The 67,715-nt window shown below is 42.6% G+C and overlaps 10 protein-coding genes, 1 long non-coding RNA gene and 1 pseudogene across 14 annotated transcripts in view; 8 read left to right on the top strand and 4 right to left on the bottom strand.

Annotated features, from left to right (window-relative positions):
* Positions 1–1,562: 1,562 nt before the first annotated feature.
* LOC102704657 (dof zinc finger protein 4-like) lies at positions 1,563–2,727 on the bottom strand. The gene has a single exon (XM_040519861.1). It carries the CDS (start codon positions 2,568–2,570, stop codon positions 1,593–1,595), a length of 978 nt encoding a protein of 325 aa, XP_040375795.1. The 5' UTR covers positions 2,571–2,727; the 3' UTR covers positions 1,563–1,592.
* An 8,646-nt stretch (positions 2,728–11,373) lies between these two features.
* LOC107304942 lies at positions 11,374–12,943 on the top strand. Of its 2 annotated transcripts, XR_005810993.1 has the most exons (4): positions 11,374–11,554; positions 12,212–12,367; positions 12,462–12,531; positions 12,621–12,943. It is a non-coding gene; the product is annotated as an uncharacterized LOC107304942 (long non-coding RNA). The 2 variants fall into 2 exon arrangements; XR_001551003.2 differs by lacking the exon at positions 11,374–11,554 and having other exon boundaries at positions 11,913–12,367.
* A 10,178-nt stretch (positions 12,944–23,121) lies between these two features.
* Positions 23,122–24,014, top strand: LOC102699369 (RING-H2 finger protein ATL72-like). Its single transcript, XM_040520154.1, has one exon. It carries the CDS (start codon positions 23,183–23,185, stop codon positions 23,840–23,842), a length of 660 nt encoding a protein of 219 aa, XP_040376088.1. The 5' UTR covers positions 23,122–23,182; the 3' UTR covers positions 23,843–24,014.
* Positions 24,015–26,825: 2,811 nt separating this feature from the next.
* LOC102704928 (actin-7) lies at positions 26,826–30,755 on the top strand. The gene is made up of 5 exons (XM_006645010.3): positions 26,826–26,972; positions 28,701–28,769; positions 28,902–29,295; positions 29,382–29,995; positions 30,350–30,755. The coding sequence occupies exons 2-5, from the start codon at positions 28,713–28,715 to the stop codon at positions 30,413–30,415; spliced, it is 1,131 nt and encodes a 376-aa protein (XP_006645073.1). The 5' UTR covers positions 26,826–26,972; positions 28,701–28,712; the 3' UTR covers positions 30,416–30,755.
* Positions 30,756–32,566: 1,811 nt separating this feature from the next.
* Positions 32,567–32,993, top strand: LOC107303845 (annotated as a pseudogene).
* Positions 32,994–33,440: 447 nt separating this feature from the next.
* LOC102705205 (VAMP-like protein YKT61) lies at positions 33,441–37,759 on the top strand. Its single transcript, XM_015836412.1, has 7 exons — positions 33,441–33,850; positions 34,311–34,408; positions 35,074–35,187; positions 35,959–36,024; positions 36,214–36,300; positions 37,225–37,324; positions 37,477–37,759. The coding sequence occupies exons 1-6, from the start codon at positions 33,610–33,612 to the stop codon at positions 37,273–37,275; spliced, it is 657 nt and encodes a 218-aa protein (XP_015691898.1). The 5' UTR covers positions 33,441–33,609; the 3' UTR covers positions 37,276–37,324; positions 37,477–37,759.
* Positions 37,760–40,038: 2,279 nt separating this feature from the next.
* On the top strand, positions 40,039–42,980 carry LOC102705481 (fructose-1,6-bisphosphatase, cytosolic). Its single transcript, XM_006645011.2, has 12 exons — positions 40,039–40,367; positions 40,505–40,552; positions 40,637–40,711; positions 40,803–40,864; positions 40,954–41,020; positions 41,433–41,546; positions 41,655–41,741; positions 41,838–41,908; positions 41,983–42,048; positions 42,208–42,294; positions 42,380–42,455; positions 42,648–42,980. Exons 1-12 carry the CDS (start codon positions 40,209–40,211, stop codon positions 42,753–42,755), a joined length of 1,020 nt encoding a protein of 339 aa, XP_006645074.1. The 5' UTR covers positions 40,039–40,208; the 3' UTR covers positions 42,756–42,980.
* Positions 42,981–43,045: 65 nt separating this feature from the next.
* On the bottom strand, positions 43,046–46,158 carry LOC102699651 (soluble inorganic pyrophosphatase-like). The gene is made up of 10 exons (XM_015843372.2): positions 45,892–46,158; positions 45,791–45,817; positions 44,346–44,763; positions 44,211–44,239; positions 44,026–44,091; positions 43,834–43,941; positions 43,668–43,733; positions 43,461–43,581; positions 43,296–43,377; positions 43,046–43,185 (listed from the first exon to the last, which is right to left on the bottom strand). Exons 3-10 carry the CDS (start codon positions 44,467–44,469, stop codon positions 43,056–43,058), a joined length of 726 nt encoding a protein of 241 aa, XP_015698858.1. The 5' UTR covers positions 44,470–44,763; positions 45,791–45,817; positions 45,892–46,158; the 3' UTR covers positions 43,046–43,055.
* Positions 46,159–46,317: 159 nt separating this feature from the next.
* On the bottom strand, positions 46,318–47,347 carry LOC102705766 (protein BOLA2). The gene is made up of 3 exons (XM_006645012.3): positions 47,180–47,347; positions 47,053–47,075; positions 46,318–46,926 (listed from the first exon to the last, which is right to left on the bottom strand). Exons 1-3 carry the CDS (start codon positions 47,240–47,242, stop codon positions 46,710–46,712), a joined length of 303 nt encoding a protein of 100 aa, XP_006645075.1. The 5' UTR covers positions 47,243–47,347; the 3' UTR covers positions 46,318–46,709.
* A 798-nt stretch (positions 47,348–48,145) lies between these two features.
* Positions 48,146–50,599, bottom strand: LOC102706052 (sm-like protein LSM3A). The gene is made up of 3 exons (XM_006645013.3): positions 50,366–50,599; positions 49,418–49,513; positions 48,146–48,448 (listed from the first exon to the last, which is right to left on the bottom strand). Exons 1-3 carry the CDS (start codon positions 50,504–50,506, stop codon positions 48,368–48,370), a joined length of 318 nt encoding a protein of 105 aa, XP_006645076.1. The 5' UTR covers positions 50,507–50,599; the 3' UTR covers positions 48,146–48,367.
* A 6,620-nt stretch (positions 50,600–57,219) lies between these two features.
* Positions 57,220–60,680, top strand: LOC102706334 (tubby-like F-box protein 3). The gene is made up of 6 exons (XM_006645014.3): positions 57,220–57,459; positions 58,315–58,379; positions 58,514–58,938; positions 59,085–59,172; positions 59,423–59,555; positions 59,647–60,680. The coding sequence occupies exons 3-6, from the start codon at positions 58,573–58,575 to the stop codon at positions 60,404–60,406; spliced, it is 1,347 nt and encodes a 448-aa protein (XP_006645077.1). The 5' UTR covers positions 57,220–57,459; positions 58,315–58,379; positions 58,514–58,572; the 3' UTR covers positions 60,407–60,680.
* A 3,302-nt stretch (positions 60,681–63,982) lies between these two features.
* Positions 63,983–67,715, top strand: part of LOC102699925 — a 5,331-nt gene continuing 1,598 nt past the window's right edge. The window contains exons 1-10 of one of the 3 annotated variants that reach the window (XM_006646442.3): positions 63,983–64,204; positions 64,319–64,384; positions 64,707–64,772; positions 64,861–64,936; positions 66,174–66,251; positions 66,360–66,457; positions 66,636–66,709; positions 67,112–67,202; positions 67,277–67,434; positions 67,620–67,662. In XM_006646442.3, coding sequence (XP_006646505.2) covers positions 64,085–64,204; positions 64,319–64,384; positions 64,707–64,772; positions 64,861–64,936; positions 66,174–66,251; positions 66,360–66,457; positions 66,636–66,709; positions 67,112–67,202; positions 67,277–67,434; positions 67,620–67,662 — 870 coding nt within the window. In that variant the 5' untranslated portion in view covers positions 63,983–64,084. Of the gene's footprint in view, positions 64,205–64,318; positions 64,385–64,417; positions 64,613–64,706; positions 64,773–64,860; positions 64,937–66,173; positions 66,252–66,359; positions 66,458–66,635; positions 66,710–67,111; positions 67,203–67,276; positions 67,435–67,619; positions 67,663–67,715 lie in introns of those variants that run through there. The other 2 variants (XM_015843797.2, XM_040522619.1) reach the window with 2 other exon arrangements.

Genomic DNA, 67,715 nt, shown 5'->3' on the forward strand with positions numbered 1-67,715 from the left:
ACCCCTATATGTGCATTTTATTGATCTGCCTCTTCGTCAATGCAAATTCTGGTACAGTATACATGTACATGTTACTCCTATATGTGCATGGCCTTTAATTAGTTTTTCGTTGCTATCCTGTGTACGTTGGTAACTGCACTTGCATATGCATGTATATGCATTGCTCCTTTTGACAGTTGAAACTAACCACATTTGGATCATGAATGTAAGGTCTAGTATAGTGTTTTGGTGAGTTTAACTACTATTGTCAGGGACCCATGGATCAATAGTTCATTTCTGAAGAGATCTCATTACACAACTCACTTTACAGCAACAGATCCATGGTACAACAGTAATGCACTATGCATGCATATGAACCATAGGGATTACTTTTTGATCAATTTGCAGAATTGGTCTTAACCACGTACTGAATGCGCAGCTGGAGGGTCATTAAGGCATAAGAATTGGCAGCTTGACTTAGTTAGTCTTTTATTAATTTAACCCAGCTCACTTAGCCTTTTAGTTTAATCGAACACCGTGATGCAGATAACATTCTACTGACTGTAAAATCTAGATAAAATATACTACGTGGTTGCAAGTGGACGATCATACGAGCAATCTCTATCTTTCAACAAGAGATGAGCAGTCGGGCAGACCAATGAGGAAATGGCAGCTAATACTCTCTTCAGAGTTTAATTGGATTGCTTTTGTTTGACTCGCAATCTCGACCGAGCACAAGGGAGACAAGGGACACATGCACTGTGGAATGCTTGCCATGCAAGGTATTAGTTGCTCCCCATGTTAAGCCACATAGAAACGAACTGTAGATCCAATGCAAACTATTCATTCACACAGTGAAAATGTTGCCAAAACAAGCTACTAGATCTCGTTGTTGCTTATATTGACTATGTAGAATCATGGTAATGATTAAGTTGTAATGAAAAGTTAGCAAATATAACGTTTCGGAATAATTTGCTGCTAAATTGTACTATATCAAGTTTCTTCATTTCAATTAGTTGCTAATTTTCTTCTAATTTTCATGTTCTACGTACCCTTCATGAATGAGCATATGTATATGTATGTATAGATCGAAATATGAGTACTTTTTATATCCTTGAGAAGGTATCATAAGATACCACTGTTTTCTATGTAAAATTTGATAAATTTGGTACCAAGAGATACCAAATTTTACATAGAAAACAATGGCATCTTCTAGTACCTTCTCAAGGATGGTGAAATTACCTCGAAATATACTGTCAACTTCAGCTATAGACTACATTAAAACGAAAAATATCTTGGCTCCAGAATACTTCAGCTACAGTATTTCGGAAGATGGACTTGCAAGTAAAATTTGTGTAACAACCCCCATATAACCAAAATATTTTCAAACTTTATTGTATTGGCTCTATCTCACAAGTATACCAATTACCCTTAATTACTCCCTTCACATGAGTGACCTAGCACCTAGCTCACCCTCTCCATCTCTTCTTCAAAACATGCATATATAGCTCTATATGTAGTTCTTCCAAACAGAAACGAAACAAAAAAATTACAAACCAATCGCAAGAATAGCATGGATTAGCAAGAAGAAGAATTTTAATCGTATATTATATTTATGGCATGTAAAGAGCCTCCAATCCTTGGCAATCCACGCTCCAATCGTGATCAGGCGCACTGATCATGCCCTCATGGAGGCTCATGGCGTCGTCGGGAAACGAATCCAACGAGTCGTACTTGGGCTCTTCCCACGTCGACAAGCTAGGCACGATCGAACACCACGATGACAGGCTGCCGACGCCGCCGACGTCCGTGGGCAAACCTAGCGAGTCGAAGCAGCTCTGATCCATGGCGAAGTTGAGCTCACCGAGAGCTGCCTGCACGCTCGCGTCTGTGCACAGCATGGTGGTGGTTGCGGTGGTTGCACTCGTCGGGTCGTTGCCGCTCGCTGGACTCGACCACTCGCCGAACCCGTCCTGGCTCGGGTCGAACTGCGCCGGCGCAAGAATGCCGGGGCTCAGATCGCTAGACGCGCTGAACGTGTCGAACGCATCGTCGACGTGCCCTGCCGACTCCGGCGTGACGGCGCCGCCGACAACGGCGTCGGTCGGTGGGTGGTTCAGAAACTTGGCGTACAGCATTGCGAGGTCGATGGTCGAGCCGTCTGCCGCGGCGGGCACGTCGGGCATCGCCTGGCCGGGGTTCGCCGGGTTGCCGACCATGCCCTCCAGGACCATGTCGGGCCGGACCGGGCCGGGGAACCGATGGCCGAACGCCGCGTCCCGGCCGCTCGCGACGGCGTCCGCCGCCGACCGCGCCGAAGAGGACTTCCCCCGGCGGTTCTTGCGGCAACCGCCGCCGACGGGAACGTTGCGGAGCGAGCCGCCCTTGGTCCAGTACCGGCGGCATCCCTTGCAGAAGTAGCGCGGCTGGCTGAGGCTGTAGTTGTTGTAGTAGCAGAACTTGGTGTTGGGCGAGTCGCAGCGCGGGCAGTTGGGCGCCGCCTCGGCGCCCTGCTTGTACCGGCGATCCACCAGCAGCGACGGCGGCCGTGGCGCGTATGGCAGCATCGCCTCGTGGTGCGACGACAACATCTCTCAGCTTGATCGCGATCAACCTCGATACCGGCGGTCACTGGTCAGACTCGAGAGCTCCGAGCTGGCCGCTAGCTAGCAGCCAAGAATATGGTGATGTGAGAGGTTAACTCAGCTCGATCGATCGATCGGTGGCGCGAGAGGAACTGATTGACGGGGGTGGGAAGAGGGGGAGAGGGAGAGGGAGAGGGAGGTGGTGGGGTTTTTATATGGATCACAGCCTCCTCACAGGGTGAGCTACTAGTAGGCAGCTGGGTGGGAGTTTTTTCCGGTCACTGAAGCATGCATGTGCATGTGAGTTTGCAGCGCATAGATTTTGGCCGAGCTGCTCGTCGTCGTAAGTGTGACACTATTTGTAGGCTTTAATTAGGGGTTAAAGAAATGAGGTTAGGCAGCTCCTAATTAATCACCCCAACAAACTGTGCTTGTGCAGTCCCCTCCTTAGTGGCTACAGTAGTCTTATGATCGCATAATGACGCAACAACCACTGTGCTAGTGATCAAAGGACATCGGTACATCGCAAATTTTCACGCCTGGAAAACCGAAAACGAATCACCAAATCTCCTGGTTCTTTACCATGGATCGAGTTGCAAGTAAAACATGTGCCTATCTTTCGGCTTATTCTAAAAATAAGTAAAACAACATATTAGAAATAAAATTAATTTATAAATAAATTTTTATATAAATGTTCTTAACTATTTAAAAACAAGGCTGAAAAATAAAAAATCCAAGTTAACTCTAAATTTAAGGGTTAAAAATTTAAATTTTATAATAAATATAAGCGAAAAGATTATAATAACAATTAACATGGTTGACAAATACTCATCCAAAATTTCAAAATAACCGCCCTGTGCGAAGGCTACGCATCTGCTAATGGTGAGACAAAAAAAAATAAAAATTCTCCTACAAGGCTACAACGAAGTGCCACAGATGTAATAAGATGATAGGAGGCCATTGCTATACCGCGGGAGGCAGGCGTGGTCGGTGAGGCGGAGCCGTGTTGCGCCCAGCCCAAGTGATCGTCGAGGGCACGGGTGGCACGCGCCGTGCGTTGGGCGAGCGCGCGCGGCTGCTCCGAGCTAGCACCGCACCGCACCGCACCACACGTAGCCGGGGACGGACGCGGCAGCGCCCCACGTGAAACCCTAGGCCGGCCCCCCCGCGGTGCTGGGGGTGGGGTGCGAGGGACGCAAATCCCTCGGGATCGTTCACGCCGATTTTGTTACTCCCCTCCCGATGCGTGCGCGCGTGCCCGTCGTTCGACGGGTACGCTGTGGGAACCGGCCGGGATTTGCTCACACGGTTTAGCCGGCTCTCGCGACGCAACCGCATCATGCGGCCCGCCCGCCCGCGCGCGATTGGCCGACCGCGACGAGCAGCGCACGTACCGACGCACGTAGTGTGCGGGTTGGCGCATGCACGGGGGTACGCGCCCGGGGCTTGCTTGCGCATGTGCATCCGAGTTTGCGACGCACGGATTTGGGCCGACCCCAGCTGTGCGCGGTGTGAGATTGTTATTAGCTAGGAGTAGGATTTGATTTGTGGGGGATATTAGGCAGCTCGTAATTTCTCCCAACAAGCTTAGACTGTGCAGTCCACCTTCAGTGGCTACAGTAGTCTTGGCATCGCATGATGATTCAACAACCACTGTGATGAAAGGACGTTGCGAACAGGCCATTCAAGTCTAAAATGAAGCTTCCAAACTTTCTTTACAAGTTGGCATCTCAATTACTCACACTTTTAACTCTCCATACATAAAAGCAAACTCGATGCTTCTTTCCACGGTTCCTGCATAGTGATGTTCATCCTGTGACGTCCACAATGCATTCTGGAGCAACTAGGAAAAAAAGAGATCTTTTTAGCATATAGGTGGACATTCTCCATTTCTAGCCATATTCTATATCCCATCATCAAAACTTTGCACTTCCTTCTTTTGCCACTGTTTCATTAGTTCTTATTTCTCTTTTGTTGTTATTGTCTGTCAACATTATATATGTTCCCCCAATAGATCGTTATACCTTGTTGCTCTATTGTGATAGCAATTTAACTACTGCATATCGTCTTATTCATCCATTTCTCTCAACGCACCGATTAAACTTGCGGGTAACATCATTTTCACTGCGCAAAAAATATGCTAATTAAGAAACTTTATGGTATTTGAGAAGATAATTTGGAGTGTCATATTTTCTAAGTATATAATCTTGGTACCTTGATATCTTAAGGGTAACAGAAAATACGATGCTCAAGATGCTTAAGTACCTTAAAGTATTAAATTTTCTCACATGTTAATTAAAAAAGCTCGTACCATGCATGCGATAAGAGTGACAGGAAATTGTTTGCTAGGATGACAAAAGTTACCATAGGCATGCATTGGGAGGACAACACAGTTCTTGACCTCAACCTGGCTTGGCGATCAGCCCTTGAAGCAGCTAGCGCCTATCGCCCAACCTCTTCATGCATTTTAGAAGGAAGAAGCGCACGGTGCGTGACGCTTTGACAAATGGGTACTGGATACAGGATGTCAGACACAACCTGACGTTAGAGTTCATTATGGAATACATGGTTATTGATCTGGATAACATTACATGAGAGTGAAACCAACCTCACGGAAGGAGTACAGGACAAAATCTCCTAGAACTTGACAAGCAATGAAATGTATTTCGCAAAGTCAGCATATACGGTACAGTTCCAACTAGTCAAAGCATCAGTGGCGGTGAAACGCATCTGGAAAACACGGGCACTGTCCGAATACAAATTCTTTGTATGGTTACTCCTCCAGAGCAGAACATGGATGGCTGATAGGCTACAACGTAGGGAATGACCGGATAACTATTTCTACCAACTCTGTTTCAGGTACCTAGAAACATTACAACATTTGTTCATGGAATGCCTGGTCACCAAGGAGATTTGGAATGTTGTATCGCCATCCATCAATTACACAAGGGCCAGGGATGATCAAAGGGTCGGCAGAGCACTGCTAGAGTGTTGGACGTTATATGACTCCCAGCAAACAAAGAAGTTGTTCAAGGCTGTAAGGTCAGTGCATATCTTGATGGCTTAGGCGATATGGACCGAGCAGAACCGAAGAGTGTTCAAACGAGAATTCTGCAACCTTCAACACATCGTCGGAGAATACATGAAAAGATCCGACTATGGATGTAATGTGGTGTAAAAAATGTAGCGAGAGTTAGAACCTAGAGATCTCCCCTGGCGCTTGGTCGAGCACAAGAGCAGCTTGCTTCTCAAAGCCTCTCTTTACTAATATATTGACGAGCAAATCTTTTGCGTGTTTGAGAAAAAAATCTCTCTTTACTCTTTACTCCCCCTCCCCCATTCTTTTCTAATCATTGCCTTTGTAAATACTATTCTCTTCTTCTACCCATATAACACCAGCTCCAGGCTAGCCAGTTTTTTTTTTAAAAAAAACTCCTTCAAATATGCTAGTAGTTTCGATTTTGATAGCCGTGCTACGACAATTTAGGCTGTAGCTGGCCCCCATCGTATAGCATTTAGAGAAATAAACGAAAATGCGTTTTTACAAATAAAAAATAATTTATAGGTAAAATTTTTATATATATGTCCATAACGACTCAAAAGCAAAATGTGTAAAATAAATCATAATAAATTAAGTCTAAAATTAAGTTTTAAAATTTAAATTTTGGCTTATAAGCAGTTGCGTATGTGAAAAAAGGTTCTGTACTCTCTGTCCCATCAAGTGAATGATTGGTAAAAACCGGGTCCTGTTTATGCTGGTTTCCCCTGACGCATCCAACTAACAACGGCGGCCATCCATGCAAGTGGAGATGATGCGAAGTACGTAGCCCAACAGTACAGGCTACAGAGCCGAGAAGACGTGATGATACATCGACATTTGACAGGGTCATCATTGGGCCCTAGCTTGGCCCAATCAGTAGCTCACCAAGACGGCCGGGCACGTATGGCCCGACCCTGCTACTGACGCTTGGTTCGGACACGTTCGGCGGTACTGTGCACCCCCACGGCCTCCTTCCCCGCCACGTCCACGTACGGCGCCTCTCGGCACGGCCCCCGAGTCTCGCACGGTGACATGCCATTGCCGCGTACAGCCCTCTCGTACCATCCGGTGTCTCCCCTGCGTGGCCCAGCCTCTCGATCGATCTGTCGTGTAGGGCAGCTGGTCGAGTGGGTTTCGATGGCGATAGTACATTCCCAACTCTCTCCGGCCGGACGTGTGCAACGTTTATTTTGATGGACGTGCAGGGGCCGGTCGGCGGTCGACTCGACGTACGTGACCCATGTGGCTCGGTGAGGTACGTCGCACGGCCCCGCGGCATGCATGAGCTAGCTAGCGTTCCTGCCCCTAATCATACGCAATTAAGGAGAAACGCGGACCATCAACCGCAATTTTGACTTGCTTGCGCGGGCACGCTAGCGATCGAGGCATCGATCGAGCTGATGGGTCGCGGTGACAGCGCATCGAGGACAGAGGAGCTCGAGCACGTACTACAACCAAGCGCGCAAACTAGCCAAGGGCTTAAGAGAATTTTAGATTACGAGAAGCAGCTACTTATAGAGCCAGTTTATAAAAATTTTAAAAGCTTCTAAACCTATCTTTTTTAGCTTCTGAATTCTTAGTTTATTTTTTAAAATCTTCAGAAGTTATGAATCGTTTGGGACTGATAAAAACAACATTAGGAAAATAGGCCCTAAACTGATTCGACGAATCCGCCGACCCGATACCTCCGCGCGCTACAAATCGACCGCGCGCGGCTCCGTCGGCCGTGCTATGATTGGTCGCCGCGTACTCTGCCACCACCGTCGTGATGCTCCTGTGAAGTGTGATGATTTTCGTGGTCTGAACTTGCTGTGCCAACATGGACCTTCAGACTTGCTGTCAGTAGTACAGTAGTAGTTTCCTTTCCTACTCTCCAGTTCTATGGAAAGGGAAAAAAAACATCCTGATTCGTCCGCGCGGAATTAGCGGCTTTGTTCGTGTCAAAGAAAAAGGGGAGGAATCGCAATCCAAACAAACGTGCAATGCCAAACGGGAAGTCTTGTTGAGTGGCAGATGGCCAGATACATGAACTCCACTCATGCAGGTGCCAAGTCCTGACAGCATTCTATGTCCACTCCCTGCACATGATATGTACCCTTCAGTAATAAAGCAAAAAAAAAAACATTCAGAATTTGTTGATATACCAAAACGCGCACATAACTGTGAGGTAAGCGGTAGCGCTGATAATAAGCCAATCATGCATAGGGTAGTCAGCAGAAACAGGAACTGTGCTTGTACAAATCAGAAAAGGTTAGAATGTTCTGTTCCGGGGAGAGTCCACAGGGACGAGCCACTGCAGTATATAAGTGCGGAAGGATTTTCATGGCTCATGTCGATATCCACTTGTTTATTATATACTACCGCTTAAGTAGTTGTTAATTTTTTAAAATAACAATATGGATTAATATGATATTTATTACTCCATATGTTTAAATTTGACTTATACAAGTGGTAAAAAACAAATTAATATGCAACTAGTATACATATATTCACAGTTATAATTAATTTTTACAACTTGTAGAAGTCGAATTTAAAGTGATATATTTGTGTAGTGGCATATCTCGTATTAATCTATCTCGTTAATTTTTTAAGGGGTGATTTTTTGGCTTATTTGGAAAAAATAAGAAACAACATATTTACAAATTAAAAACAATTTGTGAATATTTTTTATTTGTGTGTTTTTAGTGATCTAAAAGCTAATGCTAGAAAATAACTATGATGAAAATACCCAAAATCTACTCACGGTATAATATTGAAAAGACAAATTTTGGCTTATGGACATAGCAGAAGCAAAAAAAAATATCGTTGAAAAGAAATATTGACTATTTAGTTAATATACAATAGAATATCAACCTGAGCGATAAAAAAATCTTCCTATATAAATAGGATTTTTTTAATAGCGTGTCCTACGTTGTAAAAGTGTAATAGTCGGAGGAGGAGGATTTATGATGGCAGCCTACGGACTTACGGAGCATTAATAGTTTGATAATATAAGCATTTTCAGAGATGTGGACGGTACTGAGAAAGTATGGGAGAATGCATAGAATAATACTGTGATGGGTTAAGAATAGAATGCCAGTGAAAAGAAAATAGATGATGGTTGTAGTTCCTTGAGACGAGGATTTAGTTAGATAAATAGCTATATTTTGGAATGAATAATGAATGGTAAAAATAATTTTGTTTTGAAAGGGAGGGAGTATAAAGGATTACCAGTACTTCATTAACCGGCAAAAGAGTATTAATTCTATCACTTTCTGATCTTCTCTGTGAGCTAATAAATCTCTCTCTATATATATACACACACAAAACATATATGAATAAATTTTGATAAAATCAAACAATATTATAACATAAAACGGAGAAGCACTACGTACGATTGTACGAACTGACGCTGTTCGTCACTGTTTGGATTGTCTTCGTCACAGGTAGGGTTGAAAACGGGACAGGAAAATCCCGTACCGACCGACACCGTATATTGATTTTCCCGCCCGAATATCGTTTTGACAGGAAATCGGGAAAAAAAGGGAAAATCCGACGAATCCGGAAGCGAAATCGGTTGAGGTCGTTTCCCGACCGTTTTCTCGGTTCCTGCATTTATCCGGGATAATTCCCGCGGTAATTTCCCGTGTAGCCCACAGGCAGCTGCCCAGGAGTCCAGCAATCCAGCCCATCAGCGCATCGCTTCGCACCGCATCAGCCCATCAGCCCATCACTCCATCAGCACATCGTGGCATCGGCTTACCCTAACCTAGCGCCGACCCGAGTCACGCGAGGAGGACTGGAAGAGGAGCCGAGGACGACGCGCCTGCGCCCCGCGCCGCCTGCTTCACCGCCTGGTCCGCCTGCTTCGCGCCGCTGGGAGGCCGTCGGCGCCCGGCTCTCGCCTCCCTGCTCGGTCTCGCCGGGGCCCGGGGCACCACCCGGAGCTCCCTCGCCGGCCACCGCCTCTCCCTACTCCCTCGCTGGCCGCCGGTCGCCGCCTCCCGGAGCTCCCCCAAGGCCACCGGCGCTAGGATCCCGACCTCCCTGCTCCACATCACGTCATCACCGACGCCCGGCGGCGCCACGCAGCCACCAGAGCTCCCCCACCGGCCGCCGCCTCTCCCTGCTCCGGTGTTCCTCTCCACTTCCAGGCCGCCGACCACTGATCTCCGTCTCCTTGCTCCACCTCGCCAGCACCCGGTGCCGCAAGCCTCAAGGGCAGCTTCTGAAGATGAAGCGTTCGTCGTCGTCAACCCCGACCGGAGGTGCAAATGCTTCTGCATCTGCTTCATCGCTGCACTCAGAGCGTCGCCTCATTCTCGAGCCTCCACCTCCGACACCAATGAATGTGAACAACAGCACGGTTCCTCCCACTGCAACACCAGGTACCTGCTACATATGCCTCTACCTCTACCAATGATTCAATGAATATGTTTGATTATTTTTTGTCATATGTGAATATGTATAGAACATTAGCAGTAGCATTGATTTTGTATTGATGGTTAAAAGTAATTAATATGCATAAGTTGTGCCACTTTCAATCTGTCATATCTTGATATTTCACACTTGTTCTCTCTTTAGGATCTAAGAGATCAAGATCAGTTAATGACACTCCAAGCCCTAGTGCAGATCTTGGTTTGTGTATGTCTGTATCATCTGGAAGTGCAACTGCTGCATGTAGTCCAACAACAATAATTGATGGAACTAGCGGTGCAAGTGGTAGTGATGGTACTGCTACTGTAGGTGGAAGTGGAAGTGATGGTGCTGGTGCTGGTGGAAGTACTGTTGTTGGTGCAACGCAAGTGCAGAGACAGGAAGGAACTGCTGCAGCTAATGCCATCATTATTGAGGGTGATGAGCCGACGGTTAATGTAGATGAACCTAATGGAAAGAGGGCGAAAAGGTGCACATTAGATGTGTGGCAGTACTATGACAAGAAGCAGCTGATAGTTGAGGATAATGGGAGGAGATATCTTCAGATGTGGGCACATTGCAAGTTTCCTAAATTCAAACACAAGGGCATATGTGAGAGCAATTATGGAACAACTGGATTTTGGACGCACCTAAGGATCGCACATAGTATTGTGAAGGGACAACAACAACTCAAGGTGGACAAGGAGAATGGAAAAGATATTACTGCTGTTCAACCTTATAGGTATGATGAATTAGCTAGTGTGAGGAAGTTTTACTTGGCAATATCATGCATGAGTATCCATTTAATATATGTGAGCATGAATATTTTGTTGAATTCATTAAATCCTTGCGTCCTAGCTTCCCAATCAAGTCTCGTGTTACCATTAAGAAAGAAATTATGGAAATGTTCTTGCAAGAGAAGGAGAAGTTGTATGCATACTTTAAAACCATAGAATGTCGCTTTAGTGCAACTATGGATATGTGGACTTCAAATCAGAATAAGGCATATTTGTGTGTTACTGTACATTGGATTGATGACAATTGGAATATCCAGAAAAGAATTGTCAACTTTGTGCATGTAGAGGGACGTCACACTGGAGCAAAGCTGTCAGAGACCTTCACTGAACTCATGGTTAAATGGTACATTGATAAGAGATTATTTTCTTTAACTTTAGACAATGCTGCAGCAAATGAGGTAGCAGTTAGAGACATAATCACTGATCTCAAGGCTAATGGTAGTGCTTCATCTTCATTGGTTTGTGATGGTATCTTCTTTCATATGAGGTGTGCTTGTCACATTCTGAACCTAGTTGCTAGGGATGGGTTGAGTGTGATTGCACACACAATTGAGAATATTAGACAACTAGTGCTGGCTGCCAAAGGTTCTCCATTGCAATGGGAGGAGCTCATAAAGCGTGCAACAGAGTGTGGGCTGGATACAAATAAAGGACTTTTTCACTTGATGTATCAACGAGGTGGAATTCTACCTATTTGATGCTTCAAGATACTTTGTATTACAAGGCTGCATTCATGAGGCTCAAATCTTCAGATCGTCGTAAGTATGAGAAAATTACTCCATCTCCTACTGAATGGTCCATGGCATTCAAACTTTTCCAATGCTTGAAGAAATTCTTTGATCTCACTGAACTTTTCTCTGGTACTTTATATCTAACTGCAAATCTATTCTATAGAGGTTTTTGTGAGATAAAGATTTTGCTTAATGAGTGATGTACTAGTGAAGATGGTACTATTAGTTCTATGGCTGTTTCTATGAGTAAAAAGTTTGACAAATATTGGAAAAAGTCCAGCACCACCCTTGCTATTGCATGTTTTTTAGATCCTAGATATAAGAAGAGACTTATAGAGTTCTACATAAGGAAATTCCATGGTAATGTATGTCATGTTCATGTTGATGAACTTGTTGATGTGATCAAGAAATTGTACCAGTTCTATGCTACCTCTACACCTTCATCTTCAAGGACTAGGAATAAAACAAATGAACCTATGGATGTTGATACAGCAGATCTGTTAGTGGACAATGAAGATGATGAACTAGAAAGCTACTTATATGACTCAAGTGGACCTCATGCAGAGGACTTAAATGAGCTTGATAAGTATATGGCTGATCCACCTTTAAGGTTTAGTGGTCAATTTGATATTTCATCATGGTGAAAGAACCAGGTTGATAAGTATCCTATTCTTGCAAAAATAGCTCGTGATTTGTTGGCTGTACAAGTCTCAACCGTTGCTTCCGAGTCTGCATTTAGTGCCGGTGGACGTGTGATTGATCCGTTTCGCAGCCGCCTTGAGCATGAAATGGTAGAAGCTTTGATATACATGAAGGATTGGGTTGCTGCAGCAAGAAGAGGTTATGAAATATGCTCAGTTTTAGTTGATGTACAAGAATTTATTATTACCATGCTTGCTGAATTTATTTATTTTGGTTTCTCCTTGATTTTCAGATAAGAAGGTAGGCTCCATTCTGGGTGATCTTGAAGTTATAGAGGCCCTTGCTTCAAAATTAGTTTAGAGGTATGTCAGGATGACAGTATGTGTTATAATTTGAGTTTAGAGGCCCTTGCTTCAAAATAACTCACTGTACTTGTCTTGTTGACTTGTAGGATGGAGAAGTTGCAGATAGTGATGAAGAGGTGGATCTGTCCAATACAGAAGATGTATTGTTCAATACCTACGGGGGATTTGCTTAACTTCATCGCTTTTGCTTCGCATATCAGATTCTACCTATCTATTATAAAATTCATTCATGTATCAGTTGAGCAGTGTCATGTGTGATGTGTTTGTAAAACATGTATAAACTTTGAACTATTATGTATTTGTGTCATGGTGTGATCGTGTGGATGTGCCATACTGTCATACTGTCTACTATGATCTTATGAGTTATGAGAAATTGAGAATGTGTTGAACTGTTGATCAACTAATTTATATGTGGTTGTATGTTTTCATCAACTATTTTATGTATTGTGCTAGTATCATATTTGCACTAGTTTTGTTTCGTCGAATATTTGAAGTGGTTGCATGGTTTGCTATTTCCGTTTTGAAATATCGATTCCCGATCGTTATCGGCATGTTCCCGATCGAAATGAATCGTTTTCGATATACCGTGTAACCAATTTCGTTTTCCCGACCAGGCTTCCCGCTCCCGCTCCCGTTCCCGAGCCAAAAATGCAGGAAAAAATATGGTTAATTACTTTTCCCGACCGTTTTCAACCCTAGTCACAGGCATACAAACTGGACCTGGTGGATCGTACCTTTAGACGATCATCCATCCATCGTTGATGTCTAGGTACTTTCTATTCTTGTAACGTTAATGATGTACATACATAGTTTTACGTGAGCTACTAATTATGCAACAGGTAACTATGCATGTGTTTTTTTGAAACTAACTAACTCCGTACATAATGAAGTATTTTCTTAGTTCTATATTACGAGACTTTCTCGTCTTGCTTAAATTATATATGTGCTAATAAATCTACACATATAAAAATATATACATTAACTAGCTAAATACCCGTGCTTTGATACGGAGGAATATGAATTATACGCATGCTAGTATTGTTTGGTACTTGTTTTTTATAGATGAAAAATAGAACCAATATATAGGACTATTTTAAAACACTATAGTTGCATTGGTGGATGAAAGATGCACTGCCATCACTATTACCTTTATTTAGAATAGTATAGATATATGGATTAATCTATGCAAAAAACCAAAAAGTCTTATAATATAAAATAGAGAGAATAAAACACAAAGTATAACGGCCATCTTTACTCCATTTCCGCACAAGCAATCTAAACAACCTATTGTCTGCAAATAAATGAGAACCATGGAGGGTGACAAAACACATAATTATAAACAAAAAATAATTTATAAATAAATATTTCTAGCGATCTAAAAACCAAGGCTGAAAAAACTACGATGAAAAAACTTTAAAATCAGAGCATTTTTTCCATCATTAAGGAGGTACCATGTTCTAGAGAATTACGAAGTCGCCACGGACGTCTCGATGTCGACGGACATGTCGTCTTCCACTGAAAGAACCACGAAGTCGCCACGGGCACCTCGATGTCGACGGGCACGTCGTCTCCCACTGAAAGCACAAAACCGTTAGAGTCCTGCAACGAGGAGTCCCACTGGAAGCACAAAGCCATTAGAGTCCTGGACAATTCGCTCCCCGTACCCAGGACCTCATGTGCTACTAAGTCCTATGTAACCACTAGGCTACAGGCCCTTTCGTAAATTTAAATTTGATTTATAAGCATAAGTAAAAATGAAAAGTTGACGACGATGGTACCTAGGGGAATAGACAAGTATGCAGCAGCAAAATGTTCAGAATTAATCCAGCACCTTATCTCATTTTCCCCTTAATTTTTATGTGGTCTTGTAAAGATAGAGTACTTACGCAAGAGCTACAGACTGCAAATTTTACTCTAGAGAGGATGATGCAGCCCCTGTGGGGATCACACTAATGATTTAGCTGGGACACACCAGCTACCTAGACTGTTAAGAGTTGCTTAAGCCACACTCCTCTGTCTGAACTGGGCATCAGCCACACTCAGAGAGCGAGAGTACGTAGCATCAGCAATCATAACATGGACTGTTGCGATTAATTGATATGTGCAGGGGAGAAAATGAGCAGGCAATGCAGTAATGCAGGCCAGGATCATGGCGATCGATTGGCAAGGGCCAAAGGGCTAAGACTCGAACAACCTTGCATTGATAGGACTGTCGCTGTACAAGTATGGATGGATGGATTGGTTGGAACAAACGAACAGGGCAATGCGCTGGCATTCGTGCATGGACCAGGGCCTTGTCCAACAGACTGAGAAATAGAATTAAGCGTTTGTACGTACTGGGACAGCATAGAGGATAAGCTGCATGCACGCAGGTGCAGCTGCAGCTGCAGTGCATGCGAAAGCAACCCGGCCTTTAGCCTTGCGATGGAACGACAAAGTTGGATATGGGGAGTGGAAGAATAATACGTGCAATTCCAACTACAGTTGTTTGCCAATGTGTCATAGCTAGGCTGCTCTCCTCTCAGTTATTAAATTATTTATTGCCAAAAAGTTGCGTAAGGTGTTCAATATGGCAGAAATACTAGGAATTAATGAACCATGCATGCGTGCATGTCCAAAGTCACCCCAGAAATATTAACACACAAAATAATAAAACACTGGCACAATTGTGAATTGACACTCTCGTATTTTTTCTTGTGCTTATGCTTATAAGCTAAAATTTAAATTTTTTAATCTTAAATTAGAGTTAATTTAAAGATTTTTTTATCGTAGTTTATTTTTCAGTCTGAACTTTTAGATCGCTTAGAACACGTATGTAATTCACAACTATTTTTTGTTTGTAAATATGTCATTTGAGTTTTTATATGAAAAAACAAACAAATGAACAATCACCCATGAATCAACTCGTCGGGACTTGGGAGCAGAGGACTCGCTGGGCAGTATCGAAAGAGAGCTTTTTTCCCATCCTTTATGAGGTACCACTGTTTTCTATGTAAAATTTGATACCTTTACATAGAAAACAGTGGTATCTTTTGGTACCTTCTTAAGGATGGTAAAATTGCTCATCGAAAGAAATTGCAATTAATATATATATATATGAGATGTTTTGTGTATATAACGGTACATATTCGTTTGTATTATTAGGAGAGATCACCCTAAAGAGACTTTACTGACAATTTGGAAGGCGTAATATATTGAGTCTACTTGAGCACCGAAGGACCTGAAATTTGGCGCTTAATTTGATCCTGTTCAAATGTTCAATATCCCACGTCGACAGTTAAAACTACTCTACCTGCAGGACCCTTGTACAGATTAATGAATGTTTTTACACGTACACGTATTGACCAATTATTTGCTCCGTACTTATAAATTAATCTACCACAACAACAGCCAGAAAGCTTATAGGGAATCGCCCAAGAGCTTATCGGCAACGACTGATCAATCAAGAACGACATCAGAATATGCAGTATGCAGGCGAGCTCCTAGCGTTTCTGTCACACGGACGAACGAACGAACAAAAGGCCCAAAACCTAGACCGGGCAAGTAACGAACGTCCCCCTCTGGAAAAGTTGGGAGGTGCAAACTCTGTAACAAAGTACGTACTCTATCTCAGTACGTGGTCAGTGCAAACGTACGTGTACATGCATGGTTCACCAGCCCCGGCCGGCCCGGGGACCATCCACTCCACGGATGCATGCATGCGAGGCCAGCATGAACCTGATGTGCTGCACTTCATAATCCCTTCCTTGAAACTCAATCAACAGAGACAACACGCGAACGCGACAGGGGCCCGGCCGGCCGGCCGGCCGGCTCTCGCAGGACATATATCATCGAGGCCGGCGTTGACAAACTCCCCCGTGCGCCGCGAGCCGCGAGACGCCCGCGTGAACTCGCGATTCAGCGAGACACACAGAGAGAGAGAGAGCCCGCGCGCGCGCGGGTTGGTGGCGTCCCGCGCCTGGCAGGTGGAGAACGGCCGGCGGGGCGGCCGTACCGTGCGTGTCCTGCCGGGTGGTGATGAGGCCGCGGGCGCGCGCGAGCGAGTCGATTCCCTCGATCGCCTGGACCACAACCGCGCCGTGGCCCATATGATCATTGGATCGGGTGGACTCGGCTACCGTGCATCATCATGCACGCTTGGGGACGTACGGGCGCGGGGGTCACATGGGTCTGGATCCGTGCGCGCGCGCGCTCGCGCGCCTGCCTCCTTCAATGCGCGACGGCGACACGTCGTTGCGCGGCACGAAACTGAAGGAAGTGGGCGCCGGCTTTGTTGGAGATGTCGTAGACGACGGCGGGCGGGTGCCACTAGCCATCCTGTTCCGATTGATCCTGATCCAGGTTACGTTACACCTAGCGTGAAGCGCGCGAACCTGCGCCATATGATCGAGCGCCCACCTGAATCTGGGACGAGTCGTGTCCCATGAAACATAGGCCAGTAATATTGTCAGTGACGGATACTCGGTACGTCGTCGGTGAGCCAGCCAGCATGTGTGCGTAAAATCGCTCGCCCTTCTCTGTTCTGTTACGTTTGTGTTTTAATAACGAAGGGAGTGTGTTTTCCTGGCCTAGCCCAATCATTGATCCGGCCTGAATGAAAAAGGCCATAAGGAGCTTTTCACACAGCACGGGCCTACTGAGAACCTAAATGTAAAGGCCCAATTTTAAGTTATAATAATAATAATAATAATAATAATAATACTAATAATAATACTAATAATAATAATAATAATACTAATAATAATAATAATAATAATAATAATAATATTATTATTATTATTATTATTATTATTATTATTATTATAATAATAACACACCCAAAAAGGACCAATGTTCTTTATCAAAAGCTGCCATCTGGGATGCAGACGGAAAAAAGACCACGCCAGTTCATCAAGAATGTTGGCTGTTCCACAAGGAACCAGCAGATTTGTTGTGTTCACCCGGGATATTAACTGTAGAGATCTTGCTATTATCATTAGGATAATACCTTAAGATACCATATTTTGTTTTTATGTAAAATTTAATCTTCAGGTAACAGATACTTTAAGTTAGGTACTTTCTCAACAACAAAAAAAATTCTTTTAACTTTAGGAGCGTGTCTTTTGTTCTTTTTATCCTCTTTTCTTTTTCTGTTGAGAAGAAACCTCTCCTGGTTCGTGCGTTTCAAGTTGGACAGGCACCTGGGACCATCAACTTAACAAGCTAATGAGCGATCAGACACGTACATACAGGATAGGGGGATTCTGACGAGTGATCATCACGATGTGGTGCTACTTGCTAGTGGAGCCTAGCTTTGCTCGTGCATTTGCACACGTCGCGTACATGCATGTGCCTTCGTCGATCGAGACGTGACAGCCGATCGTTCACGCGCCCAAAGCCCGTCGTAGATCAAGTGGGAAAGCAGTTCGATCTGGAAAGCTAAGTTAAGCGAGCGCTCGGGGGTCCTGGTTGGCTTTTTATATGTCATATTTATAAATAAAAAATAATTTATGAGTAAAATTTATATTTATGTATTTTTTAAGAGTCAAGGCTAGAAAATAAAGTTTGGTAAAAAAACTATAAAATCAACTCTAAATTTAATGATATAAATTTAAATTTTATCTTATAAACATATAAGCATAAGCGAAAGAACGGGTGATGACATCGTATTAGTGGAAAATTTTACGGTACCGAAAGGTCATCAATTTTTATATAGAAGATATAAAATATGATGTTGTAATATTTTTTTTCTCAACGACGATAGAGAAGCTCGTCATCAATATATACAGCATGCATGCTAGAAGACTAGCGGCTTCACACTGCTAGAAACAGAAATACTATACTTAATCAAACGAATCCGCTGTTTCTCATGAGTAAATTCAAAACTCAGTTTGAACTTTCATTTTTGAACTCGATAAAAAAATACTAATCGGTTTGTGTTACTGGACCAGTCTGAGAAGTTTGGATTTGTAAAATCCGAACTGGTTTCCATCTAGCTTCCTAATCCTTTTATACTAGGAATTAGAGATATTGATATTTGTCCGTAAATATAAGGAATTTTTTAAAGAACACACTTCAACGCATACCCCTATGAGCACCCCGGCGAATCTAGAGAAACACGAAGTCACCACGGGTACCTTGTCTCCTACTGAAAGCACAAAGCAGTTAGAGTCCTAGAAAATCCTCAGGTGCTACTAAATCCTTTTGTAACCACTAGACTACTTGCCCTTTCGCATAAATATAAGAAATTCTACACTAATACAGTAATACTTATTATGTGAATCACATTCCATTAAATTTTTTCTTTATTCTACCTGTAAGGCTATAACCACTCAATTAATGAGAGCCTGAGAGGTATTATAATTTTTTCTCTATCGTTAATTTCTTGAAAACAACCTAAAATCCCTTATCTAAAAGGAAAAAAGTTCATTTTAATCCCCTATAGTAGTTTACGGTTTATTTTATGCCCGAAGTATCGTAAATGGTTCCATTTAACGCCCCCTCACACCAAACAGTATTTACGTTTTTCGTTTCTCTCGATATAAGTTTTATTTAGCGTAGAAATTTGGTATGATGTTAGATGCATTAAAACTTAAGTCTCAACAACTTTTCAGAACTTTTTACACTGTTTACATAGGTTGGAGGCACCTAAAAATAATTTAAACATCAAGATTTTTAAAGTCCAAGCAAACAATTACTAAGATATTTGAAAGTATTTTTGGACTTTGATAGTGGTATTATCTTTGGCTCTAAAAATTTTCAGCTTAAAATTGAATGAGGTTTCTTATTGTCCTTAAAAAATACTGAGAGCCAACACATTTTTATAATAGATGCCATAAAATATCTCAATTTGAATGGTTTAGGGGTCAAACGAAGAAATAATAGTTCAGGTTATTAAGTGATCCACCGAAATAATTTAGGGATTTAAGTGGACTTTGGCCGTGTTCGGTAAAAGGGTAGGTAACCCGTACAGAAAACGTTCGTACATGGTTAATTAACTATTAATTATAAAAAATAAAAATAGATTAATTTGATTTTTAATATAACTTTCTAATTAAATTTTTTTAAAAAAATGTTGTTTAATAGTTTAGTAAACGTGCGCGGGGCGGGGTAAAAGAGGGAATCTGGCTGCTTATTTCGCTGAACGAATGTGGCCTTTGTCTGTATAAAAAGACTCTGGAGGTAAAAAGTTTTACACCGGAGTCTATTAATTATGACCACTTGTAGTAATGCTTGGACTGTATTGATCGCTGTGGACTCAGTGGATGGGATCCAATGACAGGGCTGCTGGTCACACCCCGTATGCATCAGAAGTCTGAACTGGGTGTTGATGATGGTCATGCATACAAAACGACTTCAACTATTTAGGCGGATCTGTTTGGATAACCTAGTACTTGTTTAGTTTCCAAATTTTTTAAAAAAACATCAAATCAAATTTTTGACACCTACATAAAGTATTAAACATAGATGAATTAAAAAAACTAATTACACAGTTATGGAAGAAATCTTGAGACGCATCTTTTGAGCCTAATTAGTCCATGATTAGCTATAAATGCTACAGTAACCAATTTATGCTAATGATGGATTAATTAGGCTCAAAAGATTCATCTCGCAGTTTCTAGGCTAGCCGTGAAATTCGTTTTTTCATTTGTGTCCAAAAGCCTCTTCCGGTATCCAGTCAAACGTTTGATGTGATGTTTTGATAAAAAAATTTGGCAACTAAACAGGTGGTGTTTAGATTGAGAAAATTTTTGGGAGAAGTATCACGTCAAATGTTTGACCGGATATCGAAAGGGGTTTTCGGACACGAATGAAAAAATAAATTTCACAGCTAGCCTGGAAACCGCGAGACGAATCTTTTGAGCCTAATTAATCCATCATTAGCACATGTTGGTTACTGTAGCGTTTATGGCTAATCATGGGCTAATTAGGCTCAAAAGATTCATCTCAAGATTTCTTTCATAAGTATGTAATTAGTTTTTTTAGTTTATCTATGTTTAATGCTTTATTTAGGTGTCAAAAATTCGATGTGATGTTTTTAAAGAAAAATTTTGGGAACTAAACAAGGCATTAGCTTAACAGCGAGTAGCACCAGCAGTAGTATAAGCTCTAGTTGGCTACTTGCCTTCCCGTGTACACATATAGGTAGATACTACTTCTACAGTCTACAGTCTACAGTCTTTAGGGTCGAATCTGCAGGAATTCAGAGAATCAACTCTACCAAAACCATGGTTAATGTGCTTGTCTGCCACTGATCTAAAGATCTATTAACTATACTTAGCCGTTCCCTTTTTCTCACCTCTCCCTTGTTTAAAACTGGCTCTAGTACTTTCTCTCCGTGTTGCAGAAGATACAATCTGATCCAGAAAACAATAATAAGACCTTGTTCAGTTTGTAAAAACATCACATTAAATTTTTAGATATACATTTAAAGTATAAAAACAAATTTTAGATCCGTCTGAAAACCGCGAGACGAATCTTTTAAGTCTAATTAATCCGTCATTAGTACATATTGGTTACTGTAGCACTTAAGACTAATTATGTCCTAATTAGACTTAAAAGATTTGTCTCACGATTTCCCCATAACTGTATAATTAGTTTTAATATTTATATATATTTAATGATTTATTTAGATGTCTAAAGATTCGGTGTGATGTTTTAAGAAAAGTTTTTGGGAACTAAATATGGCCCAAGTGCTTGTACAGCGTATAGGCATGGGGAGATAATTAAAACGTAACACCACAAGGACTATACGAATATATGTATGGCTGGTTGATTGATCAATGTTGATATTGGCATATTGCTTTTGATTTGTGTCCTGAATATGTAGATTGAACTTCTCGGTGCGCCCCAAGCTGTACAGCAACGCTACCGAGCCGACACGGTCGATGAGGCACGTCCGAGCATGCATTATTGTCGGAACAAAACCAGGCGCTTGCTACTTGATTACTATGTGCCAATGTCTTAAGATGCCTCGAAAATACACATTTCAAGTTAATCCAAAAATTACTCTTGTATAAATATGCTATAAAATTAATTAAATACTTACACCATTGACTTTTTTATACACGTTTGACCATTCGTCTTATTCAAAAAATTTACATAATTATTGATTATTTTTATATCATTTCATTCATCGTAAAATATACTTTTATGCATATATATCTTTATATATTTTATAAAAAATTGAATAAGACGAACGATCAAATATATATTAAAAAGTCAATTGCGTCAAATATTTGGAGACAGGGTAGTACGTTATTGTGAAAGTATTTTGATGAAGAATCTACGATTTGTTTCCCGTAGTCATATTTTTTTTCGGTAGTATATCAGCGCAAGGAGCAGCGACGACAGAAGAGTAAAATGATGGGCCAATGCGAGCACGAACTTTAGCGCGGCCCGGCCCATTAAGGCCGGCAAACGAAAGGAAGAGCGCGCCAAAACGAAACCAGGAGGACTCGAGTCACTCGACTCTCGACAGGACGACGGGGCGTGACACGTCGGAGGCCACACAGCACTACGTGGCCAGGACGGGCCACTCGCATGTTGACAAGTCACCGCCACGGTGGCGCCTCCGGAGCCACGTGTCACCCGCGCGTGAGCCGACGGGTCGCGCTCGGCTCAGTTAGTGGAGGCTCCAGCATGCAGGATTATGGCTGGGATCTGTGTAATCTAATCGCTAATCATGGAGAGTAAGTGCGGTTTGGCGTCCGTTGCATTTGCTCGAGTTTCAGCGACCCCCCCCCCCCCCCCCCCCCCCGGTCGTAGAAAACTCGGATCAACACGCGACTCCGTGGGCTCGTTTCAAGTTTGCATTTTTGTCTTGTGTGCTTTCGTGCTCGGTGCCTGTAGGTTGTTTAAGCATAAAGAAAACCGCAAGCATCCTAAAGCGGAAAGGATTTTGTACTGAACTGAAGCCATGGCTTGCCGCAAATCAAACGCTCACTTCTTCGAAACCTTTGTGCCTTTTCACTACTTGTTATATCAATCATGCAGCACTACTAACACATCCTGCTCCTCAAAACCATGGAAGATGCTGTTGTATTGCGGTTTTTTATCTTAATTAAACGCACTCTTCTAGAAACGTACTATTTGCAAGGATCTAAAAAAACAGGGAGGTAGCGTCGTGCTAAAGTACAGACATATCTCTTGTTGATTCAAAGCTAGGTGGTTTCTGCCAAGATAGGGAATTGGAAGCCTGAAACTGAACTACTGAAGCACATCCGTGTGAATTTGGGTGGCTTGTTGCATAGTCAAAAAGCTCACCCTTCTGCATTTTGCTGTCAATCCAGCTCCCTCACGTACCGTAGTGAGGTGTATGATGTAGTACTGTCTTATCTCCATGACTCACTCCATTACTCCACATGCCTCTGAATTGATCGACAGTAAGTCCACAAGGTCAAGTACTTAAGGTAAAGTCTTTTTTTTTCCAGTGCGAGTGTCCACTAATAAGCAACAACAAAATTCAGACTGACAGACGGCGACCTGAAATATCTTTACCAAAAAACTTCCACAGCGTACTGTCACCTTACCTCACTATATAAACTACCCCCTTCGCCGTGCGACGAGAGCTCTCGCTCTCTCTCTCTCTCTCTCTCTTGACGAGACCTCTTCGCACGTGCGTTCGCCGGCTCCTTCGTGGAGTTATACGAAGCAGTGAGCTGCCAAGATGGACGTCGAGCAGCAGCAGCAGGCCAGGAGGCTTCTGTCGAACGGCGCGGCGGCGGCGGCGGCTGACCCGTCGCCTGGCCCCGCAGGGCATGGGGTGGAAGGCTTTGCGAACGCGGCGGCAACGGCGCGCCCGGCCCCGTTCAGCTCGCTGGACGCGACGGTCATCACGGTCCTGTCGCTCCTCCTCTGCGTGCTCGTCGTCGGGCTCGTGCTCCACGCGCTCGCCCGGTGCGCGTTCCGCGTCACGCGGCGCGTGTGCTACGGCCAGGAGCCCCCCGGAGATCAGTATCACGGCGAGAGATGCGCGGCGCCGGCCAGGAAGAAGGTTGGCGGGGCCATCCGGGAGAAGATCCCCGCGCTGGTGTGGCCGGCCGGCGGGTTCGATCAGCTCGCCGGGTGCGGCTCGACCGAGTGCGCCATCTGCCTCGCCGAGTTCGTGCAGGGGGACCGCGTCCGCGTGCTGCCGCGCTGCGGCCACGGCTTCCACGCGCGGTGCATTGACCGCTGGCTCGCCGCAAGGCAGACCTGCCCGACGTGCAGGCGGGAGCCGTTCGCGAAGCCCGCGGCGGCGCCGGCGGCCGTGCAGCTGCAAGTTTACCCTGACGCCGGCGGCTCGCATGCACGAGACGCCTTAGCCAACGTGACGAATCTCGTATAGTAGGCTCAGTATTAGTGAACGCAGTGAATTTTTTTTTCTTTTCTTTTGTCATCCGCGACGCTGTGGTCATGAGTTAATTTCTTTTCTTTTCTGCAGCTGTAAAAACAGGACCAGGTTGTGAGCTGTTCAGGCTTTGTGAAAGATTTGCTAATATACCACGGACGGCTATCTTTGAAACCGTCTGAAACGTTTTCATGCACTCTGGGTGACTGGAGTTTTTCTTTTTCTGTTTTCACAATCGAGATGCATAATACATGAAAAAGGAATTTCGGCAGTTCATCCATTTCTGTTATATAAACATGGAACGGCCTAATCAATAAATTCGGCCCACGGACAGAGTAAAAGTCCTATCAATGCGACCATCAATCCACAAGTGTCCGCCTTCTGCGGTGGACATTTTTTAGTGTTTGAGTAAAAAGAAATTTGAAAATGTCAAATTTATAAATAATTTTTTTATATATATATTCTTAATTATCTAAAAACAAGTGTGAAAAAACCTTAAAATTAACATCAAATTTAAGGTTGAACTTATAAACATATGTCAAAGCGAAAAAAACCGAGGCTCTAGAGCTCTAGCGTGACGCTGTAGTGCAATATGTAACTGTACAAACTACAATCATCCACTGCAAAGCATACTAGAGGTATATAAGCAGTCGGCGAGTTAGAAAAATCTGACAAGGTTAAGAGTTCTAATATGCAGCCGAGCCGACGGTTTATTGTGTTGACGTGCGTCACACTTGACTTGTGGCCTGAAAATTTTAAGAATGATGTATCCTAAGCGCGGCCAATTCCAGATTGTGTTGCTACTTGCTATTACAGTTTTAAGCTTTTAAAGTAGCTCAAAAAATTGCCGTTCAAAAAAAAAAGTAGCTCGAATGATCAAATCTTATTGCAGTAAGCAAATAGGCAATTATGGGTGATGACCGTCGACCGGTGAAGTGGGGGGCTCCTTGAAGCCGAGAGCATCTAGGATGAACAACGTGAGGCCTATGACTATTTCTGAAGATGTCATTTTTCCCCCTTCTGCCTCACTACAAAGCAAGGCAATACTAACATTGTTGTTACAATACCATGTGCGACATTTGACTGCTTGCTGCATTATCATTTATAAATGGATACTTTAGTGCAATAATTAGCTGAAATGAGTAGGCACCATATGAAACACGCTTTTGACTGCAAGCCGGAAAACGTCTTCCCCTCTTCCCCGCCCGTCCAGAGTGGGAGCTGCAGCTGCAGCTACCACTGCCACTGCCACTGCCACAATCTTTCTTTCCGCCTTACTGAATTATTGGCTCACGTAATGGGCTCCCCTGAGGCTTTCCACTACTGTAAGCTTCAAAGCACTGTACTAGCGAGCGTGTGCCTCGTTAATTATTTTTCTGTTGCCAATAATGCTGCCCACTATTGCCCAAAATAAACATTTCCATTGTCTAAATTTTTTTTACCCAAATCAACCAGTAACACGCTATACGCCGGCAAAGTGATCAGCTCAGCCGAAGTATTCGCGTATCAACTTATCAGATCTTCCAGCGCTGAAAGCACCTGCAGAGTATCAACATCTTGTTCTTCCGGCAACGTAGGATGGAATTGCGTCGACTTTATGAAAGAAAGCATGAATTATTGCAGCTTTGTGCAATTAGAAATTAAAAGTCAGTTATTGGGGCTGTTTAACTGGGAGAGTTCGGTTATCCGCCGGCTGCTTGGTCGACGGAATGATGCATTAATGCATTTTGCAGTAGCCGGTGATCCCTGGTCCAATCTTGGGCTCCATGTCCGAGTCAGGAGGCATAAAAGTTGGTTTCGGTAATTGATATCGTGCACGGTTTCCATCATTTCGCTATTTCGCTTTTTAGGAGAAAAACGAAGCAGAATATTTATGAAAAAAAATAATTTATTAGTAAAATGTTTATACATGTGATCGTAGTAATTCAAACACAAATTATATGAAATAAATTACGACATAAGACTATAAAACAACTCCAAAATTAAATAATTAAATTTAGTCTATAAACAGTTACAAGCCGAAACGAAGGGAGCCATCTCCTACTAGATTGCTGCAAGATCACGATCATCCAAGGAGAAATCGTATTGGACATGACTAGTGGCCTGCGTTTTACTCGAGCAACCCTGCTGACTGCTGTGAAATCGGTGAGCTCAGATCGCACTTCGGTAGGAAAGTGAACCCGTATGAAAAATGTCACGACAGGTTCATCTTCTTTTTATTTTCTGGGGGACTTGTACGTACAAAAGCTGAAGAGCAGAAATTTTCTTTTCTTCCATTTCCCTTTTTTCCTTTGCTGGGAACTGAATATTGTACAGTAGCGTCCATGACCTCAGCCCAGTAATGCAAATCTTTACTCTCCAAAGCCCAATCTGGTGACATTGTTCGGCCTTTCGACCGAACTGTGTCCAGACCAGCAGGCCACATAATCGGCACAGAATCCAAGCCAATTTAGGACAGAGCCGAAGCCCGGTCTGGGAAATTCCGGAGCCTTCCAAGAGATCGCGAACAGCCCAACAACGGGCGCGTTCGCAGGAGGCTCACAGAATTAATCTCTCCTGGAAAATCTTTTTTCGGGTGCACTTTTTTTAAACTACTAAATGATATATTTTTGCTAAAAAAATTTATATAAAATTATTCTATTTTTCAAGTTTAAAATAAATAACACTTAATTAATCATATACTAATATCGTTCCTCGTTTTGCGTGTGGTGATTAGCTACATCCGGAAGAGCCCAACAGGCCACATACCATCGGGTCAGACATCTATGGCTGGCTGCCTTGGCCGGGTCGCCCGCCCCGAGCTCATGCGCTGTCGTGTCGGTGACAGTGGTGTGTAACGTTCAAACGACGAAGCAGAGGGGAGCTCACACACTGGCACACACGATCCGTGCAGGTGCAGGGCGAAGGGGTCGCCGCAGACTGGTCCAACCGGGCGGCTGCCGCGCATAAAACGGCTCCCCTTGCTCTGCTTTCCGTTTCGTCTCGGCATCCTCTCCCATTTGTCTCTCGCTCGCTGTCTCGCCAGTCGCCATCCCTCGCGTCAGCGGGGGAGCTCTCTAGAAGGAGCAGAGCACATCAAGCGATCGAATCGATCCCCTCCTCCGATCGCCTGCCTGAAGTCTCCGAGGTACAGCCGTCGATCTCTCCTCTCCCTCTTTGTTTCGATCTGATACGGGAGATAGCATCGCTAGATCGCCGCTAGAGCTTCACGTCCTGTGCTGTTCAGTGATTCTTTTTTGGTGATTTTTACGTTGTATGGCTGGAGGGGCTCTTCTCCTTCTTCCTCTTCTTCCCCCTCCCATCTCATCCTCTCTCCATGGGGATCCAGCATGCTAAGGGGCTCCTGCCCGGCTGCCCCTCAGGACGGCAACACTCACGCTGGATTCGCCTCATGATGGCCTTTGCTTGTGTTGAATTGGCGTTTGGACGATTGTGGGGAACTTCGCACAGACAATGAAAGAAATTCCTGCAGTCTGCGTACTGTTTGTTGTACTGGCCGTCCCATAAAATTTGAAGGCATGTGCAAAGTCTTTGCTACTGGTGTAAGTTTTTGTATCTTGGTGATCCAACTTATATAATTTTTTAAATACTGTAAATATATCACGATAAAAAAACAATATATCAACAAAATCATCAAAATTCACCATCACATATTATTAAATAAGTTTTTTTTACTCTTCCTAGGTTTTATTTATCTTTTTTACATATATACACATAAATATATGCTGCCGTGGGGATTCAGCCCCGGGTCTCCTAGAAGAGTCAATTTCATACATTATACGTATATGTATCAAACCATGGTTAAATCGTAAAATTTTCAGACGGCACGATAAATTTTGCATTTAGGTACTTGCCCCTCTTACAGAGGTCAGAAATGACCTAAATACAAAATTCATCGTGCCACCGTTTTCAGCCGTTCCCCACGATCGAGTGGCTATTTGCCATGTCACCTTTCCGTCCTCCTAGAGAATGGCGGGAGGTTAGCTTTTATGATTTTTAAAATACAAAATTAAATTTATAAATTATTAATATATAAAATTCAAAATTCAAAAAATTCCTTTTTCGGCTGCCGATGAGTTGTACGTATATACTTGGGCTATTGGGCCTAGGGGGGCCCTGAGAAGCGGAGGCCCTGTGCGGTCGCTTCGGCGGCACGCCCCAGGACGGCCCTGGTTGTACGCTGTGATGCCTGGTCAGGCTGTATATATGTTGGTTCTGCAAACTGCAGTGCACCTTGTAGCCTTCCAATATCACTTCTGGAGATCATCTCAAACAGCATAATACATGTTCTATACTTTCAGTTTCCTTTGTAAATTGTAATAATTCACTGCGCAGCTAGGAGTATGTTACTTCAGTTAATACTTGCATAATGCATTAAGGCAAATAGGTGTTTTGCTCGTAGGCGTTTTATTTTCTGCTTCCATTCATGTTGCAGTTTTATGTGTTAACATGAATCCTCTGGTGTATCACACACGTTTAGCTTTGTTACATACTAGTTATGTTAAGATTCATACTGCCTTACTGTTTACTGAAATCATAGCATGGTCAATTGAAAATTCGGTCTTGTTTTGCATGATCAGAGTGTCAGACCTTCAGCCCATGTGCCACTTCTAATGATTAGTCATATATTGTGATCATTTTCTTAATCATGAGATACTACCTATATACTACTCCACTTTTTTTAGTTTGCTACTTCACTTTTTTTTGTCACGCCCTTTTATTTGGGGTCGTGAGGAAGTTCGGTGACACCTAAGCATAACACCCTTGAAGTCAATATGCAGAATCCTTTTTAAAAAGTCAATATGTTGAATGAAATCATTTTTCAGTGCATCCTAAATACTGATTTTTGTTGCAGAACACTTGAGGGATGGCTGAAGAGGATATCCAGCCTATTGTCTGTGACAATGGCACTGGAATGGTCAAGGTTAGTTAACTTTCCATTTTTCCTGTCATGCTATCAAATACTTAGTTAGCACAAAATGGGATCTTCAGCTTCTCTTTAGCCTGCTAATACATTTCCAATGTCCAACGAATGGTCATTCCTGTTGTGGAATAGGCCGGTTTCGCTGGTGATGATGCACCCAGGGCTGTCTTTCCTAGCATTGTTGGCAGGCCACGCCACACCGGTGTCATGGTTGGTATGGGCCAGAAGGATGCCTATGTGGGTGATGAAGCTCAGTCCAAAAGAGGTATACTGACATTGAAGTACCCAATAGAGCATGGTATTGTCAACAACTGGGATGACATGGAGAAGATATGGCACCACACCTTCTACAATGAGCTCCGTGTGGCACCTGAAGAGCATCCTGTATTGCTGACTGAGGCTCCTATGAACCCTAAGGCAAACAGAGAGAAGATGACTCAGATCATGTTCGAGACCTTCAACTGCCCAGCGATGTATGTTGCTATTCAGGCCGTTCTTTCATTATACGCCAGTGGTCGAACAACTGGTATGATTGGTTGCTGTAGAAAGAAACCATTTGACTTTAACATCCAATTACTAGTTGAACTGCACTAACTAATTTCATAACTGCAGGTATTGTACTTGACTCTGGCGATGGTGTAAGTCACACTGTCCCAATATACGAAGGATTTACCCTCCCTCATGCTATTCTTCGGCTCGATCTTGCTGGGCGTGACCTTACCGATAACCTTATGAAGATCCTCACAGAGAGGGGGTACTCCTTCACCACGACTGCAGAGCGAGAAATTGTCAGAGACATGAAGGAGAAGCTCGCCTATGTTGCCCTTGATTATGAACAGGAGCTTGAGACTGCTAGAAGTAGCTCCTCTATTGAGAAGAGCTATGAGCTGCCTGACGGCCAAGTCATCACCATTGGAGCAGAAAGGTTCAGGTGCCCAGAGGTGCTCTTCCAACCATCTCTTATTGGTATGGAAGCTCCTGGTATCCATGAAGCCACATACAACTCCATCATGAAGTGTGATGTTGATATTAGAAAAGATTTGTATGGTAACGTTGTACTTAGTGGGGGGTCTACAATGTTCCCTGGTATTGGTGATCGTATGAGCAAGGAAATCACTGCACTTGCCCCTGGTAGTATGAAGATCAAGGTAGTTGCGCCGCCAGAGAGGAAGTACAGTGTATGGATTGGTGGTTCCATCCTGGCTTCTCTTAGTACCTTTCAGCAGGTATCCATTGTCCCAATGCATGTGCTTTTGCTTAATGAGATTATAAAATCACGTTGTTTTAATGCATTCATAGTCCTTTTTATGCAAGACAACTTAAAAAGGATATTGCATCTTTCTTTCATATGCTCCGTCCTATAACAAGAACCATAGATGTATTCTCTCCGTTTCATAATATAAGACTTTATAGCATTATCTAGATTCGTATGCATCTAATAAATCTAAACACATATAAAACATATACATTGATATATGGATAAATCTATAGCTCTCCTTGGATAGTACTTGTAATATACACTGTTGTTGTCGACCTTTTCACCCTGCAAAATTAATTACATTGATTTATTTTTGTCACAGATGTGGATCTCCAAGGCCGAATATGATGAATCCGGTCCAGGCATCGTTCACATGAAGTGCTTCTAAGTTTGTGGGCAAATTTGCACCACTATCAGTTGATTGAGCAGTGATCTTCGGATTGTTTGCATGTGTCCGTTGTTTCAGCAGCACCTAAAGGATGTTGGCCATGGGGCCATGCAGAAGTTGAAGTCGATTGGTGTACTTGAAGAAATATGTCCAGGTAGTGTGCAGTGTAGGTCGTCAAAGTTGGAGAGTTTTTCAGATAATTGCATCGCATCAGGGCATTCCTAATGTATGCAATGGATATTGTTTTCCACGTGGCAGCAAAGATGTTTGCCCGTGCAGTATGAAGGGTTTTTGTTTCGAATTTTCTGCTAGAACCGAATTGCGGATCTGGATGATTGTACCTCATCTAAGCTTGGTTGAAGATATTTCCTCCATTCCATATTATAAAACTTTCTGCTTTGCTTAGATCCACATGTGTGCTAATGCATCTAGGCAATCCCAGAAATTCTTATAATATATAACGGAGGCAGTATTTTTTTGTGTGTAGCAAAAAAAGTCTATTTATATTTGGACCGTTTGTAGTGCTTTGGATATTTTTTTTCCCCACTGGGACTAGTTTGTTTAGGCTCCCATCATGCTCTTTTTAAAAAGAATTTGTTTAGGCTCCCATCATGCTCTTTTTAAAAAGAAAAGGTGAAGAAACTTATTTGCAATTGAACAGTAATTTGTGAGCAAATAATTTATATATCTGTTGATAACAATTCAATGTTGTGGAATGAACTATGATGAAAAAGCAACTATGTTTTGAAATTTAAATTTGCCTATAAGCAATTAGAGCAAGTTTTATAGTAGATGTGGATGCTACATCTAATTTTGTCTTTGTAAGCAATTCATTATTTAAGAGGTGACTTATACAACACATCACCTATATTGAGTTAATATATTAATTTCAGCCACTGGCTAGCCAATCTATCTTTCTGTTTCTCTTTAAAATTATGTAGATGTTATCGTTTGCATGAGGGGTGACTCGTTTCCTCCTCCACTCGCCATTTAATTCTATGTTAAGAAGCTTATAATTGCTCTTACATATTAAAGACAAGCTCTTTGAGCTGTAATGGATTTAAGCACCGGTTGAGACCAGAGTTTCATTTACCACGGAGGGGATTGAAACCGGTCCTGGGCGAAGTGACGATAATCAATGGTTAGGTTAAAATTCGTGTGAACTCCAAATTCAAAAAAAAATGTCACAATTATCGTGCAGTTTGATGCAATTATCGTGATGATTTTGAAGACGATGATAATCACAACTTCGATCACGATAATCACACGGTTTAGTGTGATTATCGCGCAATTTTGAATACGACGATATCATGGTTTCGATCATGATAATCGCACAGTTTTGTGCAACTATCACACGGTTTGCTACGATTATCCTGACGATTTTGAAGTCCTCTGCATAGGGCCATATTGGGCCTTATGAACAGTGAGATTTTAAAAAAATTTCTCATCTTTTAACTTTTTTAATTGATTCCTGTCTTGTTTTAATTTTTTTTTCACTAAGCTTCGGATAAACATAACTATCACCATGTTTTTTTGGATTTTTCTACTACTTTTCTAAAATATTTTTGAATTGGGACGATATTTGCGAAACAATATCAACAAAAACCACCGCCATATCTTGGCGATACATACGATTATCACAATGATCATCATGATAATCATGGTTATGTGAACACGGGAACACTTTGCATTGGTGGCTCATGCTTTGCACGGCCCATGCAGGTCGCCCACTTACACTGCTAATCTAGCCTCCCTCAATGGCTCAAACCCTACATCGAACGTGCTAGCCAATCCCAATGCAGAAAAACCCAACCACGATCCACGTGACACACCTCACATGAAACAACCATCGTCCCTTTCTCTCCCACCCCTTAGCCAATCAGAATCCAGAACCCCATCCCCATGGATCGCCCCTCCATGATTCACGTGCTTGCCCACAAATCACAATCCAATCGTCCATTTTCGTCTGATCCAATGCTCCAAACCCATCTTCCATCCTGGAAACCCCACCACTCTGCCAAAAAATTCCCAAACTCCCACCCTCCCCTCCGCCTACTTAAACACACCCATATCTTCTCACGTTCTTCATCTCTTCCAATTCCCAAATCTCCCCGAACATTCGTAGCTTGTAGAAAAAGCCCTAGCCTCCTCTTCGCATCATCGATGGCTCGCATGAAGCAGACGACGAGGAATTTCACCGGCGGCAAGGCACCGATGAAGCAGCTAACGACCAAGGTGGCGCGCAAGTCGGCCCCAGCCACTGGCAGAGTGAAGAAGCCTCACCGCTTCCGCTCCGGCACCATAACGCTCGGGAGATCCGCAAGTACCATAAGAGCACTGAGCTGCTGATTCACAAGTTGCTATCTAGAGTCTGGTTTGTGAGATCGCGCAAGACTTCAAGGCTGACCTCCGGTTCCAGAGCTCCGTCGTCACCGCGCGGCAGGAGGCGGCCTAGGCCTACTTCGTGGGGCTCTTCGAGGACACCAACCTCTGTGTCATTCACGCCAAGCGTGTCACCATCATGCTCAAGGACATCCAGCTCGCTTGCCGCATCCGTGGCGAGAGGACCTATGCCTGATCTACTCGAGATGTCACGATACTCTAGTAATTCTAGTGATAGTTACTGTGTCTCGTTTGCAGATGTAGAGATTTGATGGGCTCCTAGGTTGGTCGTGTTTGTGTAAGATCTGGCATGGCGTAGTTGGGCTGTTGCTTATATAATTCATATACGTCCTATCCACGAGATCTCATGGTAATTGAATGAAATGGAATTAAAGTGAACAATGCACTTGACAGTAATATCTTAGCCAGTGTTTGCTTGTTGTATGCTGATGCACGTGTTGCATTTCTTTCCGTTTTGTAAACATTGTAGATATTATTTTGAAAATTTCACTTAAATTTGCAATTGCCGTTGGTAGTTGGTCCAAACGCAAGGTGCGTTTCTCTGACAGGTCCGGGCCCAGTTTCAGTCTCACACACTCCGTCCCCTGCGAGCGGTGTTATTCTCGTGCGCGTTGCGGTTAGTGGGGTGCGACCGAATCCATCGTTGAGGGGAGGGGAAGGGAAGCTTCTTTTGCCGTACCCTTTGTCTGCGATCTCCGCCAACCTCCCAAATCCACGCATCGCCGCGGCAGTAGCGGGCGGCTGCTACGAGATCGTCGGCGCCGTAGATCTAGCACCCCTTCCCCGCGGAGATGAAGATTACGGCGCTCCTCGTGCTGAAGCCGTCGTCCTCCGGGGCTGGGGGATCCTCGTCCACGGCGCCTGTCGGCGGCGGGTCGGGCGGCGCCGAGGCGGTGGTGCTGGCGAACGCGACGGACGTGAGCCACTTCGGGTTCTTCCAGCGGAGCGCCGCGCGCGAGTTCATCGTCTTCGTCGCCCGCACTGTCGCCCAGCGCACCCAGCCAGGCCAGCGCCAGTCCGTCCAGCACGAAGGTAACAACCCATCCTCCAGAGCTGTTTCCGCGCTCCGGGGTTTCCTTGCTTTCTGACCCGATGCTCAGATCCGCTGTTTAGCGAAGTTGGACCGTCTGGCCACGGCGAGTATAAACTTGGGGGATCCGATAGTAGTCAGACTAGTTGGAACAAGGGGCAGCTGTGGAATTATTGGATTGTTTGTGTATAGGTAGTTTTGCCTGTCAATTCAACTGGTGTGCTGTTGGATTTAGTTGAAAGGAGTGCTTCTGTATTCTCCGTAAAGATATTTGGGGAATACGGAGTATGTGGTGTAAACAAGGAACTAATTCCAACGTTTATGTCTAGTTGGGCGCTTGCAATTGATACAGTTATCTGTGCAATTTGCAGTTGTTGACTATTCATATTTTAGTTGTCAAGTGAATTCAGTTTGTTGTTGTTAATGCACAGTCAGGTAAACAATTTGTCCTGATTTTTGCAGAATACAAGGTCCACTCACACAACAGAAATGGCCTTTGCGCAGTTGCATTTATGGATGATCACTATCCTGTACGAAGTGCATTTTCTCTTCTGAATAAGGTATCATTGTTCCTGAGATTCCTGTATTGTGTATATAAGTATATTTGTATTTGACCTAGGATCAAATTCACAAGTGATAAGTGATTGATCACCCTGCTATTCTCAGTGGGATAAAACGTTTAATCTTCTGAACATGCACATGAAATTATGTTATGCATTTAAGGGTGATGCTAAGCTATTTCATCTAATTACCCCCAACATTAGCAGTCATTTTTCTCGACCTTTCTTCATTATTCAATTTATTTCTGCAGTGATTGGTTGAAAATTAATAGCAATCACCTAGCTATGTTGAATAAAACCTACACCCTCTTGTATCTGAATGCTTTGAAGGTTACAGTGCTGTGGAGGGACTTTTTTTATTCACCTAGCTATATAATGGAGGTTTAAAACTGAAACTTGGGCCTCGCACACTGTATTGTTCTGTATCTTCTGACAACGAGTATACAACTGATTCAATGTTTGATTGAATGTGTTGTTCAGTTCTATCTATTTCATGCAACCACTCCACGTCATCTTTCATACATCTGTTTATATATGTGATTAAATAATTCATTAGTGGTTTCACTTTCATTTGCTAGAGTAAGTTTCGTAATGCAGTGCATTAGTACTTAAGAATTATAAGAGTACTTTTGTTACCCAGTTATTGATAGAATGCATATTGTAAGGTACTTGACGAATACCAGAAGGCTTTCGGGGACTCATGGAAAGCTGCTACAAAAGATGCAACAGATTCTGCCCAACAGTGGCCTTTTCTGACAGATGCTTTGACAAAATTTCAGGTAAAAGTTTCTATGAACAAAAAGTACTACTGTTTGTGAGTCTATTGATCAGAGGAAATAGAAATGTTATATGATTATTGTTGTTTGACGAATCTAGAATTTTAGCTAAGGGTATGCCCGCCTAAAAATTATCGTATACAATCCGGTAAATCCATTTAGAAAATCTGTAATAATTGTATAATTGACAACATGATTATATATATATATATATATATATATATATATATATATTATATGCACTAAGTAACAAGTATTAGTATTCAGGTGAGTTTTTTTAGAAATACATATATATATATCAGGTATGTAGTGCAGGGTATGCCAGGTATGCCTGGTTGTTTACGCACTGTTGACCTAGGTGCAGGGGCAATTTTGTCCTCCCTTTTTGGAGGACAACTGAACCTTACAAGAAATGAAAAATGTGACAGAAGTCCTTTTGTTTTACAATGTATGTTTCCATTATGTCAATTGAAACATTCTGTGCTTGTTCTTGGATTAAAAGAAAATGACCATTAGCCATACGATAAGTTTGCAGTTTTTTTGTTGATGTCTGAACATATTACTATATGTTTTGGACATAATTAAGATAGTTATGCAGTTCGGTTTTGGACTTAATTAAGATAGTTATGCAGTTCGTTTGTGATTGGCTTGTTTTGCCCTTGTTGGTCCAAGTTGCCAGTACTCATAAAGAACACACCCTGCAGCCGGCATGCATGTTCTATCATGAGATAACTTGGTTTTTCATTAATTAAGAGAAGTTATATTATTTTGTAGGATCCTGCAGAAGCTGACAAGTTAATGAAAATCCAGAGGGACTTGGATGAAACAAAAATTATCCTAGTAAGTACTTACCAGATATTTACAGTTTACAGAATAGCCATGCCATTCATAATGGTAAACACCAACATTTCCTTGTGCTGGAGCTTACAATATTGACTCAAATGCTATCTACTGCTATGAATTGATTACTCCGCTTATTTTCTAATGGGTAAAACTGCTTGCTGATATTATGTTCTAATATTTTAACAGCATAAAACTATTGATAGTGTACTCCAAAGAGGGGAAAGATTGGATAGCCTGGTTGAGAAGAGCTCAGACCTGAGTGCTGCTTCACAGGTAATCATATATTTTCATGTTCCCTTTGATGACTGCTGCTTACCTTTTGTTGTTGCTGTGATTACTCAAACATCTAACACCTCACATTTGTTTAGGACTACACTTTTTTTCAGACATATATATGTGTTAAATTTGTGGGTTTTTTCCCTAGTATGAAGCAATTGCCATCCATTGGAATATTGTATAAGGAAACCATCAATTACTATTATGGAGCTTTTGCAAATTTGCCACTGATTTTTTCTATATTGCAAGGATGCCACTAGAATGATAATTTTAGTGGTATTTTTGCAATTTTCTAATGGTAGTTTTGCAATAACGATTCAAACCAGTGGCAAATTTGCAATTGCCTGAATCTAGTGGCTATGACTCTGTTATATTTATGCCAGGTTTTTGGTGGTAGGTTTTGGCCACAGCCTATGATTATTCTAGCCTGTGTATTATGTGACGAGCAAAATAAAATAGAATATTAAAACCTTGCTCCTCTAGTCTGTCATTTTTCTTTTTTAGTTACAAAACTGCTGGACCCTTTTTGACTTACATTACTTTCATTCCACATTATAAGATGTTTTGGTCCTCACTAGTTTCATATGGATACTAATGAATCTGGACATATATATATATATATATATATAAAACATATATATTGATGTATGGATAAATCTAGGTGGAGTCAAAACATCTTAATATGAAACAGAGAGTAGAAAATTATTCCCTCCATTCCACATTATAGGACTTTATTTATGTGCTAATGAATCTATACACATATATAAAACATATACATTGATACATGGATAAATTCAGGCAAATCAAAGGAAATCTTATAATATGTAATGGAGGGAGTAACATTTTTTATTGTTAAGTTTTATCTTGATTACCATTTTTCACCAGTGTTTTGTTGAGGGATATTCTTGTATTTCTTTCCAGATGTTCTACAAGCAGGCAAAGAAAACAAACCAATGCTGTACTATACTCTGAAGTTTGGACTTTCCTGTCCTATATCATGTTTGCAAGATGAATGCTTCAGGTTATTTCTGTTTTATGGACATAAGATCCCAAATTTTTCTGTACTTAACTAATAACTCCTAGTTTCATTTAGGTCAGCTCTCTTAAAAGAAGTTTCAGTTATCTCCATATGTATAATTTCTAATCACACCTTTTGTCACCTTTTTTTTTCAGAAAATCGACCTATATTGTTGTGTTCTGTAAGATCAACTGCCATGAAGCGTGTCCAAGTTTAAAGACTGTCAAAACTGTTATTCTTTGGTGATGAAGGGACCTTCCAGGGTTTATGTTCCAGAGCAACTAACAAATTCATTGAACTGCAATGTCTCGCTCAGCAATCGCCAACATCTTTGTTTTCGCTGAACAGATCGTTGAATCTTCAAAGCATGTTGGAGTACACGCTCTGTTTGCTACTCGTAATTGATGTTATTAATATGATTGGTATTTGTCATCTCTACCATGACTATTTAAGGTGCACTCGAATACCTTGCCGGTAAGCATATGGGTGCATACGTTGACCCGTCCCGTGTGAAATCCTCGGCTCAAGTTCATGCTATAACCAGAGTTAGGGGGTGTTTAGTTCCAAAAACTTTTTTCAAAAACATCAGACAAATTTTTGGACATCTAAATGAAGTATTAAATATATATAAATATTAAAACTAATTACACAGTTACGAAGGAAATAGTGAGACGAATCTTTTGAGCTTAATTAGGACGTGATTAGTCATAAGTGCTACAGTAACCAATATATGCTAATGACGGATTAATTAGACTTAAAAGATTCATCTCGCGGTTTTCAAACGGAATCTGAAATTTGTTTGTAATTAGACTACGTTTAATATTTTAAATGTGTGTTTAAAGTTTTGATGTGATGTTTTTGTAAAATTTTTTTAAAACTAAACAAGGCCTTAATCTGAAGGCTCGATATAAATGCGCATATCTTGACTGAACCCCGAAATAAATAGGCGGTATGATAAAGCGAAGTGTAAAAGCAGCTCTTACCCGTGCTGACCGGAAGCTCAAGCATAGCCTGGCATGAAGGTAAAGCATTCGGTCGCTCAAGCAACTTGGAGGGAGCACACGTCTATCTATCAGATTCATGTTGTGGAGCAAAAAATAAGAGGAAAAAAAATTGAATTTATAGTCAGCTGTACTATAAACTTTTAACGGTCTATCTATCATATTCATGTTAGGGAGCAAAAAATAAAAGGAGAAAAAATTGAATTTATAGTCAGCTTTAGTATAAACTCTAACGGTCTTTCTATCAGATTCATGTTGTTGAGCAAAAAATAAAAGAAGAAAAAAATTGAATTTATAGTCAGCTATAGTATAAACTCTAACAAACCTATAGAATGGATTTGAACTGATGGAGATATAAGTGGACTATTAAATTAATTATAGATGTATCAAATTTTAGAGCTAATAATCAGCTATACTCAGTGTCGTACCTACGAATTTGGGGTCCAGTGTTTCTCAAAAAGTGGGGCCTTATATTTGAGTAATATCGATAAATAGAATGATAAATTTAGCTGTATATTGGATTGTATATAGTAATTAAAGTTGCACAATCCGATATGGGATATAGTTACTACCATGGCTCTATACTCACTGGACAACAATAGTGACCACACATAGAAATAAGAATGATTTAGCGATTTGATTTTCTTTGCTCACTGGAAAAATAGAATCGTTAGTCCCTAGAACGCATGCACATCGTTGTTATTAGCTACTTTCGTAATATAAATATAAGATGTTTGACTTTTTTGTTGTAACTTTTAACCATACTTTTTTGTTGTAACTTTTAACCATTCATCTTATTCAAAAATTTAGTATAAATATAAAGATGGAGGTCACGCTTAAAGTTTTTTTTAAGTCACAAGCAAAATAAATAATATTTTCATATTTTTTTAAATAAGACAAATAATCAAACATTCTTAAAAAAAAGTCTATGATAACAGACGGAGTACAATTCTTTGATATCAGCATGGTTATCAACAAACACCTATTGAATATGAAGAAAACATGTTTGTTCTAACATAATTAGCAGGGCAATAAGGAAATAATTTTTAAAAATAAAGTGAGAGATCCCAAAACATACTGGAACACATTGCCGAAACATAGAAATTCTTAGGCTTTGTTCACACTTCACACATTTCCATCGATGGCCCTGACTATACTATTAACCTTGCTCTCTTGCTCCTAGCCTAGCATGGAGGTAAAGCGTCCAGTCGCCGGCGAGTCTCCCTCCAGCGCTGTAGCTCTCACTTGAAGTCGAACCGGGTGCCATATTCCACGCGTAAATGCCAGGCCATCAAGGCAACTTCTTCGACCAAAATAGCCCATTTGCAAGATAACCGTTTCGCCGTCGGATCGGGTGCGCAGCTTAACACTAACGTAGTTTTCTTTTTGTCATAATCTCTCAATAGTCCCGTCGGCGTCAGTGCATTTGCTCAAACTATAACTAACACGTCAACACCCCCGCTAGCTTCGTTTGATAGCGCGCGTGTGTGTACGTACCAATACGAGACAAAGCCGTGCTCACGCCTCGATCACCTCGGCGAAACGCGACGGCCACAAACGCACACGGCCACCGCGCTACCAGCCATCGCGGATAGAGGGGATAGGCCTCCGCGCCGATTCCGTTGGAGCTCCGCGCCCCTCGGCTCCCAGCCTCACTTTCTCCCCTCGCTAACCACCCCCGCGCGCGTCACGTCACCGGGTTAGTTCCCGCGCCGTGTGACCAACACCACTAGTACTAATAACCTCGCGCTTTTTAGCCGAGCCGTGCAAGCCGGTGCGTGCGAGTGCGAGCGGTACGCGAGGTGAAGGTGAAGGCGCGCGCGACGCAGGGTAGCAGAGGAGAGGGGAGTGCAGAGTGCGCGGCGCGGTAGCAGCGGGGCGCGGAGATGGATCACGAGGCGGACGCGTACCGGACGGACCTGATGACGATCACGCGGTTCGTGCTGAACGAGCAGAGCCGCAACCCGGAGGCCCGCGGCGACCTCACCATCCTCCTCTCGCACATCGTGCTCGGCTGCAAGTTCGTCGCCTCCGCCGTCAACAAGGTCACGCGGCCTGTCTCGTTTCGTCGTAGGGCTGATGCTGCCGGTCGACGCAGGCAGAGAAAAAGCCTCTTTGTTTGTTGTTATCACGCTACTGGCTGACTGACACGCTGAACGAATCTCTGGTGTTGTTCATGCAGGCCGGACTCGCCAAGCTCATCGGCCTGGCCGGCGAGACCAACGTTCAGGCAAGTGGTCCAGCTCGCTTTACATCTGTCATCTTTCTTCTACACCTGAGACTGAGACGGTGAGGACTTGCGTGGCGTGAGCAGGGAGAGGAGCAGAAGAAGCTGGACGTGCTGTCAAACGAGGTGTTCGTCAAGGCTCTCGTCAGCAGCGGCCGCACCGTACGAACTAAATCTTCCTCCCAAGTCCTAACCATTTCTATTATCAGAGTGCTCTGAAATATTTATGAATTTGCGCGGCGATCGCGTGCAGTGCATTCTCGTGTCCGAGGAGGACGAGGAAGCTACGTTCGTGGACCCTGCGATGCGTGGAAAGTGCGTAGCTTCAGATCAGAAACGCGAGCTCAGTGCAATCTGTTCTGTTTTCCTGACGAATTGCAAGCGCGGTTTCGTTTCTTGTTCAGGTACTGCGTCTGCTTTGATCCACTGGACGGCTCCTCCAACATCGACTGTGGCGTCTCTATCGGAACGGTGCGTACACATGAAACCAAGAAACCGAAAAGATAACACTGACAAATCGGAAGAACGGAAAGAGAAAGTCGCTGTTTATTACTTTCAGTTTAACATCTTAGGATGGTGACGTGAAAAGAGGAGAACAAATTGGCCAAAGCAAAATAGTACTAGTTTCTCAGTCAGTACTAAATAAATTACTGATGCTTTTGTGAGGACACGAATACTGCATGCAAAAACTGAAAAATTCAGCAGCTAGGCGTTGTGACAGTGAAAACTACTATCAATTAGGAAATTGAGAAGACTGTATCGGTCTAACTTGATTTGTCTTCCGACGAAACCCGATTTGATTTGTCAGCATGAACTTCACTGATTTTTTGGTCAAAGCAGAAGAGTAATTGTTGCACTAAACAATCTTTTTCTTGTTCTGCAGATCTTTGGGATCTACATGATTAAGGATAAGGAGAATGCGACTCTTGAGGAAGTGCTACAACCTGGAAAAAACATGGTTGCTGCTGGATACTGCATGTATGGCAGTTCCTGCACGGTAATCGAGCTCCTAAACGAGTCCTCCCCTGTCCAAAAAGATATATAACCTTCTATAAATGCCCTTATATTTATCTCAATTATAACCTATATACTCAACTTGCTGCAGCTTGTGCTGAGTACTGGAAATGGTGTGAATGGCTTCACGCTTGACCCTTCTCTTGGGGAGTTCATACTGACTCATCCAGAGATCAAGGTTTTGTGAAACAATTAGTTATAATTCGATCTTTTAGTTTACACTGATCGAGCAAAAGAGTACTCATATATCTGCCTTATGCTTTATTCTGTGCAGGTACCTAAGAAAGGGAAGATTTATTCAGTGAACGAAGGGAATGCAAAAAATTGGGACGAGCCTACCGCTAAGTATGTGATACCTTTATTTTCAGAAACTGTACTTTCTAAAGAACCCGAGCTAAAATCTACAACAAACATTACAGGTATGTGGAGAAGTGCAAGTACCCTACGGATGGCTCATCACCCAAATCCTTGAGATACGTTGGAAGGTGATCATTCTTTTTTTTTTTTTGGGGATTACCATCCGACAACGTAGAACATAACTGTAGTTCTCATTTCCTTCTATTGTGACGTATAAAAGTTTCTCAAACGACGGAGTCACCTCGAATAACTGTGTAATTACAGCACTGCTTCGTGATGATTTGCAGTATGGTTGCTGATGTCCACCGTACGTTTTTATACGGAGGCATATTTTTGTACCCTGCAGACAAGAAGAGCCCAAATGGAAAACTCCGGTACGCTAATGCCTATGCTCACTCTGCTTATGCTAAAATGCATACTGGCATACAATTCTGAAGTTGACAAATTTTGAAAATACAGCGTTTTGTATGAAGTTTTCCCCATGTCATACTTGATGGAGCAGGCTGGAGGCCAGTCTTTCACAGGCAAAGGACGGGTGCGGAATTCCTTTTCTTTCTCTTCACTAAAACTTCATGTTCACGGTTCCTTTGGAAATAATTCAAGAAGGAATCGTACAAAATTGTTATAGACTTCGCTTCAATTCATTTAAAATTGCTCCGTTCCAAATTTCCAATGGGTATCACTATCTCGAAAACCTTGTTCAAACTTGTCGCTACTGGCAATGCAGGCTCTTGACATTGTTCCTACCAAGATTCATGAGAGGTCCCCAATATTTCTGGGAAGCTACGACGATGTGGAGGAGATCAAAGCGTTGTACGCTGCACACGCGAAGTAAGTTCTGTCTGATCGATCTGGGGCAACCCAGGGCGTGTGAATGGATTCCCTGGCCTTACTGTAACATGCACGATTCATCAGGCACTTCTTTTATTGGTCTTTGCTGTAAGTTACTTGTAACATTCAGTGTAATAGTATCGAGGCCTGGAACAGCTTCATGAGGAACTAAGGCCTCTTCTACTGCTTACAAGAAGTCGCTAATACATACGTCCATGCATTCTAGCAACTAAGGAAAACCTGTGCTTCATGGCAAACTCTTTTTTGGTACCTCTTTGACTCTTTCTGCTACTACATGCTAATCTTAATCTGCAGTTATTTTGGAATTACTCTTAAACACACGATCAGTAGTAACGCTGAAGGATATAATCACATGCTCTGGTGCTGAAAAACTGCTGCTGCAGCTCTGCGCAATGTAATGAGCATACAGATCCCTGAAGGAAAAAAAAATAAATCAAAAGATGACATCTTGTCAATGCATGCCATCTTGCTATACACATGTAAACTACGAAATGCCATAACTGATGCGCAGTTTGCCACTTACATGGAGTACTGGATGGCATCACGAGCAGCGGTCACAGGAAGTACCTCGTTGACCGCGACCTCCTTGTTTTCATTCTTCTTATCTGAACATGTCCAGAAACTACAGAGTTAGCAGAAGAAGAATAAGATTGGTTATAGCAGCAATCTGAGAACAATTGCAACGTACAGTCTTCAAAGAAACGCCGGATTTCCTGGACGCGATGAGGCGAAAGCTCACTGAGATCATTGTAGTGGCGGTACTCAGGATCATCCACACAGACTGCTATGATCTTGTCGTCCTTCTCTCCCTGTCACATTGAAAACTTAGCTCAAATCGGTCATGCTGGTTGCAGTAAACGATGAATTCTGTATATGAATTGGTCGAGGAGTGAACCTGGTCGATCATGGGCATGAGACCGATGGCCCTAGCTCGGAGAAAGCAGCCCGGCAGCACTGGTTCCTGCAGAAAACGTTTCCCCATGTGTTGCACTGTTACTGCCCCATCCTGTTTATGGTTGCAACATGTACGCATGCAGTTCCAAGGATGACTGGATAAGCACCTGCATGAGCACCAGAACATCCATTGGGTCGTTGTCCTCGCAGAGCGTTCGTGGGATGAAGCCGTAGTTGTGGGGGTAAACCACTGACGAGTACAAGACCCGATCGACCTGTATGACAAGAGACCAGGTTTCATACAGCATGCCCCCTACCGTTTTATGTGTAAGCACGACCTGTATGACATGTTCACTGACCATGATGAGCCCCGTTTTCTTGTCGAGCTCGTACTTAACCTTGCTTCCCTTGGAGATCTCCACAACCTGCATCGATCCATGCCAAGCAAGGAGGAGTGCACCATTAAGCTCAAGAGAGCGCAAATCCAAGGGAAGAAGACCCCCTCAACGGCATAGGCATGTCAGCATGTGGTAAGGCCACTTACAACGTTGAACATAGCCGGAGCATCAGCGCCTATAGAAAGAAACAGGAGAAAGCCAGGTTGTTAGCACCGTCGGCTGATCGGAGCGGTGGTGTTCGGGTAGGAAAGGAGAAAAAAAAAGAACCCCCGTGAGCTCACCGATGTCGAGGTCGTGCCAGGGGTGCGCGGCGACGGACCTCCGCGACGGCGACGAGAGGATCCTCTCGTTCAGCCGCGGCGCCGGGCGCTTCGGCTTCGCCCCCTCGCCGTCCGCCTCGCTCATCTCGCACTTGCGCTGATGCACGCCTGCACCGCACAGCACCTCACCGTCCGCGCGGGCTGGGCATACACTGTCGCGGGGGTCTCGGCGTCAGTGGTGTTGGCACGCACCGCATATGTCATATATGCGAGTATGCGACCGCGACGGAGGCGGCACATATAGCCTGGCACCGTGCCACGCCCACGACGCGCCGCTTCTCGCGAGTTCGTGCGACTTTTCCTCGGAGCGTTCGAGCGAGCGTCCGGCAGGCGGGAGGTGAGGTGACGGCTGCCGCTGCGCCTGGCCGAGCGCGGAACCCTGGTCACATTGAGGCGGTGTTTAGATCAAGAAAATTTTTGGAGAACTGTCACGTTAAATGTTTGACCGGATGTCGGAAGGGGTTTTCAGACACGAATAAAAAAACGAATTTCACGGCTAGTCATGAAACCGCGAAACGAATTTTTAAGACTAATTAATCCGTTATTAGCACATATTAGTTACTGTAGCAATTATAGCTAATCATAGGCTAATTAGGCTCAAAAGATTTGTCTCAAGGTTTCTTTCATAACTGTATAATTAGTTTTTTGTTTATTTATATTTAATGTTTTATTTAGGTGTCTAAAAATTTAATGTGATGTTTTTAGAGAAAAATTTTGGTACCTAACCAAGGCCCTGATGTTTTTAATGAAAAATTTTGGTACCTAACCAAGGCCCTGAGACGAGGAGATTGCTCGTTTTTGGCCGAATCTTGCCTTTCCCGTACCGTGAAGGCGTAAATATTGTGCCGGTCGCTGCGTTTCGGGAAAATGCCGCACGGGTGGTCCAGAACTTGGATCACCGTCCGTGTGGAAAGGGAAGTGGCGCGTGCGGTTCTAGCTGCATAGCCTTTTTATGGAATATTTAAAGTAGAGGTATGACTCCATAATTTGGGGCTAAAAACCCACCAGCTTATGAGCCAAAAAGAATTCAGCTTAAAATTCTAAGCTGAAACAAAAGGAAGCTTAAGTCCTGTTTGGGGAGTTTTAGATTATAAGAAGTAGCTGCTTATTAGCCAGCTTCTAAAAATCTGAAAAAAGCTTCTAAACTCAGTTTCTACGACTTCTGGATTCTTCATTTTCCAGAATCTATAACTATATATTCTCAGAAGTGAAGTTAGGGATCATTTGAGACAGCCCCTGGCAAAAGCAGTTTTTAAAAAAGCTACGGCCGGAAGAAGCTCTCCAAACATGCCCTTAGACTCTTAGAACAGTAAATTAAAACTCTTTTTATGAACAACATTCAGTATTTCAGTGGATCAATAATGTCAAAGTTCATATGAGGAAGAGGGGTCCAAGATTATCCGTACCTTAACGATGGTTCAGATTGCACCCATCTACAAAAGAGAACAATTTGCTGCCTAAATACCGGAAGATATCAGTGCAAAGCTAATGAACAGAGCTGACTTACAGCGTCCAGTTGGACCTTTTCCATCAAAGCTACAGATTAGCATATATGCTCGAATCTGACAGAATCTTTAACATATCAATGAGCAATCTGACAGAAACATCTGTAGTATCAACATACCAACCTATAAAATGCATTTTCCATGCCTTCTGATAGAAATCATTTTCAAAGAAATTGAAACCGATAAGGATCAAAAGTAATGCAATTTTCTATCAGAATTCCAGCATGCACGCAGATCGGCAGATGTCCAAGAAATTAATAAGGCAGGCAGTAACTACACTGTAATAAACAAAAAACTAGCTGAGAACTGCTTATTGCTTAAACCAAAATCAATTGTATGACTGCATCCAATTTTATATCAGCAAGCCATGGGAATAATTTCTTGTTAATGGTGTTCACTTTATCAACAAAAAGGAAACCAAATGCTTAAGTAAACAAGGTGCATAAAAATCCCTAGTAGAAACTACCAACCATGTCAGGCTTCGATTCAGTCAACTTACAGCAGCCACAATAAACGATACTAAATCAAACATGATGCAACAGCATTAAGAAGTGCACTATTGAAGCCCAGGGACTCAATTGACTAGATGACAAGTTATTGGCGAGGTTGCAAAATAGGATCAACTGCCAAGCTCATAATTAGGACTCGAAGTTAACTGATATTTCTAAGCAGTTAAGCATAACATCCATTCCAATTCTGCCAATGTATCTGCCTCATTATTCAAATAAAGACTCGACGCACATCTCCAACACCCAAGACCACACTGCATCGGTTCATGCATGGTGAATATGTGATCGAACAGTTTGGAGGGAGTTAAGAACTAAGCCTGGGCCTTATCGGCGGCCGGCTCCGGCTCCGGCTCCGGCGGCGGCTGCTGCGGCTGGGCCTGCGTAGGGGTGAGTGCCTTCTTGATGGATACGGCGTGGATCTCCGCCATGTGCGGCGCCAGCGCGGTGTTTACCATCCGGTGCCGCTCCAGCAGCCGCTTCCCCTCAAACTTTTCTGACACCACCTCGATCTCGTAGCTCGCGCCGCACCTTCACACCGGCAATCGATCAACCAGTCACCAACACAAGATCTCTTCTTTGGTTCGTAACAACGAAAGCAAGCTAAGCTTATATACACAAAAAGTGAAAAGTTTTGGAGTTTGTGTGAGGACTTACCCGCCGGATGTATCTGTCACCGCCTGAAATCGTGGAACCAAAGCAGAAGCGACAGTTAGGGTTTAGAAATTAAGGCAGACGGATGGATGGATCAGCGGAGAGGGTTTAGGGTAGGGAAGAGACTCACGAGATGGGAAGGGCTGAGGGAGGAGGTGATGGCGGCCTCGACGTCCTCCTTGGTGACTCCCATGGCTCGCGAGTCTCGCCTGTTCGTATCCGTGTTTCTGCGGGTGGAGCGAAGGGAGAAGACGACGACAGATGATGCGCCTCGCGTCTCTCCGTTTATTGGACCTCTTTCAGTTGCCAGAAAAGTTCCTTCTGGATGTGGATCGTGGAATCATAAAAAGTTACCAGAAGAATTTCCTTCAATTCTTCTGGATGTTGATTGGGAATCATTAAAAGGTATTGCTCCTTTCCAATCTCTCCACTGGATTGGGAATCGAATCTTCAGTTGGTCCCAGCTTTCTCCTATCTATGCTGATGAAATTTCTTCACTCCCTTTTTCGGTGGTGAATTAGTAACATTCCATCCAATATTTTGCTTATTCTTATAAGACATAATTCAAGTTTTCAACCATTTTGGAAGATTTTTATCGTAGTTTATTTTTTAAACTTGCTTATAACTAAGAACACGTATATAAAAGTTTTGTTCATACATTGTTTTTGTTTGCAAATATGCATAATAAACCAAAAGATCACCCCTCCATGTTTCCCACATGTATTCGGAATTTTTATGTTGCTGGCTTTACTGGTGGTGGTCAACACAATCTCATGACTGTAGGTGCGGAATTGAGGCAAATTCAAGCATGGCGACGACATGGGAGATGTTCAAGATTCATTACCCAAGTATGAAGATTGACTTAGCTGGACAGTTTCTAGATCTGTAGCTAATGAAATGAGCGAGCAATGTGTTTTACTATTACCCATGGAGACGGTGCTGCTGGATAGTTTGCCTTATTTGGCTGGGTGCTGTGATATTGATTCGTATACACTGTAAAACATTGCAACCTGGCTGCCATTTTTTCAATAGAAATTGGGACTGGGGTGTGTCCCTGTGGGGATCCAAAGAAAACTCTGCAAGTTTCCATGACCAAGCTTCAGTACTGAGTTGATTAAGCTGATAAAAAAACGGCAGATTCGATATGAAAGTAGACGCTAGCACCTCAATCAGAAATTGTTACACAATTGTATGATATGCTAAACCTAGAATTTATCAGAAAACAGTAGCACTGCAGCACATAACATACACTCCATGCCATCGATTAACCAAATACACATTACTCATGGTTGACAATCAGGGGGAACTTCCTTCAACTTCATGCCGTTCGCAGGGGTGGAGAAACCAAAATGACACCATCACCTCGAACAAAAAGGAAGGGGATAGTGCGTTTGGTGGTCTGCAAAGAGACACGAATTAGCAATAGTTAGTACATCATCAACAAATTCAATGATAATATCATCATATAGCATTAAGAAATATGTCCGAAAGATCATAATATTACCAATAAAAAAGTCTGTAACCATGAACATATCTGTTACACTAAATCAACAGTTTAGCACTACAATAAGCCCATAATTTAAGCTCGTTCTTCAATAGTAGATTCATGTTCAGTAGATGCCTGATTGTGTCAATACTGAAAAAATGTGCACAACAATGTAATTTGTTCATGTGCAGACTTTGCTGATGCTGCCTTCTGGCCTCACAGATTTAATTTCCCTAGAGTTCATTTTTGTCTGTTGGTTGCTGTTTGTTGGAAGTTATGGGCGATTAGAAATGGTATGGTTTTTAGAGAGTTGCTTACTAAGTCTCCCTCTTCTATCCCTCTTCAGGTGATTTGCCTTCTTTTACAGTGGAATATGCTGCTGAAAGAGGATGAAGTCAGAATGTTGGAAAGATGGATTGCGGCCCACCAAATGCCTGTGAGAAGAATGCAGGACTCAAGGTTGGGCGCTGGATGAAAAGTTTCTGTGTGTTTTGGTTAGCAGTTTGTGTGTGTTGATCGACTGTATCAGGATGCATCTCAATCCCCCCTCCCCCAGGTTGTTGGGGTTGTGGTTTGGTTGTGTTGGTCTTTGAACTGTAAACCTGGTAATCCCTGTGTCCTGAACCTCTTTCTGGCTTTAATGAAAAGTTGGGCTTCAGCCTCTTTCTAAAGAAACAACGTAGGCGTGTAGTGGCACATACAAGGTGGCAGCCAACCAACTAATGTGCATAGGTTAAAGTAAACATTCTTCCCCATTGATTTTCCATCATCAATCAATAGTTAAAGCTAACCAACACAATTACAGTTTACAGCCTGACTTACAAGAGTACCTATATCACAAAATATACATAAAAATTTACAACAAAAGGTCAAAACACTTACGCGCACAATTTCTTCATATGTCTCATCGTCAATCTCAACAGTTGTCACGATCTCCTCAACATCTCCAAGAATCATGTTCAAATGTTGATCGTATGCCTATGTAAGAAAAAACACAAGAATGACGTCTCAGCGGCTGCCATCCGAATTCCCAACCCAAATAAATATGTTGTATATAACATGGACCTTCGCTCTCAATAGGTTATAAATGCAGAATCAAGATGGACGTAGCGCTGTGTCAAGTGCTATAGCATGCTGGGATGACCCAGAAATGGTGTAATCCCCATATGGGTTGGCTGCAGGTGCTTTGTGCGGCCACAGCAACCTTCTCGTTGTTATGTAACCAGACCTTTTCTCCTAACCTTAATTAAAATGGCCAGCATTCTTCTGCCAGCCCAGCAAAAAAAGTTTGCAGATGCACTAGAAGGTTGGGAATATCATGAACCAAAGACATTGCCGGGCAATGTACAACTGAAAAATGCTCAGCAGATAGCATTCCGTTACATTAACCATGAGATTCTAAACAAATTTGCAGAAACCCCACGATGACGCTAATGGATTATTAAAATGAGAGTCACATAAAGCCAGGAAGCATCTCCCGCTCGGCTGCTCCCCACTATGTCAAATTACCACACAATTTCTACCAGAGTGCTCATACTTTCTCTCATTTTTTTTTACAGTCACTGTATTTTTATTCCACATAAAGACATGCCTCAAATAAACTGCCATCTGCTGCATCAAGCATCACCGTGATATCAACCAAACAAACCAGAATCCCCATCCAAAAACGAGCCGCCGCCTTACCTCCGGAACTACCAGAGAGCAGGTCGCACCAACCAGCAAAACGGGCTTAGACAGATGTCAACAGAACTTCGTCCCAAACCATAACAACCACAAGCGCATCACAAAAATTCGAAGAACAGTACTAAGAGGAGAAGCAGGAGTGTTTACGTGGAGCTTCCCGCGGAGCTCGCGGTCGGAGCGGAGCTTGACGTAGATGCGCTCGTCGAGGCTAAGCCTGATCAGATCCAGCGGCTCCTTCACCGCGATCTCGTCCTCCGTTGCCGCCGCCGCCGCCGCCGCCGCCGCCATCGCCTCCTCCTCCTCCTCCCCTCCGCCGCGGTCCGAGACCTAAACCCTAGATACCCAACTTAAACTCCCCAAGCTGCGGGCACGCTCGTCTCGCTTCGGCTTCAGAAGCGCTCGAGTGAGTTCTTTTTTTTCTGTGTTGGTGAGATGTGCGGCCCTGCTGTGTGTCTCGGGCCATGACAATCGACTAGACCAGCCCAGTGGGCTTTCTTGTGATTCGGCCTAGTTTGAACCAATTTAGAGTCACCCCTTCAAATTGGCTTTGGAAGTTTGGATGGGCCAGGATACGGCGGCTTCAGATTTCTGCTGATCTAAAATTTTAGAGGCAATCACTACGTTCTTACCCACAGTTTTCGACCTCGATGGTGATTTTATTTCTATTTCTTAACTTTGTGATTTTACGCCTCTGATTTCATAATACTTACCATTTTGGATAAGACTGCTACCAAATTTTTAGAACTTCAACTCTGATCAACTTCTAAATTATTTGATATATAGACATGGAGACTATGTGTGTAGACTTATCTTGAAAGGTACTTGAATAAAATCATATATTTGTTTATATGTATATGGCCTTGTTTAGTTTTCAAAAACATCACATCAAATTTTTAAACATTTAAATAAAGCATTAAACATAGATGAAAAAAAACTAATTGTACAGTTATGGGAGAAATCTTGAGACGAATCTTTTGAGCCTAATTAGTCCATGATTAGCCATAAGTGCTACAATAACCAACATGTGCTAATGACAGCTTAATTAGGCTCAAAAGATTCGTCTCGTGGTTTTCAGCCGAGCTGTGAAATTCGTTTTTTTCATTCATGTCTGAAAACTCCTTCCGACATTCGGTTAAACGTTTGATGTAACCAATTTTAAAAAAAATGGCAACTAAACAGAGCCTATATATATGTTGAAGATAATGAGCAAAGTTGTTTCTTTACATATTATGTCTTGACAAGTATTATGAAAACTGAGGGAGTATTTTTTTTAGGGAAGATTGTGTTGCCCTTGTTCCATTAGGAGGATTTATAGTGCTAATGGCACATATAGCCTTACAATTCTGCCCCCCCCCCCCCCCACAAGCATTTTTGACACAAATCTTTCCTCTTTTTTGACTTGATTTTCCATGTATCCAGCTACAAAAAAGAGGGCAGACACAATCTTAGTTTGAATGTTGCCCTGAAATAAAAAAAATTCTCTTTTGATCGATAAAATACTATCTAATTTTCTATAGCTATTTAAAGAAACTACTCTAAAAAGATGAGATGATGAACTTTTATGTATAAACTTTTTATAAAAAATACATCATTTAGCAATTTAGTAAACGTGCACGTAAAAATCAAGAAGTAATCTTAGCTCAAAAGGACGCAGGGCAGGTCCTATTAAGAGAAGAGCACAAGAACGACTTTAGAAAAAAAATCAGACAAAACCAAAATGTCAGGAAAATGGGGGTAAAACCATAGATTACGAACGGGGGCAAGAAGTCGACAACACAATTGCCCCTAAAATTTACAAGTTCCTTTTAGAGCAAGTATAATAGTAGATTATAAGTCGGCTAAATGCTCAGATGAAAGAGAGATGGAAGGAGAGGGGAGAAACGGACCGTATTCTTATAGTTAGCTGGGGTACCAGAACCAAAAAACTTTGTGAGAGAGATAAGTGGATTTTACGTTAATGATAAAGAACTAACTACTATATGGATGTGCTAAGAGAAAACTAAAAAAAATCTTATAGCCGACTTGTTAACTAGCCTTGCTCTTGTTCTTTCACAAACTAGCTGCCTAGCTCCCTTTTAAAGGTTGCTAAGAAAATATTAAAAAACACCATAGCTTGTTCTAAAATTTTTTAAGAAAAACTTTAGCCTAGAAGCTGAAGCTATGCCTAGCACTAATTCGAATCTCTGTATAATTTAGATGGAACATATATTCGGTTAAAATCTCTATATCCGGCAAACTTCCAAAGCAACCCCTCAGAAGTCAGGAGGGATCATCAGTATAAAATAGGACTTAATACAATCCCTCTAGATTAACTGATTTCCCGGTCTCTTGGCACCAAAATAATAAGCCTGTTCTCTCGTTATTGGTGTAAGGCCAGCTCGGGTGCGGTGTGCCTATCCTTCCCTTTCCGTTTACTTTCTTTGGTTCTTCCATCTGTAAGATGGCGTGCATGTGATTTATCTTGATTTTTCACGCCTGATGCCGATAGTAGATTAGTGGCTATTTTTTTCTCATTCTTATAAGTTAAAATTTAAATTTTTAATCTTAAATATATAGTGAATTTTAGAGTTTTTTTATTATAGTTTATTTTTAGTGTTGTCTTTTAAATCACTAATAACACATGTATAAATATTATATTTATACATTATTTTTTATTTATAAAATATCATTTGGCTTTTTCCGACACTATCACCAATAGAATGATCTTTGTTTCAGGGTCTGCCTAGTGATCAAATATTTAAAAATTTTAATTTCATTAATCAAATCCGATCACTGTAGTTGGATAATAATTTAAAGGCATGTATAAAAGTCAAAAATCTCATATACGTCCTCTTTCCAGCCCTATACATTATGCGCGTGTTTGATAGAAAAACAAAAAATCAAACGTTTGAATAGCAAAAATGTTTGTTTTATGTGCGACGAAACGCCACCTTGCCGCCCTCGTCTATCTGTCCTCTCTGTAGCACGTACCCTTTTGTTGTCTTGTGTTCTGGACGCTGGCATTCAATCCCGGAATTCGAATCCAATTCGAACTACCGCTTTCGTCGACGTTACAGTGGCAATTTCTTGTGCACACGAAACACATTTGAGTATTCAGAAAATGCTATCTGATGTTGATCTACGACGCTTACAACCACACAGCTTTCACAAAAGCGATAGGCAACTCAGTGACTCAATTGGGGTGTAAAAAAAGGTAAGCTTTGGTCGGCACAGATGTCCTCAGCCTGATTAGGTGGTTGTACCTGACGAATATATGTATTGCCCTATTGACATTTTCTTTCTCTGTGTTTTATATATGAAACTCTCGTCTTCTCCAAAAGTCTCCTTTATTGCCATCAAAAAAGGGAGGAAAAAAAATGCTGAGCTCTATCCTTCTCGTGGTGCCTATGCTGTAAACGCTTACTGCTGTGTTGTGTTGTATTAGTACTCCGTACTACTAGATTACTAGCACTCTCGTCTTGCTTCCGTTGATCCTGCCGTTGAATGAAAAGAAGCATCGGTTGCATCAATCTGCCTTTTGCATTCCTCTTTTCATTTTGACACAAACGTATCAGTTAAAAGCACAAAAGTTGTATACAAGGATACAGAAGCATGAAACCAAGCATCTTTTAATCTGACAACATGCTCCACAAGCAGCAAGATTTGACAATACGAGCAAAGGGTGCAGGTGCAGCTGGAGCAGCCTAAACTTTCTTTGTAATAACACAGGAAAGCTAAGCCTGATTACCTACGTTATTTACAAGGGAAGATAATGAAAGAGAAATGAGATGATCAAGCAGATCGCGGTATTCTTTATTATTGTTTTAATTTCCCCATGATTTGCTGACAATTTGCGTCGTGCCAATCTGCCATACTATCGCCTGCCCGGATTGAATCGTGCGCATGATTCATGATGCAACGACGACCACGGCCGAGTTTAGTTAGCGCAAACGCAAGCAGATGGAATTGTTTACATGGTGTAGTGGTTGAAATGACGAAGCCGATGATTTCATCCATCCATGATAAACCACAGCTGCTAAATCTAATCCGATCCCTTGGTCGCCGAATCCTTCCTGTACGGCGGAACTCGCACGCCACTTTTTTTTTTTCTCTCGAAACCTGAAAACAAGTTTCCAGAAACACGCCCTGCGTGTTAAGCCTCTAAAGCCTGTCCTTTAATTATGCCATCAAATGTTCAGATCACTGACAGAAACTCGCCTCGAAAACCTTTGCCCCCGGGGCATTAAAAACTGCCGTCTCCCTGATCTAAATCTAATCTGGCGCTCACCTGACTGACACCTCCGGTCACGCAACGCACGCACGCCCCCGTCCGTTCCTCGCCGGCCGGAAGCTTCCTTGCCGTGACGGCCGGCCGCGCAGTGCCCGTGCTACTCCCACCGGGCTAACGGGACGGCGCCGCGCGCGCCCGTGACGACGGCTAGGCAGGCTCGCTGCCTCCCGGTGAACTGAACAACCAACCACCCTACGGCCTCGCGCTACGTATGGCCATATGCTGATATGCTCGCTACGCTACCCACCAGCCAGTAGTGTGGTCTCTGTGGTGCTCGCCCGTCGAGGCCGCAAAGGTTCAGAGCCCAGAATATCGGAGCAGTTCGTGTCGCCTCGCCGGAGACTGCAAAAAGCGAGGCCTTTTTACTGCTCCCAAAGTCATTTTCTCTTCCATCAGCTGTAGTAACTCTCTCGACGTCACCGTGTGTGTATATTCTCTGGTCAAAAAGTGTACCCGCTGTGTAACAGTGGAGTGAGCTCGGCCGGCTCGGGTTTTTCTGCTCTCTCGAGCGCTTCAGAATTCAGACTTGAAGGGTCAGCAAAGGAAAATCTGTACACTGTACTGTCTATCTCACAGACAATGTGTACGATACAACTGTACAATGCGGTTTGGTGGATGGAACAATCACATAGTGGCGACGTGTTTATGTGCTTCTCTTTTTCACAACTTTAAGCATAAGTTTTGCATTTCTCTTTTCCTCCCCGTTTCGCTGTAGGTACTTTGTGGGTGTGTGCGTATATAATCTATAGTACTGGACATACAGCCCAGTGTTTTAGCTGTGGTATACAAATGCTGAAAGCAACTGCCACTGTGGCTACTTTGCCCAAAGTGCCGTCGAGTGTCGCACAGCGTGCCTACTAGAAATAGGATGGAACAATCAATCGCGTAAGGGATTGCCGTTTGATTAGGTGATTAGCTGATCTTCTATGCAGGCTAATATGTAGAGGCCACTGTAGGTCTGTAGCAGATGACATGCATATGACTTTTAGCTCCATCTTTTTTCTTATTATAAGCATAGACAAATAAGAACTTACTAGCAATTAAAAAATAATTTATATATAAAATTTTTATATACGTGTTTTTAGTGATTAAAAGCAATGGTTAAAAAATAAACTATAATAATAAAGCATCAAAATCAATTATAATTTTACGTTTTAAAGTTTAACTTAAAAACATAAGCATAAATTAACAGATGGGGCCTATGGCACACTAATCTTCTTCCTGGTTTGCCGTGGAAGGAGGTCCCCAAAGAAATACAATTAAAAGTGCGTTGCCAATTGACGGCTAAAATTCATTTAGTTAGTGTATAGGGTTTCCTAATCATCTGGCCATTTGGAATCGGACCACTGATTCAAGTGTCATGACATCACCCTGTTATCAAGTCCGTCCAACCGTAAATATATAATGATATAATGTTGTACTCCCTTTATTTTACAATATAAGATATTTTAGTCTTATCTAAATCTAGACATATCTAGACATATATATATATATATATATTATATGCATTCATCAATTGATAAATTTAGATAAAACTAAAAAGTCTCACCGTTCTCAAATGTAATACAATACAAGTACGTACACAATGAGCACCAGAGAAGATACTCCCTCGGTTAGAAGCCTTTAGCATGGTCTTTAGCATTATATACCAATGACTTTTCTAGCACAACCATAAAATTCATAATATAATAGTATTAAGTGTAAGATCTATTGGCCTTTTGCATGGTCTTTAGCATTAGACACGGATGATTTTTCTACCACCACCATAAAATTCATCATATAATAATATTTTCAATACATATAATGATCATATACTCATGAATTAAACTACACTTTTATCTCATTTATCATTTCAAAATTCGAAATATTAACTTTCCTGCAAACAAGAACGTCTCATACTTTATTTTAGAAAATACAAGTATTCATCAGAGGCCGAACCTAAGTTATAAGTTTTTTTTTGTCCATGCACCACACAAAGCTCTAATCCTGACCTAAAACATTTTAGCTTCCATTTTTTCTTAATCAAATCAATCGATATGTACAAGTCCTCCTCGGTGTCCCCTAAAATATTACTGTCAAAGCCTTCAGTAGGTAGAAGAGCTGCGGTTCTGTTTGGGAGAGAAAAAAAAACCGCGATGCGTTCCGGTGGCATCGGTTCAACGGTGCACGTTGCACCCACCCATCTATCCATCCATCCATCCATCCATCCACGCATCCATCGCACCAGGACCACCGCTTTTGGTGGCGTGAGCGCCGGGGCAAGCCAAAGGCAGTAGCCAAGCCAAGTCGTAGTACACGCGCGGCCACCTGACGTGTCCAGTGACCCGGCCCTGGCCCCATTTTTTTAATTTTTAATGCCTGTTTAATAAATAAATATATTACTAAAACTCAAAGAAAAATATTTTCATAATATTAATCTTTTGGCCAGACAGCACTGTCTATCATGACACTGAGACCGCGTATACATAATGGTGTGGCTAAAAGATTATTACAATAAAAATATTTTTTCTCCAGATTTAATAATAAAACTATTTATTAAAAAATTTTAAAAATAAAAAACTCTGCCTGGCCCTGGCCCTGGCCCTGGCCCGGGGCTGACGCCGTTAGAGGCGAGGCGCGCGCGGCCCCGACGGAACGGAAAAGGCGCGGTCAACTCGACCCACCCCCACCACCGCAGCACGGATAAACAAAAAGAGGGCCGAGCCACCCCCACACCCCCCCGCCCCTTTCCTCTCCTCCTGGCCTTCTTCTTCTTCTTCTTCTCCTCCCTCGCGCCCGCCCACCAACTGCTTCCTCGTCTCTGTCCCTCTCCCTGCGCGTACCGGCGTGCGCCCGCGTAGCCGGGGGAGTTCTCTTCCTGGAGAGGCGAGAGAAGAAGGTGCGTCGAGTTCGGCGGGGGAGTTGAGGACTGACTGCCCAGCGGACGAGTGATCTGGCTGGCTTGCGGCGACGGGGCTCGTCTCGGCCGAATGTGAGTGTTCCTCTACGGCTCTCTCACGGGTTGTTTTGGGCAGTCGATTTGGCCTTTTTGTGCTGTTCGGGGTTTTCTATTTTCCCTGTCTGCACGGTGAGTAGCTGCGGCGGCTGAGGCGTGGGTTTTAAGGCCTTATGATCCGGATCAGGGGATCGTATGGCGTGATTTGGTAGATATGTAGTTGTTCAGGAGAAATTTCGGGAGAAAATGTGAACTTTCGGGTTTTTTTCCCTTCACTGTCTCTCTCACGGGTATTGTTTTTCTCTTTGCCGGTTACATTGCTGTAGTTGACGAGAGAAACGTATTTAGTTATGCCTATATCTAGCGTAGACCATATCAAATTTATCAACTTGTCTATTAAAAAATAGATAAATGATAGATCTTGTTTTATATTCGTAGACTTGGTATGTTTTTTCATGTAAACCGCAAGATTTCCACCCGAAATGCAATAGCAATCTACAGGCATATTTAATATGTAATAATTTTCCGTTGCTTCAACCTCTTCCATGGAAAGTTCTTTATTATAGTTCCAGAAGGATGTATCAGGCGGTTGGCAAACTTCGTTATTTTCAGCTGCACGAAGGAAATTTGCACAACAAGAAAAAAAAAATTACAGTTTTCTTGCTCTCAAAGTGATGTGTGGTGTATATATATACTTAGGAAGAAAGTATGAGCGGGTGATGGACATGTATCATTCCTCTTTCATTGTTTCATTGTTACTTAGGATACGCCTAAGTTGTTAGTTGTTATATAACGTCTAGGTTGATTCAGCCCATCATTCTAAACATGTGCAAGTCAAATCCATCGATATAATTCCCATGTTTTCTAATCAAGAATCTTTTGTTTTTGCAGGGACTTCTAGTACCGGTTGCTTCTACGTGTACAGCATCTAACTCTCTAAATCATTTTCAAAGGAGGTGTGGTAAACTCTTGCTCATTTCTTTCTATAAAAGTGCATTTCAAAAGACTTTTAACTAAAATCTGTCTGGGGCATCTGCCGCTGGCCCGGTGAAAAAAAGAAAGATTTTTAACAACTCTTGCTTATTTACAGTGGCAGGCCATATTTTGTAGGACTTCGTATGCCTTATTATCTGGCATTGGCTGGATTAGATGTCGTTTCGTAGTATAGTTCGGGATGTCAGGGATGGTTTTGGAAGTTTGTCAAGAAGGAGCTTTGAGGTGACCCTTGCAAGTCTTTATGGTCTTACTGGGCATCACAAAGGGAAGACCCAGAGCTCACTGGATGAGCTCCATGACTCACCTGCTTTAGTCCCAGAGAGCCGCTGGGCGAGTCTTCCGCCTGAACTCCTCCGTGAGGTCATACGCAGACTGGAGGCTGATGAGAGTACATGGCCATCCCGGAGGAATGTTGTCTGCTTTGCAGCTGTTTGTAGGACATGGAGGGAAATGTGTAAAGAGATTGTGTTGAGCCCAGAGTTTTGTGGGAAGCTTACCTTTCCGGTTTCTATAAAGCAGGTAAATAAGAAAGATAAGTCATCAGCCTTTAGTTTGATATGCTTTAAATGAAAGTTGTTTGACTGAGATTCATAGTTTTCAGTTATAAGTATGAGCAGTGGATATCTTTCTTGGTGTTTGATACATTAGTATTCTTGTTTTTTCAGCCTGGTCCTCGAGATGGTATGATCCAATGTTATATAAAGAGGAATAGATCAAAATCCACCTATCACCTCTACCTGTGTCTTAGCAACGGTATGTTATTCTCCCACAGTTAGCATCCCTTATTAGCTTCATCTTTCTTTCTTTTTGTGCCTGTCTAAGGATGAGAAAATTGTTCATTCTTGAAGAACTCCTAATGATTGATTGATTGAGACATTTTTCCACATATCCTGCAAGACAAAGGCCCTTCAATCATGTGATTTATTTTTCTGTATGAGAGGACCAAGTGCCCGCATAATCTGACTCCGTTAATCAAATTTGTTGAAACATTTTCTTTGTGCAGTTGTTACTGCAGAAGGCGGGAAATTTGTCTTGTCTGCTAAAAGACACCGTAAAACAACTTGCACAGAGTACACTATCTCAATGGTTTCTGGAAACATCTCAAGATCGAGTAGAACCTATATTGGAAAATTAAGGTACTAGTGATTATCATGTTTGTTGAAGATGGTTCTTCTTTCATTTTGCTTGTTTCATAGTATATATAAACCCTGCCATTTTCATTTCCAGATCAAACTTCCTCGGCACAAAATTTATAATTTATGACACACAGCCCCCATACAATGGGGCTGTGATCCCTCACGTTGGAAGGACCAGCAAGAGATTTAACTCAACCAAAGTTTCTCCGAAGGTTCCTTCTGTTACTTATAACATAGCTCAGGTGAGCTATGAGCTTAATGTCCTTGGCACAAGAGGTCCTAGGCGGATGCGTTGCATCATGCACTCCGTACCTGCCTCCTCAGTGGAGCCTGGTGGCATCGTCCCTGGCCAGCCTGAGCAAATTATACCTCGAGCTCTGGAGGACTCATTTCGCAGCACTACCTCCTTCTCTCAATCATTCCGGAGCACCACCTCCTTCTCCAAGTCCATCATGGACCCGTCCATGGATTTCAACAGTGCTCGCTTCTCTGACATCAATGGCTCTATAATGGGTGGTGATGACAATGTTGAAATCAAGGAGAGGCCATTAGTGCTTCGTAACAAGCCCCCAAGATGGCATGAACAGCTACAGTGCTGGTGCCTGAACTTCCGTGGCCGTGTCACCATTGCCTCCGTGAAGAATTTCCAGCTGGTTGCTGCACCAAGCCCCCCTCCTGCAGGTGCTCCGACTCCTTCGCAACCTGGTCCAGCTGACCCCGAGAAAGTTATTCTGCAGTTTGGAAAGGTTGCCAGGGATATGTTCACAATGGACTACCGCTATCCTCTCTCTGCCTTCCAGGCTTTCGCTATTTGTTTGAGCAGTTTCGACACGAAATTGGCATGTGAATAAATTGTTCAGACTGAAGAAGGGCAAAAAAGAGTTCAGATGTCTGGTGATAGGTTACTAGTTGATGTCTGCGTTTTTCTTTCTTGTTTTCTTGGTTGTAATTGTGCTTGTTGTAGCCTTGAACTAGACGTATATGCACGAAAGCATGCTTTTATGTGCCCTCATGCATGATAGAGGTAACGAACCACATATCATCCATTGATCCATACTCCATAGCGCGATGTAAATGCTAGTGCCGTTTGCCAACAAAATGTGAAAGGTTCCCTCCATTCTTCTGCCATCCTGCGATCTTACATCGTGCATCTGCTACACTGTCCAGGCATTCTTGCTCGAGTTCTGTAAGTTTTGTCTCACTATCTCTCTCTCATCTCAAGAATCAACAAGATCGCCGTCCTTGTCTCATCTGGAGAATGTTTTAGTGGCCACAGCGACACCCACACAACGTGTACACATAATCATTACCCTGTACGAGCTCAAGTGGCGCCCCAATATGCGCCCCTTCAATGGCGCATTAGATGCACACATACAGTGGTTGTGTGCACAGCGGGAGGAGCATCACCTCACATGTGCCTGCCTGCCTTTTGTTTCCCCTCCTGCTGAGTAAAAGCATCGCCCGTTAGGTTCGTGTTCTTTCGCCATGTCTTTGCAGCTAGCAGCAGTACAGTACAGTACACTACACTACTACAGCTAGGAAAAAGAAAGTCAGTAGAAGGAAAGAACAAAAGCGAAAGAGAGGGAGAGTGCACCTGGACCCACGCACGAGTGTGACCGGGTGAGAAGCGAAGAATATCACCTGCCTCCGAGCTGGACTGCACCACCATGCCACCCACGATCCGCCATCGCCTCGCCTCACTCGAGCCGAGAGAGAACATGACCGAATTTTTGTGCCCCGGCTCGGCTAGAGGCGGTGGGTGCTGCTGCACGCACGCGTGAGAGGGATCGGCGAGACAGCACCGTGCGTGGCGTCTCACGCCTGGGAATGGGGATCATTCGTTCACCGAAGCGCGATGCCGAATGCGAGAGGCTCCTGCGCCTGCAACGGCGACAGCGCGAGCGGCTGTCCCGCTCGTTCCGCGTCGTGCCTGGTGGGGTGGTGGGCGCGACGGGTCTGCGTCGCCGTCGCGACTAGTTGGCAACGGCGTCGTTGGCTCGCCATGACGACATCTCATGGGTCGCCACGCCGCCCCGGGAGGAAAGATCGTCCACCCGTTGGTCGATCAGTGTAGTGCATGGCTGATGGCTTTTAATAAATTTAAAGGAAACCTTTGACTTGTATACTAGTACTAATCAGGTCTAGTTTAGAGCATGTGCAATAGCTATAAGACAGTTATAAGTATATTTTAAAGAGATAAGAGAGAAGAGATGTGAGCTAATAATTTGTAGTCAGCTGCACACGGACTCCAAGACACCGCGTGTGTATGACATGTGGTACCATGTACTAATGTTTTATAGGTAACTATTATATAAATTGGCTATTAGATTGACTATAGATGAATTGGAACTAGTAGTTGGCTATACTATTGCACTAAGAGCAAGTTCAATAGGACAGCCAACTACTAGCTCTAATTCATCTATAGTCAATCTAATAGTCAATTCATACAATAATTATCTACAAAATATCAATACATGGTCTCACATATCATACACACATTTTGTCTTGGAGCCCGTGTGCAGGTAGCTATAAATTAGTAGCCCACATCTCTTGTCTCTCCTCTCTTATCTCTTAAAATATACTTATAGCTGGCTTATAGTTTGCCATTGTACCTGCTCTAATCAGCATATGTGGCGCGGCAGTAATTTTTGAGGCCGCCGTCGCTGTCTACTGACGCGTGAGGTGGACAGCGGAGTGGGATATGCCGTGTGTGTGTGGGTTCAGATAAGGTTGAGATCGATCAAGATCTTTCGGTAGTGGTAGCCGGTGTTTGGTCTCCGATGGCAAGTTCTGTTCATTTCGGTGGAAGTTTTAAATCTTACTAGTAACAAAGGTTAAGACATCAATATAAACTATCCCGCTCTCTTAAAAAAGGCCGCGATTGCCCAATATAGTGGCGGCTACTGCCCACAGTGCCATGCCATCTTCCACCGAGCGGCTGCCGATTCTACTGTTTTGCGCGCGCGCCGCCGCCAAGTGCTCGGCCGCTCGTCGCGATAAACGGCAGTGCGGACTTGCTTTTTATCATTTTTTTGTCCGTCTGCTACGTTCTTTCTTTTTCTTTTTCTCAATCTGCAGTATGTCTTCATGGTCCGCTCAATGCAACATTCTGCACTTGGGCCCTATGGGCCAATGAAGGTATATGCTAATTTTTATTTTTGTTTTTAAACTAAAAAACTTTCTACTGCAATTTGGAACATTTAACTCAAATTCGAAGTGTTGCATAGAAAATTGAAAACAATCTACGCAAACTTTAAAATATTCAAGTCAATTTTCCCTTAAATTCTAAAAAGCTAAATATTGAAACTTTCAGTTCAAACTGTGAAGCTATCAATTCCATTTTCAAAACTTTCCACTCAAGTTTTGGAACCTTCAATTCAATATTCAAAACTTCCAATTTAATTTTTAAAACTTTCAACTCAAATTTGAAAAAAAAATCCAGCTAGAGAATTAAAATTTTGTCTGCACGTTACCAAACATTTTGAACTTCCTGGTGAAACTTTAGTTTGTTTAGCTCAGTTTATTTATATATTATTTTATAATAGAAAATTTTTATTAAACACTAATGATGGTTAATATTACCTTATATTAGCACTATTGACAAATCACTAATCTTGATATTTCGCTGCACGCGACTTAAGAAGTTGTCACTTACATATACATATACAGAAGCCAACCCCTTGGCTACTTGCACAACAATATTTCTTGCATTTGCGGATTTATCTATGAGTGTATAAAATACTAACACACTTCTTGCACGATGGCTAAGTCTAACGTCTTCATCCATTTGTCCCTTGAAGTGCCGACGTTCATCCGTCCAACACCCCCACTCTCTCGCACCTACTCCATTTCGCCCCTTTCATCGCTAGTCAAGGTCGAGCTAGGGTAAGGAGAAGGTGCAACAATGTCGGCGTCACAAGCAAGGAGATAAGGAGCTACCGACGATATCGTTGGGTTTGGGTTCCACCTATCTAGTCACTATCCCCTTCCGCTCGCTCCCTCACCACCGATTGCCCCTTTCGCCATGGTTAGTTCTGCTCTTATAAGGCCGAGAGAATGACGTATAGATCCCATAGTCATATACTTATTATGAAAGTATACATGATAGGTCGTTTGAATATATATCAAATATAAACATAATCATTTTTAGTAGCTTGCTAAATAGGAAAGCTGAGAGTGCAATTTTTAGAAAAGCTGTTGGAGATGATCTTATTATATGGCTACACTTTTTTTTTACCTTTTTTTTGGCTTTTGCATCCATACTTTTCAAATTGCTAAACATTATATTTTTTAAAAGAAAGTTCCAGTAGAAGTTTATAATTTCATTTTTCTAGAATAGATTTTTAGCTATAAAAATCAAATAATATTTCATCTTGCATCCATTAAAAAACGAGGTGAATAGTATTTTTTTTAGCCCGTGACAAATCACAGGGGTGAATCCGTGAATGTAATCCGTCCGTCCGACCGACTCCGACTCCGGCTCCGGCGATATACCACCCTCGGGATATTGAGGAGCCGGGAGGAGAAAAATGCTGCGGCGACCGGCGGCGATGTTGGCGCCGCGGAGCCTGCGGAAGGCGTCCATCCCGCCGTCCCTGGTCTCCGACCCCTCGCCCGGCAGCCTCCAGCCTACCCGCCTCGCCGTCCACGTACGTGCGCCCACGGCACCCGCTCCCTCCGTCTCTCTCTCTGACCCGCGGGTGCCTCCAAAACCCTAAACCCAGGGCTCTGACGCTTCGCCTGTCCGGTTCTCCATCTCGCAGGTTAATCCCGCCGGCTCCTCCTGCTCCGCCTACCTCGCCTTCGGCTGCCGCGTCTACAAGATAGAGGTGACCTCCTCTCTCCCCCCCTCTGTTGGTTCCCTTCAGTTGGTACACTGTGCCGCGGCAAGGAATTTCTGCAATACCACCTGCAGCCTCTTAGGATCACGAATGCTGCGCTGGCTGTTAAGTTTGATGCATGTGGCTTTGGGATTGCCATGCGGCTGCCTAGTTGCTCAGATGCTAACTTGCTGTTGCTGTTTTGATGATGGAAGGGCGAGATATGTGTTTATGAGGGTAAGGATAGGGCACTCCAGTTTGTAGCGGTTCTCATGTAATTTAATGCGGTTCTCAAGTTTGATTCCTCTTTCTTCATCTTGGAGCTGAACAGGTATCCATGGAGGGTGAGATATTGTCCAAAGGCAAGGAGAGCCTTTTGATCCCTATCAATGCAGAGGTATAACTGTAGGCTTCCTTAGGGAGTACCATTTAATGATTATTGTCCTTGATTACTCTCTTACATTCATTGCTAAATGAAATGAAAGGTCATAAGCTCATCTGTTGTGGACCGCTGCCCACATCGTTCAGAGATTCAGAGTGTTGTTCTTGCAGAGGGTGAAGGTGCAATTTCAGTATTTCATAACAATATTGAGCCATATGTTATCTCATATTAAAGTGATGTGGTTCAGTAGTTGTGCTGCTCGCTTAGCATAACATAAGCTGACATAGCCATGAAAACATGTTGTGAATATGTTGCTATCTACTCTTCTGTTTGCACCGGTATATGCAGCTTTATCTGTGTGAACTATGTTTTTGAAAGAGCATACACTATGACCTTACAATGTATTGTATTGAACTATATTAGAACTTGTTGAAATTTTATAGAAACTGCACTTGCTTGACCACCAACACTAATTTTCACCAATCAGTCAACCACTGTCTCATTAGCCTATAGCTGGCTAGCCTCATTTCAGCTCCAATGATCTGCCATATTTGAATTGTAGATTGTTGGATTTGTTATGAGTTGGTTATTTGGTTTGGTTCTAAAGTACTGTGGAAATGGCCGACTCAGCCGTTAAGACGTCCGTTTAATCGGCAAACTGTCATCAGTTTGCATTTATGAACATCAAATTGCCATATTTAGCAATTAATCGCCTACTTTTCTATTTAATTGTCCGCATAATCTGTATAATTAGGAAAGTCCACCCCACAACAACTAGTCCCTGTAGACTCAAAACACTTGATTTTACTATGTTTGACATTTCTTTCATTGACAACTAATTATACATGCATTTGTGATTATTTTTAATACCATTCTGTATTTTTTACATTTTTTTATGCTTTATCTATGGAAAATGAACTAAACCTATCATTATTTGGCATGGAATTGTAGCCTTGACACTTTAAGACTTTTTTCATTGTTGCTCAAATTAATAATGGTATAAATACATCCATTTTATATAATCTTAGGCATTTAAATATCTCCAAAACAAAGAGTGTTATCAATGCATACATATATTAACACAAACGTTAAATTTCCGTACAGTTCCAATTAATCATTCATATTACGAATAATGTTGTTTGCTGGCACCCTCTCCATCCGACAATCACATTCCATTTTCGACAAAAACTTTAGACTTGTAAATTCAACTGTTAGTTACTGACATTAAGTAAAATAGAACAATATATATGCAAAGCAAGGTTGTTAGGCGCTGAGACTAAAAGTACATGTTTACCTTGTAATTTACCAAATATCAGGTCCAAGTTGGCTTTCAGTTTGTTCAGCTCTTGGTCTTGATAAAATTGATTGCACATATTTCATAGTTTATTTCACACCCTTTTTTGTGGGCATTGCCAGGTGATGGCTGCTTGATTCTTGGAACAGTTGACTCTTATGGTCACCTTATTGTATCTCGGTTGGACATTGTGGCTGATGGTATATTTTCTATCTCATCTTATCAACATGGAATGGATAGTTGGAAGATGAGAAACCTGCTTCTTTATCATCGTAATGTGTGAACATGGTGCTACTTAACTTTCTCAGACATTGACAGGAACTCCTATTCAGTACCACCTCGTGATTGTGGTGTTGGAGAAGGAAGTTGGGCTGGGTTATGTTTTAGTCCGATGCACCAATCCACGGTACAATTGCTTGTCTGTCGTGTACAAATCCACCTGTTATCTTTGTAGCAAAAACACAGTACACTGGGACATATGACACTGCATTTTCTGTTGCCTTTTGTAAAGTTTGCCATAAGCATCAATATTTTGAGAACTTAACCTTCCACACAATCTGCTACAACTTCATAATCTTTTTCAGGTAGCTGTTGCTCGTGAATTGTGCAAGTGCATTGATATCTATGATCAGGACATTCATGTTCGCAGTTTACGTACGTAAGTCACTAAGTTTCCTCTTACCAGGATTTTGCCATCATGGCAAATTATGCTGTTTAACAGACCTTGTTGCTTTTGAAACTTGAATTTCCCCTTTGTGTTCTGTTTAAGTACAATGTATCCACCACTTGACTACTTGAGAAAGTTGAGATGTTACTTGAAACAAAAACCTGACATTGATGGGGATCCACATGGTTCTATCTTCCCACTCATCACATTTCTTGTCAAACGACCTTTACCTGCATATTTTTATATTTGAAGTAGACATTGTGAAGGAAACAGATCAGCTTCATCTATCAGCATCCATGTTATATTTACTGCATAATATCTGATAATATATGCATGCTGAACTTCATCTGTAGGGTGAAAATTTCTGACCAGTATGGAAAACTGAAATTTCAGGTTATGGTATCCATCTTCACTTAGCTTTGCCCAATGCATGCCACAAGTGAATGAAAGTGGTTCAATGTTGGTAATTGCTGAGGGATCTCAGGTTAGACTCAAGTCAATCTGGTATTCTCTGTAAAAAAAAAATCTGTCCTCTCTTCTCATGATGGTTAGTTGCAGCTGAGCATATGGGACTTAAGAATGAGCAATAATGGAGGATGCGTACAGCGCATTTCTGGCCCTATTGGAGGCATCATATATGCTGTCTGTAGTTCTCCTTCTGGACTCATTGCTGCTGGTGGTACTGATCGTACTGCTGCCATCTATGATCCACGCAGGTTGGTTTGCTTCTTTTAGTTTCAAGGTTCTGACAGACAGTTGCATATCCTGGAGTAGTTTGTGCTATATATTTTACTTATATAATTTTGTATGGTACTGACAATAGCTACTCAGATTATAAACAGATGCTATCACCAATTCTGTCAGATCTATCTGGGTTTAATTGAACAATTTTTGTATGCAGGTGGTCGGCCTTGTCAAGATGGGTTGGGTGCTCCAAGTACGAGGTTTGGCCTACTTTTTTTCTGCCTTCTGACGTTTCTTTCTGTAGCTGATACAA

Source organism: Oryza brachyantha, chromosome 1 (genome assembly GCF_000231095.2).
Source record: "Oryza brachyantha chromosome 1, ObraRS2, whole genome shotgun sequence".
Lineage (NCBI taxonomy): Eukaryota > Viridiplantae > Streptophyta > Magnoliopsida > Poales > Poaceae > Oryza > Oryza brachyantha.

Excerpts from the sequence above, each read along its gene's own strand:
- LOC102706334 (XM_006645014.3), top strand. The coding sequence starts at position 58,573 with ATGTCGTTTCGTAGTATAGTTCGGGATGTCAGGGATGGTTTTGGAAGT. Across the intron at positions 58,939-59,084 it reads TTCCGGTTTCTATAAAGCAG|CCTGGTCCTCGAGATGGTAT; the intron begins GTAAATAAGAAA and ends TTGTTTTTTCAG. Across the intron at positions 59,556-59,646 it reads ACCTATATTGGAAAATTAAG|ATCAAACTTCCTCGGCACAA; the intron begins GTACTAGTGATT and ends TTTCATTTCCAG.
- LOC102705766 (XM_006645012.3), bottom strand. The coding sequence starts at position 47,242 with ATGGGAGTCACCAAGGAGGACGTCGAGGCCGCCATCACCTCCTCCCTC. Across the intron at positions 47,076-47,179 it reads CCCTCAGCCCTTCCCATCTC|GCGGTGACAGATACATCCGG; the intron begins GTGAGTCTCTTC and ends CCACGATTTCAG. Across the intron at positions 46,927-47,052 it reads GTGACAGATACATCCGGCGG|GTGCGGCGCGAGCTACGAGA; the intron begins GTAAGTCCTCAC and ends GCCGGTGTGAAG.
- LOC102705205 (XM_015836412.1), top strand. The coding sequence starts at position 33,610 with ATGAAGATTACGGCGCTCCTCGTGCTGAAGCCGTCGTCCTCCGGGGCT. Across the intron at positions 33,851-34,310 it reads CCAGTCCGTCCAGCACGAAG|AATACAAGGTCCACTCACAC; the intron begins GTAACAACCCAT and ends TGATTTTTGCAG. Across the intron at positions 34,409-35,073 it reads CATTTTCTCTTCTGAATAAG|GTACTTGACGAATACCAGAA; the intron begins GTATCATTGTTC and ends GCATATTGTAAG.
- LOC102704928 (XM_006645010.3), top strand. The coding sequence starts at position 28,713 with ATGGCTGAAGAGGATATCCAGCCTATTGTCTGTGACAATGGCACTGGA. Across the intron at positions 28,770-28,901 it reads ATGGCACTGGAATGGTCAAG|GCCGGTTTCGCTGGTGATGA; the intron begins GTTAGTTAACTT and ends GTTGTGGAATAG. Across the intron at positions 29,996-30,349 it reads CTCTTAGTACCTTTCAGCAG|ATGTGGATCTCCAAGGCCGA; the intron begins GTATCCATTGTC and ends TTTTTGTCACAG.
- LOC102704657 (XM_040519861.1), bottom strand. The coding sequence starts at position 2,570 with ATGTTGTCGTCGCACCACGAGGCGATGCTGCCATACGCGCCACGGCCG.
- LOC102705481 (XM_006645011.2), top strand. The coding sequence starts at position 40,209 with ATGGATCACGAGGCGGACGCGTACCGGACGGACCTGATGACGATCACG. Across the intron at positions 40,712-40,802 it reads TCGTCAGCAGCGGCCGCACC|TGCATTCTCGTGTCCGAGGA; the intron begins GTACGAACTAAA and ends GATCGCGTGCAG. Across the intron at positions 41,021-41,432 it reads GTGGCGTCTCTATCGGAACG|ATCTTTGGGATCTACATGAT; the intron begins GTGCGTACACAT and ends CTTGTTCTGCAG.
- LOC102699651 (XM_015843372.2), bottom strand. The coding sequence starts at position 44,469 with ATGAGCGAGGCGGACGGCGAGGGGGCGAAGCCGAAGCGCCCGGCGCCG. Across the intron at positions 44,092-44,210 it reads CTCCGGCTATGTTCAACGTT|GTTGTGGAGATCTCCAAGGG; the intron begins GTAAGTGGCCTT and ends GGATCGATGCAG. Across the intron at positions 43,942-44,025 it reads AGAAAACGGGGCTCATCATG|GTCGATCGGGTCTTGTACTC; the intron begins GTCAGTGAACAT and ends CTTGTCATACAG.
- LOC102706052 (XM_006645013.3), bottom strand. The coding sequence starts at position 50,506 with ATGGCGGCGGCGGCGGCGGCGGCGGCGGCAACGGAGGACGAGATCGCG. Across the intron at positions 49,514-50,365 it reads AGCTCCGCGGGAAGCTCCAC|GCATACGATCAACATTTGAA; the intron begins GTAAACACTCCT and ends TTTCTTACATAG. Across the intron at positions 48,449-49,417 it reads CATATGAAGAAATTGTGCGC|ACCACCAAACGCACTATCCC; the intron begins GTAAGTGTTTTG and ends GTCTCTTTGCAG.
- LOC102699369 (XM_040520154.1), top strand. The coding sequence starts at position 23,183 with ATGGACGTCGAGCAGCAGCAGCAGGCCAGGAGGCTTCTGTCGAACGGC.